The sequence below is a fragment of the Prosopis cineraria genome, unplaced genomic scaffold (genome assembly GCF_029017545.1).
Source record: "Prosopis cineraria cultivar Desert tree isolate PC_DT_omini unplaced genomic scaffold, ASM2901754v1 PC14, whole genome shotgun sequence".
NCBI lineage: Eukaryota > Viridiplantae > Streptophyta > Magnoliopsida > Fabales > Fabaceae > Prosopis > Prosopis cineraria.
In genome coordinates, this window is record NW_026555345.1 from 28,954,678 (window position 1) to 29,026,766 (window position 72,089).

At 31.0% G+C, this 72,089-nt stretch overlaps 5 protein-coding genes across 12 annotated transcripts; 3 read left to right on the forward strand and 2 right to left on the reverse strand.

Moving 5' to 3' along the window:
* Positions 1-2,076: 2,076 nt before the first annotated feature.
* Positions 2,077-5,103, reverse strand: LOC129293687 (probable receptor-like protein kinase At5g24010). Its single transcript, XM_054931765.1, has one exon. The coding sequence runs from the start codon at positions 4,807-4,809 to the stop codon at positions 2,347-2,349; it is 2,463 nt and encodes an 820-aa protein (XP_054787740.1). The 5' UTR covers positions 4,810-5,103; the 3' UTR covers positions 2,077-2,346.
* A 16,590-nt stretch (positions 5,104-21,693) lies between these two features.
* On the forward strand, positions 21,694-24,182 carry LOC129293326 (uncharacterized). Of its 5 annotated transcripts, none has more exons than XM_054931236.1 (5): positions 21,694-22,067; positions 22,732-22,794; positions 23,406-23,479; positions 23,569-23,695; positions 23,771-24,182. In XM_054931236.1, the coding sequence occupies exons 2-5, from the start codon at positions 22,792-22,794 to the stop codon at positions 24,038-24,040; spliced, it is 474 nt and encodes a 157-aa protein (XP_054787211.1). In that variant the 5' UTR covers positions 21,694-22,067; positions 22,732-22,791; the 3' UTR covers positions 24,041-24,182. The 5 variants fall into 5 exon arrangements, with proteins under 5 accessions (XP_054787211.1, XP_054787213.1, XP_054787212.1 ...); XM_054931238.1 differs by having other exon boundaries at positions 23,574-23,695; XM_054931237.1 differs by lacking the exon at positions 22,732-22,794.
* A 619-nt stretch (positions 24,183-24,801) lies between these two features.
* On the forward strand, positions 24,802-29,042 carry LOC129293325 (uncharacterized). 4 transcript variants are annotated; one of them, XM_054931233.1, is made up of 7 exons: positions 25,460-25,554; positions 25,785-25,834; positions 26,590-26,816; positions 27,122-27,232; positions 27,625-27,777; positions 27,960-28,201; positions 28,555-29,042. In XM_054931233.1, exons 3-7 carry the CDS (start codon positions 26,708-26,710, stop codon positions 28,891-28,893), a joined length of 954 nt encoding a protein of 317 aa, XP_054787208.1. In that variant the 5' UTR covers positions 25,460-25,554; positions 25,785-25,834; positions 26,590-26,707; the 3' UTR covers positions 28,894-29,042. The 4 variants fall into 4 exon arrangements, with proteins under 4 accessions (XP_054787207.1, XP_054787209.1, XP_054787208.1 ...); XM_054931232.1 differs by lacking the exon at positions 25,785-25,834 and having other exon boundaries at positions 24,802-25,554; XM_054931234.1 differs by lacking the exon at positions 25,785-25,834 and having other exon boundaries at positions 25,416-25,554; positions 26,585-26,816.
* Positions 29,043-31,737: 2,695 nt separating this feature from the next.
* Positions 31,738-36,078, forward strand: LOC129292622 (uncharacterized). The gene is made up of 6 exons (XM_054930203.1): positions 31,738-32,094; positions 32,590-32,816; positions 33,583-33,693; positions 34,270-34,425; positions 35,304-35,545; positions 35,638-36,078. The coding sequence occupies exons 1-6, from the start codon at positions 31,793-31,795 to the stop codon at positions 35,959-35,961; spliced, it is 1,362 nt and encodes a 453-aa protein (XP_054786178.1). The 5' UTR covers positions 31,738-31,792; the 3' UTR covers positions 35,962-36,078.
* An 11,739-nt stretch (positions 36,079-47,817) lies between these two features.
* LOC129292241 (phloretin 4'-O-glucosyltransferase-like) lies at positions 47,818-49,289 on the reverse strand. The gene has a single exon (XM_054929806.1). It carries the CDS (start codon positions 49,279-49,281, stop codon positions 47,842-47,844), a length of 1,440 nt encoding a protein of 479 aa, XP_054785781.1. The 5' UTR covers positions 49,282-49,289; the 3' UTR covers positions 47,818-47,841.
* Positions 49,290-72,089: the final 22,800 nt, after the last annotated feature.

Sequence of the window (72,089 nt, forward strand, 5' to 3'; positions counted from 1 at the left end):
AGTTTTTCAACCCTGTTTTTTGGGTTTACAGAGTCCCTTCGATTATCATGATCTATCCTCCAAGATTATCTTAATCTCCGTTTCCCCTAAGTACTTGAATGACGTGGATTACTACGAAGGCTTGCTGAACCAATTATTCGATGCTATTGAGTTGAATTACAAAGTGTGGTGCTTATGGTTCGCTCCACTGCATGGGTGGGGACATAAAGTCACTGGCCAGTTTAGGAATTTAGCATATCATTGTTCAATATGAGACTGGACATAGTGCTAAGCGTGGCGCGGACGATTTTCTAAAGAGTCCATTCAATTAAGCTTCGATGTGTTGGAATGTTTGGATTTATGGTTTTGTAACTATTGCTTCCAATGTATATAAATATAATGGATTTATGAATTTGGCTTTGCATAAAGGCAAATGATGCAAATAGAAAAGGTTTGGCTTAAAGGGTTAGGGATGGAAGGAGTTGGGAATTGGTGGAAGGAGGCTTGTTGCCTAAACTCATATGCATAGGAGAGAGGAAGATGGAAGAAAGACTGAAAGAATCGGATCAGATACACTTGGCTTGATATGTTGGCAAAAATTAGTCAAATAACAGTCAACGTCATGCAAGTTAACCCCAGGAACAAAATTGTTACATTTTAATTACTTGAAGGGCAATATTGTTACCAAAAGGACTTTAAACTATAAGGTGCTCCTCCTCAAATAATTTAAGGGCAAAAATAAACCTTCACCTTTTTAAATTTGGACATCCTCAATATTCAATTTCAATTCATAACTTCTGCAAAAAGTAGCAGGGTTGTTGCCTAAAGTTGGATGAATTTTCTTCTTCGTTGTTACTAGAATGTTGACAGCAAAGGTTTGTGGGTGGAGGAGAATGGTCGCTGGTGGGTGAAGTGAGAGATGAAGCACATAGTGTGGAGGAAGAAGGATGAGAGATGGGTACACGTGGATAACACCTATCATCCTTTGGTCCAATTTCTTTTCTTTTCTTTTCTTTTGTTTTTTTTTTGGGTCAAATTTCATTTTAACAGTCAAACTTGAGTTTTGATGGTCAACAAACGGCAGATTTAATGATAGGGTGAAAAAACACTCTTTTTGAAAGTTTCAAGACAAAAACGCTCCATAAAAAAATTTAGGATACCTAACATCTTTGAAGAAAAACTTCCAAAGCAAATTTGTCCTTTAACCCCTTCTTTTATACCAAGTTCACTTTAGGGAATTCTCATTTTACAATGCATGTTGCACAAAACACAGGTATTATTTGCCATACTTGTTTGATGAGTGTCAACTCTAAGATGACTCTTACTCTCTTCCAATAAGTGGCCCATTTTTGGGACAGATTATGGAATTCTTTCTGAGGTTTAGCTGCTTGAGTATTTTGCTCAGTAAAGAAGCTGGCAAGACTTGTATTTCAAGTTTCAACAACTTAATCAGGACACTGCAAAAAGAATAATATCTACAAGACTAGACGCAAAACTAGCAGAAACATACCAACAGCAACACATACATTATGAAATTTGTTTTTGATGTCAAAGCAAATATCAGATTGCTGAGAGCTTTACGCATTCTGGAAACATAACTCGTTAACTTGATGAGTATTTCAGAGTACATGCCCCGTCAATAAACAAGCATGCATTGACTTTGAAGCAAGATATAAAATGGGAAACAGGGGATGAAAAAAATCAAACATGAATACCAAAAAATGACGGGAAAAAAACGGGCTTCTCAGTCTGGAATCTATTGAGCATATGCAAAATGAGAAGAGAAAGAGGGAAAAGGAAAGCATAACAACCACTAGTAGTCCTTACTCCTTAGGCTTCTTTAATGGTACTTAAGATCACGCCAATGAGTTTAGTTTATTTATCATCCCCAGATGTATTGAGGTTCACCCAAGGCTTACCAGTAACATACTTTTTTTTTTTTCCAGGTAAAAGGAGGAACATGTGTTAGTAAAAGATCGTCTATAGCATTCTATTTTAAAATTTAACTACATAGCAGGTACATGTATCATAAATAATACACTTGTAAGCGCATCAGTCAGAACCTATACCTCATCACATCTTTTACAACTTCAGCTCTACAATAGAAAACAGCTGTGTAGTATAAACAAGCAAGTGAAAATTTGAAGCATCTCTTTAGGGCCATACAATAAATAGAGAAAAAGATATCGTGACTTTGTTAAGAAACTAATACATGATATATGACATCTTGGTAATTATAATCTTGATGAGAGGACAAGAATCAAGAGAAAAAGTCTGAGCAATGGTTCAAACTAATACCTCTTCATCTCCTTGTGAAATTTCTACAAGATCAAGCGGCAATTGCGCGGCAAGCAAATGCACGTATCTCTATCTGCCTTCGTTGTTCATTAGTTGGGAAAAAACTTCACTAGTACTTATATCTGAATTACAATTATCATGATATCTCAATGTTCTTATGTTGTCAGAAGGAGTTCCAGTGATAACAGTAGCTGTTGAGTTGGCCGTTGGTTCCCTTTGTTGGCCACTTTCTTGGATCTGAAGTATGTATTCCAAGTTCCACAATACATCACCCATAGTTGGCCTGTCAACACCATAGTCAGCCAAACATTTCTCTGCTGTTTCGCCAAATTTCTTCAAGGATTCAGGTTTGATCTGGCCGACAATATGGGGATCGACAATATGCTCCAGCATGCCCTTCTTCTGCCATTCAAGTGCCCATTCTGCTAAATTCACCTGTTCCCTTGCAAGTTGTGGGTCAACAGCAGGTCTGGCACAAAGAACTTCAAAAAGCACAACCCCAAATGAATAAACATCTGATTTATCTGTAAGCTGCTGCCTCCGGAAATACTCAGGATCCAAATAACCAAAACTACCTTTCACGCCGGTACTCACATGAGTTTCATTGAGACATGGACCGGATCTTGAAAGACCAAAATCAGCAACCTTGGCCACATAATTTTCATCAAGCAATATGTTGGTCGATTTAATGTCACGGTGGATAATTCCTTGCGCAAAACCAGTGTGAAGATAGTGAAGACCTCTAGCTGCACCAATGCATATTTCGAGACGCTGCTTCCAAGACAAAGGAGGCAGTCCTGAACCATACAGATGCTTTTTAAGAGGTCCTTTTTCAACATACTCATAGACAAGTATCATCTCTGAATTTTCCTCGCAAAAACCAACAAGTGAAACAAGATGACGATGGCGAATTTTGGATAGAACTGCTATTTCAGTCTGGAACTCTGGAAGACCCTGTCTGGACCCGGGCATTCCTCTCTTGACAGCAACCTTCACATTATCTTTGAGCATCCCTTTGTAAACCATACCAAACCCACCAGATCCTATAATCAGACTTCTATCAAAATTGTTTGTTGCCGCTTGTATTTCAGCAAAAGGGACTTTCAGGCCTAAATATCCATGAGAACCTGGAGATGCAAGAGCTTCAGACAATCGACTAAGTGAGCTTCCACCAAACATTCGTAAAGGCGTCCAGCCTACACTTTCTGCCGTCTTTCGTTTATGTTTCTTCTTCCTGCACTTAAAAGCAAGAAGAAGGCCAACCACTACCAAAAGTAATGCAGCACCTCCAACAAGGGAGCCCACCATTACCCATAACGTTTTTCTCTTTTGAACAACATGTGAATCCATAACATTGACCATCTTCATGATCTCTGCGCCATTCAACAAGGCATTCATCCTCATCAAACTGTTCAGATCAGAAGGACCAACACTTATTTCAATAAAGCCTGAATCATCAGAATCTACAACAAAATCGACATAGATTGGAGATGCAAGAACATGGACGGTAAGAGAAGACAAATCAAGATCCTTGTATGCAGAGTAACCATTAAGATACACATCAAAGTACAGCAAGTTCAGTGCAGAGCTAACAATATCACAGAAATGCAACCGAACCAAGTGCCGAACACCACCACCAGCCGGAGCCACCTGAAATTTCCAAGTTATATTGAACCTTGAAGCCAGGCTTGAGTTTTCCCGATTCATCTCCTGGGCAGTCATATAAACATGATCAGGAGCGATCTCTGGACTTGCACCTCCCTTCTGATAATTTGGTGTATGAGTGCTCGCTGCACGCTTAGCTGCCTCCTTAAACACCAAATAATCATCATCAGGAATCCAAGTCCTCCATAGGGTGTCATTGAAAGGAGTTATTTTCGAGCCTCCAACATTAATTCTGTAAACAGTCTCTAAAACCTGAGATGAAAGGTTCCTGTACTCTTCCACTCCAGAAGAGCCCACTAACCTGGCTCCATAATCCAGAATGAAGTCCACAGGAGCTGTAAATACCTCCAAAGCGTTCACAAACCCAAAACCCGAATCACCCAGAGGTTCAAACTCTATTTCGAGCAGATTTGATTCTATCTTCAATATATACTCCTTAATCAACGTGCCATTGCGCAACTGAAACGCTCTCAGAAGCGTATTCCCACCAACCAGAACATTAAATTTGGCGGATTTTAAATCAAATCCTTGAGCTGAAAAGGGCGAGAAATGAAAACGTACCAAATGGGTACCGTTACTCTTCATACGGAACCTGTAGCTCCCCGTGCTCGTGAAAACTCTGGCCGTGTGATACAGAGTGGGAGAATTCGCAGGTGGATTTTGGCTTGCTAGCGTAATATATTTTCCCACAGCAAGAAAATCCGAACCGGGTTTCGTGGAATCGCCCATGAAGATTTGGTTGAAGAGTGATGCATTGGCATGTGATCCACAATTGAGTAGATAATTATCCACAGGAGTGAAAGAAAAAGAAGAAGGAAGAAGGAAAACAAGAAGGATCAAAGATAGAACAAGCATTTGAGGCGCCATGGAAGGAAAGTTTTGGAGCTTGAAGTATGAAGAGGAGAAGGAGCTCACATGGAAGAGTAAGAAGCAGAGCGGTTCAAAACGAGTATAAAGAATCCGAGGAAGAAGACAAAAGGGTGACAGGAACTTGACTCTCGGTGAAGATTTGGCCAGGAAGAATCAAGGAAGGAAAGATGGTACTGAATGTTGGACGCAGAAGTCAAAAGGGGCTGTTCTTGTTTCAATTCTTTTATTTTATGCAACTCCGACAGGTTTTAAATTTGGCTGTCTCGCAGATATGAGAAGGCCTTGTTGATTTTCTCTGCTAGTTGTAGCTTGAAATAACAGAACATGATTGAGATGGGTTCGGTTTCAAGATTTGTAGGTCCTCTGTGTGGAATTAAAATATCGATAAGAAAATAAGGAAAAAGTTTTTGTCAACACCAAACACCATACTTTTTGCAAACGTTACACATATTATCAACATATGATGTGCTTTGTTGCTTAACAGGAGGTTACTTAAAATGAAATTTAATCATATTATTAGCTTTGTTTCTTGATTAATCTTTTGCTTCAGTTTCGTTGCAATAGAATATGCATATATCTTTATAAAATTGGCAGTTTCCTCTGTCAGACTTAAATACAAACATGCAATAATATAATCTTATACGATACTCCAACTTGTCAAAATTTTATCGAGAATGATGTTAAAAAAATACAAAGACTTGTTTGAAATTATTTTTATTTTATTATTTTAAAAATTGATATTTTATAAAATATGTTTTGAAAATAAAAATAATAAAAATATTCGTTTTTCGCATTTTTCTTTATTTTTTAAAATAATAATATCAAAACACTTAAAAAATATTTTCACTGTTTTATTTTTTAGAATAATATTTAATTTTTTATTCTTCAAAATATTTTCTAAAAATAAGTTACTAAACATATTTTTTTTATTTTGGAGAATAAACAATTATTCTAATAATTAAATAAGCCCTACATTTTTATTCAGGAAGAACGCTTTCACACGATATCAGATATAGTTTAAGTTTGTTGCATACTCCCTCCGTTTTTTACTGTTAAAAAAACTATCACTTTTTATTTTTTTATATAATTAAAATTATTAATTTCAATAAAAATTTATTATACATTTTTTAAATTACCTCTCGCAATTTATATTAATAAAAAAATAATTAATACATACTTATGTTGATTTATATAAAACATTTTAATCTAATTTTTTTATTTTTAAATATAATTATTATAATTAATTAATTTTTTTAAATTGGATAATGTAGTTTTTATATATATGTATATAAAAATGGAAAGCGTACTTAAAAAACTAAAAGAAACACTAATATTAATACATTTGTGACCTGACCGACATACGATAAATGTACGCATTAATGGCAACACTGATCTGGTCAACTAATTTTATAAAAGTGCAAATAAGTTTTTATATTTCGATACAATAGTTTCAGTTTAAAATATAATTTAGGAAGCAATAGGTATAATAAATAGGTATATTTTTATCAACATAATAAATAGGTATTACCTACAAATAACATAAAAGCGGAGTGATATACACATGCATTTTCCAACAATTCAATTTATGATGCGACTGTAGGTGTATTTTTAATCATGTAGGGTGGGTTGAAGACCAAATTTTGGCGAAAGAAACTAAAAGGCTGCTTCTCTGAGACTACCTTACATTTATCAATGTAATTCCATGGAAATATAATCTAGCTACTTATTTTTGTATACTTAATATATTTTTATTTAATTAAAATAAATAAATTTTAATATGTTTATAATATTAATAACAAGATTTTTTTTATAGAATAAATAATCTATAAAAAATTTATATGTCTTAATTTAATTAAAAACAAACACATTAAGTATATAAGAGTAAGTATATAAGTTTTTTTCCTCCATAATTACACTAAGAAGTATTTGATACTCACCTTTTTCCTATAAATTTGGCAAGTTTAATTTTTAGGGTAAAAAGGCCATGGTTTTTAATATATTTTTTTGTTTTATATAACACTGAATCATTTATTTCAAAAACGCACTCTAAGAACACTCTAATGTAATATGAAAGTAGAGTACTTGAAAAAAATGTTTGTGAGGGAAAACTGAAAAGTCATTCAATTTTAAGATAATTTTATATAATTTCATCTAAATTATCATGATTTTGATGAATTATATACAAAACAGAATGTAATACTCTTTCTATTCAATATTATAAGACACTTTAGATAAATTACACTTTTAACAATTTGGTTAGTTAATTGTTTTTTAGAGGTTAAAGTATATTTTTATTTTTTTTAATTTTATATAAGGTTTTAATTTAATTTTTTAATTTTGTAAAGTATTTTTTTAGTCTTCTAACCCTAATATCATTAGTTTTAAATATTTTTTTTATAAATCATTATTATTTTAAAAAAATTAAACTTAATATGTTAATATTTTATAATATTTTATTAATATTTAAAAGTTTAATGTAAAAAATTTATTAAAATAAAACTAACAGTATTATGGTTGAAGGACTAAAAAGACACTTTATAAAGTTAAGGATTAAAATAAAAAATTATGTAAAGTTAAATGACTAAATATATACTTTAACCTTTTTTAAATTACATGTTCTTTTCATATCTACACTCATCTAATATGATATCTCAATTTAAAACATTAATTAATCATACCCCTTGTTAAGAGTATCTTTGGAAAAATATTATCAATTGCAACTTGAAAAATGCAAAATGCGTTACATTTTGGAAGGATACTTTTGGCCTTAATTAAAAAAAAATCAAGGCTATGGCATTCAATTTAATCAAGATTGGTTAAAAAATTTTATCTATTGTCTCACACGCATAATTTGTATACTATGATAAGAATGATATAAATATGCAAGAAGGGCATGCAAGTGTATCGTTTTAAAAACTCACGTTACATAATTTAACTGTGGATTTTTAGAGGAAGAAGTGGGAATGGCAGAGACATTGTGGTTAGTCTAAAAGGCAATGATAAATGGGCGAGAGAGTCTGATTTGGTTGGCAGCTACTTTGATATAATAATAAGTGGACATGATCAAACTATTTACTGCCTTTCATTTCATTACTTGTATCTGCCTACCTTCACACTTATCTCAATATCTCCACATTCATTCACACATCGCTCTCCGTTTTTCCTCCCTTGATGAGCGTCCTTTTCACTTCAATGTCATTATATTCAGATTGAAAATTAACCCCCCTAATCAAGCCGACTACTCTTGCCCATTCTTAAACTGTTCAATCCCAATTACGTGTCTTCTTCTTCTTTTAAAAAAAAAAATAAAATGTTTTAGTCTTCTCCAAACATGTGCTTATAGATAGACCGTTTTAAATGATTTTTTTTATCAACAAAAATTTAAATGAGTTGAATCTCAAACTCATTAAAATCAGAGTATGCCTCTAAACTTAAAAAAATCCTCATAGGAATAAGCTGTTTATCAACAAAGTTTTTACATCAATCAATAGTAAAATTTGAACTCACCACATTGAATTTGAATTCAGTTAATGGCTTAAATCCATTTATTTAATGAGTATCTCAGTTACAATCATTAAATTTCATCAATATTTTAAAATTATCAAGATGCATTTACTTTAAAAAATTTAAAACAATTACAACAGTTACAATATTCTTTACATACATTATCGTCTCCAAAAATTCAAAATTTAATATTTTATAAATATTATATGATAAAATCTCTTATAATCATTTGATATTTTATCAAACACTCATTAAATAAGTGAATTTAAATCACTTAGGGACTCAAATTATTGAGGTATGGGTCATATCTTTATTACTAACAGGACCAACATTAATTTGTTCACATGCAGTTTTAAATGATTTTATTGTGTGATTGTTGCCATCTATAGTATTGACATAAAACAAAACGAGCGGAAAAGGATGAGAAACTTCAGTGATTATATCTAGTGAAGATTTTTTTTTTTTTTTTACACCAGAGATTATATTTAGTGAAGATTCGAGATCACTAATTGCTGAGTTCTTAGAGGTTGAATACAATGAATTTAATTTCTCTGAGGTAAAGGAGTTCAGAATTGTGTACCAGCACGTGATAGTTATTGTTACTAGTATTGATATTGATTTATTTAATTTGATTAAAAATGTATTTTAAAATTATATGAGAATATTATTTTTTTGGGCAAAATATGAGAATATATATTATTTTAAGCTGAGTCTGTCCTCCATTAATATACCTCAGAAAATTAATGATAAACACTAGCTCAATTAATATAGTGTATAGTACGTACGTTACAGGGCATGGATGTAAAATATTTTGGATTGCATTTCTTAAATCATTAGTTATTAGTGCGAAGATGACATAAACTTGCATGGTAGCACACCGACAGAAACGTTGCAATAAACTCATCGAGATCGACAGATGGTAAATTTTAAACCCTGATATTTTCTATTTTAACATTATAGTGATATATGGGAAGGAGAGTGACGTAGATGGCTATGAATATCATATCCAATTGGTCTATTCATTTGTATCTGCAATAATTTTTTCCTTTATCTCTCACTTACAATATGATATACCCTAATTCCTATGTATATTGCCAGAACAAGTAACATTAATGATTTTTTTGGCTAAAAAAACAAGCAACAATTATTTGAACTCTGATATTCTTTTTCCATATTAGTATATTAGGACATTTAAAATTTAAATTTTTATCTAATATGTTACAACTCAAACTTACTTAATCTAAGCTAGCTAGTTTCAACGAGTAGGGTTTTTTTAATATAAAGCCATAAAAAACCATACAAAGAGTCATAAATCAAATCATGTTTAAAATTATAAGATTTTTATGATCAAGTGGTAGACAATCTAAAATAATAACATCGAAGTTACCTTGGAATATGTGGGCAAGTAGATCAACATATTTGTTGGCTTTTTTGTGAATATATTTTAAAGTGATCACTCAATCCTTCATGGTGATATCTTTTATTTTCCTAATAATTTATGAGAGTGGATTTTTTTTAAGTGATTGTGTTCGAAGACTAATAAAACTTTCATGAAATTATGAGAGTAGACACTAATTTTAGAAATATTTTAATAAAGATTAAGATCATCCAAAATTTCAATGAGCTCAGCTATTATGTGTTAGAATGATAACTAAGACATTTGAAAAATATCTTAATCTAATTACATCTCTGCTGTGATGATACTTTCACAAGCTGTTTCACCATTGATGTTAACTAAGTTGGCAATGTCTCCATTAGCTTCATACCTGGCATCTCTTCTACTCAAATAGTTGATTTTGGATCAAGTGGGATTCTGATGTACAGCTAGCTAGAACAGACTGTTCCAAGTCATGCAGAACGCGTACGATTTGAATTTTGTTGTTGTTGATTTTCTGTTCACTTTGTTTTATTCCATGGGATCACCAACCGGATAAGAAAGAGTGTACTTTTCTTCAGATAATGTTCCAGGAGCTACTTTTTCTTCTTTTCATCAAGTAGACCAGATATATATAATAAGTGGTAATAATCAGATAATAATTAATAAACTAGACAAGGTTTTCGTGTTCCGGTTACAATGTTGCATGACTACTACTAGCTACTACTGCAAAGATTTCAATGAACCATCCGTCCGTTCCAGGATTTTATAGACAATATTAAACATATGCTGGCACTGGATTGGAATATACTCCATCCCGATATTCTTGTTATAAAGCACTTTTCAGAAAAAATTGATGATCATCGGCGTAAGGTATTTAGTAAGATATTAATTATTATTTTTTAATTGTATCCCTATTTAAATTTATTAATTATAAGAGAGATCATATAGTACAAAATTAAAAATCCACATTTAATTATAGATAAAAGTAAAAAATTATTCTTTTTCTTTTTTACAAAGTAAATGATTTAATCACATTTCCTTAGTTTTGATAAAGTGGTTAGAAATACTTGTAATAGGGACCTTTTTGGATCACATGCATAAACAAGTGGAAGAATATAATGAGAGTTAAGTCACAAAAAAGAAAAGTGTGATGAGCACAAGCTTAAAAGGAGAGCTCATCTCTAAAGACTAGTCTGTTGGGTGAGAGAGTCTCTCACACTCATAAACCCCACAATATTTGTGAGGCTATTTGATGTAAGACTCGTGACAGTGCCACTCCGTCAAGAGCCGACATCCCCGACGGCTTCATTCCACAACACTTCACTTGACCTTCTGTCAGTCAGAACCCTCCGTGGATAGCTCTTTTCATAATATCACGGTCTTAATGAAAGTACTAATGTGACGAGTACAAGCCCAAAGGAAAAAGTCATCTCAAAAAACTAGCCTGTTAGGTGAGAAAGTCCCTCACATTGATAAATCTCACAATACTTGTGAGACTTTTCGATATGAGACTCGTGATAGAAAGTAGTTAGTTTGCCAATAATTTTTTAAAAAAATAATTTGTAAATATTGACTTATATAATTACAAATTCATTAGCTGTAATTAATTTTCTCAATGAGAATTTATTGTTGTTCTCCCAAGAAAATTACCACTAGATATACTAGTTGGGAAGCGACATGTTACATATGCATGTTGATGTTAATATTTTGTATTTCATTGACTCTCATATAGACTGTATTAGTGTACATTGATGGACAGAGCATCCAATTCTCCCTGTTTTAATATTACGTTTATCTCCATAGTCCTCATGGAAGATAAAAATATAATTCTTTTTAGGGTTATTATATGCCGACCTATATCAATAGGTACACGTTAATTCCTGACCATTCTTTTCAATTTTTTGATTGGATCACATTTTTATACATATAATCGCGTATCATTACGTCATGCTTGAATCAATTTAATAAACTAAATTTTATGTATGAGAATCCAAACTTTGTAAAAGGGACAGAAATTGTTGAAATTGAAATGGAGATCAAATGGAACATGGCCAGTTTTCCTCAACTAAAGAAGTCACTAAAATCTCCATTGAAGAACTTACACGTAGCCATTTTATATAGTATTTATATTTTATATATCTGTAGCCACACAAAGTGTGTCACACTAACCTCACGCGGTCCTTATCTTTTAGAATTGATGCTCCTGTGCTGTTCTTCCATTTCATAAAGCCATGTTCATAGTGGATGCCAGCTTCTTCTAATCATGCCCCTCCATTTCATGTGTGTACTACTTGGCATATTAGCTGTATAAAATTTTGCAGACAAATTAAATGCCATTTATTCAAATTCAAACTAAATCAATATTGAATAATAAATTTGGCTTTGTTAAAAGAAAGAACTTAACTCTATATCACTTAAACAAGATTTAGAATTCTAGTATTGTGAATATAAACTATATGTGTGTGTGTTATATAAGAGAATTGTCACTAAAATATTAATTATTAAATTATATATGTGCGTGAATATGTGAAAGATGATGTTTAAAACTAAGTAGTTATATGTACTTCATCTTATTTACCAACATTGTCACTTTAAAATTTTATTATAAATCGCTTTGCATTAAATAAAAATATAAAAGCATCCCTAAGATATCTGTAATGTTGTTATTGGTAATAATGATCTCACATATTAAAGGTCTGGGTTAGTCTGAGCGGACGTGGTAATACTCCTTGATTTTGGGGTGAAATAGAATTAAAAAAATTATGATTTTTTTAAAATATTGATCACTTTAAAATTTCAATAGAATTTTTTTTATTATTTTGTTATATATCAATAAAGATATCGGTGGGTCCACTATTCACTGCATAAATTGTGCATATGACAGAGTAATTCCTTCAACAATATTTTGGTAAAAATATTATTAACTTTTGCGATTATCTAGGTTATTTATTTGTTAATATGAGAAAAAAACGAAAATGACGTTTTAAAAAATCTGAGGGAGTATTTAATTTACTTGCGGGGTATTTATTTATATTTAATAACTTAATTTCTTCAACTGAGTAATTTAACCCTAATTTTCTTTGGCCGGTGGTGGTTGCTTATTAATTAGTGCTAGTGTGTGTGGAATTCATAATACCGTAACAGATATCAGATGGAAATGTGGAGGGATCTCTTGTCGTCACCAATAAACACACCACCAATTAATTAACAAATTAATCTATCTATTTTTTGGAGCTTAGCATATATGATTAATGAGTTATGAATTGAATGTTTCGTCATAATAAATTCATTCAATTATATATGCATATATGCTGGTAAAAAAAATTATATATGTACATTATATTTTCATATAATTAATTTTAAATTTACAGCCTCTTTTGCAAGATATTCCTTCTTAATCACAATATAAATCATTTTAATTAATTTATGTTACTAAAAAAATTGGTTGAAATTTTGATTTTTTTAAAAAAAAAAATTTACATCATTTCAGTCGTATCCCATTAATTACTAAGTAAAATAAAGATGTAATTGAAAGAAAAAAATATGCAACACTCATCCAATGTCTTAGAGTATATTTTTTTATCAAACAAGAGCTCTAAAAAATAATTTATATTATAGTTTGGAGGGGGTATGATTTGATAGCAGGGAACATTTATATAAGCTTTTTTTAAATTTTTTTGTCGCCCAAGTTGTGCTTTTGTTAATTATAGTTCTTGTCAAGACTCAAGACGCAAACGAAACTCGTTTTTTTTTTTTGTTGAAACGCACAAATATTTAGATTTACTCGACAAAAAAAGAAATGTATGTAAATTTGCTTGTGTGCAATAAATAAAATAAATTTATGGATTTAGACTCTGGTTTCTTTTAACCGGCGTTCGAGATATTTGTTTCTGAATGAACTGTTAAGCACAATGAGCAGTAACAAGAGTGGAATTCATAATAGCGTACCACGTGTCACATGGCACAGTGGTCACCACCACCATCTGCATGACATATACCCGCTGTATTGATATATTGTTATTTATTGCTTCTTTAGATATCATCCTCTGTTTTCAATTTATAATAATTTGGTTATTTCTATATATGCCCCTTGTGGTTTAGCCTCTGCGAAATGATTTTTATAAGCATGTGCATTTATGAATGCGGATTCAATAATCAATAATCAATAAGTGTTCATAATTCTTGTAAATAGAGATTATCGATTTAATTGAATGGTTGTCGAGAATGTTAACATAAAGATATCACCAAATTACAACTCTATATTTTTTATACCTTATATTTTAATCCAGTAATTTAGGATTAAGGTGCAAAAATATCTACTAAGTGATCAGTCAGGAGCATCTAGTAACCTAAAATAAAAAAAAAGATAAAAATATTCATAATATCAAAATTGGTGTAAAAATGATTAAATTGTTAATTTTACTCTAATGCCGTTAGTTTTCGGTATTTAATACTAATTATGCTTGTCATATGTTATTCTTTATTGATATAGATTAAAAGAAAGGTAAAAATATCCATGAAGTTGTCAGTTAGGAGTATCTAGTAGTCTAGAGTAAGAAAAAGAGCAAAAATACTCATAATATTACCAAAGTTGGTATAAAAGTGATTAATCCATTACATCCCTTAAATGTTAACCGTTTAGCTGACACATAGCAGAAGTTGACTTTTTTTGTTGATGTGGGCAAAAAATATTCCCAAGTGAAATTCTATAGAGGTTGGTCGGATATTGTATGAATATCATGTAAGAAAATGTTATTTTGTCAAGCATCAAGTTAAATTACTCATTTTTTATAGCACTAGCGAAAACTATTTAAGAATTTTGAATATATTATGAATGAAATTACTTAATATTATGACAATATTTTTAAGGTAGGCAATGTAGGAGGTGTGTTTAGTTTCAATCTTTGATTGTGTATATACTATCTCACTATATTAAATCTCAAGTTTTGCAAATAAGAAAAATGAGTGAAGAGGGAGAGAGAAAGGAAGTAGGATACGTGAGCAAAAAAAATAAGATTTAATGGAATACGTCATTGATCAATTTCTATAGAAATCAACCTTGGAATATTTTTTCTCTATGTCAATGAAAAAATGATCAACTTTTGCTTAAATGTCAACTAAATGGTCAACATTTAAAGAATTCAATGGATTAATCACTTTTGCACCAATTTCAGCAATGTTATAAGTATTTTTGTTCTTTTTCTTATTTTGGGCTACTGGATATTTTTGGTCAATGAATTTGTGGGCATTTTTGCCTCTTTTTTAATCCACATCAGCAAAAATTAACATATGACAAACACAATAAGCATTTAACACAAAAAACTAATGGCATTAAAGTTAATAATTTGGTCATTGTTGTATCAACTCTAGTAATGTTATAAGTATTTTTGTAATTTTTCTCACTTTAGACTACTAAATGCTCCCGGTCGATCACTTAATGAATATTTTTGCACCTTAACCTATTATTTTTGTAAAGACATGAGTGAAATGCATCCTCATAGGACCATCTTATAAATCAACATTCCATTTATTCCTAGTTAAGCATAAATTTTTAAATGTTGATGAAAATCTATAGTTACAATGTGAATACTCTTTGTGTGAGACGATTTGAAACACTTATAGAATACAATTCAATATCTATTTATTTATGGTTTTTTAGGGTTAAAAATTAATTTGTTCCATAAATTATAGATATAGGAGCATATAGGACTTTGAACTAGGTTTTTGTATAATGTTTTTCCTTAATTTTTAAAAATAATACAATGTAGCCCTTAACATTATCAAAAGTTAATTATAATTATTAGTTAATAAAAAAACTAAAAAAATATAAAAAAATGACTAAAAAATTATAAAAATGGCTTTTCTTTAATTTTTATAGTTATTTTTTGTTCAATAAATAATTAAAGTTAACTTTTTTAATGATAGAACCTGCATTGCATCATTTTTAAAAATTAAAAAAATATTATATAAAAAATAAATTTAGGATTCAAATATTTTTGAACTTATAGTTAAATTGTCAAATTGCTTTTTCTTCTTCTATATATAAAGTTTAAAGTGAGTTGCGATGTTTTACAATCTACAAATAATATGACTTCATGTGTGCGTAATACATTGTGTTTATTTAGGAGAGTAGGTGACTCATCGTTCACGTGCTTTTCCATGAAGTCAGCTGGGCCAAGCCAATTGAAACGGTTTCTTCAAATCTTTAACTTTCTTCAATCTTCTAGGACAACATTTTATTATATGCATACGAAAAAATCGACACGCCAATACATATGAAATAGAAATTATATAGATTGACATTGTTCATGACTCATATAAGTCATTAAATAGTGAAATTTATTCAGGTTTCGTGTGAGACATGAAGCTCGTCATGGACTGATAAGTGCACACAAATATATATGTTGCTAAACGTGCTCCCTCCGTATCTATTATAGCACGCATTTTACAATTATTCTTTAATTCTTAATATAAGATACTTAATATGATATTAATTACCTTTTTTAAATACTATTCATATTTAAATTCAATAACTACAGGAGAAAATATAATGTAAATTTAAAAAAATTATTAAATAGGAGTAAATTTAAAAATTTGTTATATTTTTAGATAAAATTAATAATTTAATCACCTTTCTTTATTTTTAATGAGATAATTAAAAGTGTTTTATAATAAGAATCAAATAGAGTAATACTGAAAATATAATGATTATCACAGTCACACACACATAAAGGAATTTTCTCTTGTAATTAATTACAATATTTGTATGGGTTGGTTAATTACAACACTTGTTGCATCACTTGTTTTAAAAAAAGGCCACAATTGATGCCTCCTTTAGTACGGTAGGAAAGTTTTTAAAGAAGTGAAAGTGGAGTTAAAAATGAAAGTGAAAGTAAAAAAAAGGGGGGATCTAAAAGCGTGTTCGGTGTGGTAACGGAAGCGCAATATAATTTTTAATTAATAATTAATATATGTATTTATAATGTGGAAAGACTTGGATGACCTTGCTTAAAAAATCCCTAGCCCCACCAAAAATAGTCTCAACCACCACAATAACCATCTTCAACCAAACAAAAAATAGCCATCGGCACCATAAAAATCACTATCATTTGCCATTGTCATTGTCGTTCATCATAATCCTCACGAGAGTGATCATCGTTGCTGCCATAGTCCTCAATGTCAATAACAAGGAGAAACAATGATAAGGCAAAATGGTTAGACTTGAAAATTTGATGGAAGTGGAACTAAGTTTCATAAAGTTCAGTATGAAACTGGGTTCAATCATTTTTTATAAAAGTAACTTCCACGAGGAAGTTAATTAAGGCATTCCAAACACACAAAATTTAGGTTTCTAGTTTTACTTCCGTTTAGAAAGTACTCAATTCACTCTTACAAATAGGTTTATTAGGCATTTCAAGCTAGCCTATTTTTGGATTGAAGAAAAGGTTGGTTCATTATCTTTGACTATTTAAACTCATATCCTTATTTAAACTTATTAATATTGGCCCAAATGAATTTGGCTTATACAAATTGGTGTCTCTAACTATGATAAAATAATAATAAATACCAAATTTCTGATAATATCTTTTTGGGTGGGCATAAAACATCTCATATCTCTAATGATAAGACTTGGCAAGGAAAAAAGAAAAAGAAAAAGAAAACTAACCATAAGGTTTGAAAATGAAAAGTCCTCCGTCATTTTGATGCCATGAATATTTCCTAGAGATGAAAAAAGTTGAGAATGGTAGTGACGTGGGGGGGCGCGCTGATTGAGGAGGAAATGAATCTCAAATAAAAAAAAGTTGGATAACCAACCTTACAAATTTGAAAAGATGAACAAAATGGTTTTATTTAGAAATGACTATAATTATGTTTTTTCTTTGTTTCTATGGATATCCCATAGCCGACAACTATGAAATCAATTTTTCAAAAAATCCTAACATCATTTAAAGAGTTGCCATTTATCAAGCGATGTTTTTCATATATACCTTCAGACTAAAAGATTGCAAATTTTGTTAGAGGCTTAGTGATGTCAATCTCAAGCAAGGCCAAAGGTTTCTTGGTTGGTCAATTTATTACAAAGTTAAATATAACTTTTGGTCCATAGAAATATAATCAACTTGGTTTAATGTCTTTGTAGTTTTGTGTCTTTATGGTGAGTATCATTAGAGATAACATATCACTAAATAGCATTCGGATGATGGGGTGGTGACATATTACTAATGTGGTAACTGGTAAATATGTTTAGTAACAATGACAATTTTGACCAATGTTGACTACAATTTTAAGAATTAAGAACTCCGTTTTGCCCATCTAAAATTATCATTTAGAGTCACAACCTAGATTTGACCTACCTAACTAAATGGAATGTGAAAATATCAGTCATGCTATATTAGTGTATTTGAAGCTTCACAGAACACAACTAAGTGATGGTCCGACGGCGGAGCAATATTGTTAGATGGACCGCCATACTACCTTAGAAGGCCTGCTAGAGCTTGGGTAGTATTGTTGGGCTGCTTTCAATGCAAAAATTATCTTCCTCTGTGTTTCTCTCACGCACACTCCCTCATGTTCTTAATATAGGATGGAGTTTGAATGATTTTTGGTCCTAAAAATATAAGACGATATTAAAATAATTAATGTTTTTTTTCTAATTTTATCCATTTTTATTTCTTTCCATTTAAATTTCTAAACAATAATTTATTATAATTATTAATTATAAAAAAATGATAAAATTGGAAAGTAAAATATTTATTTTTTACAATTTTAAAGTCATAACTAACATTTCTTAAAAAGTGTGAAGTTTGGTAATTTTGTCTCATATTAAGGACTGGTGTAATGTATTATAAATAATACTTCATCCATTCAAAAATATAAAACGTTTTAACTAAATTTTACTCCCAATTAATTACTTATTTTTAAATTAACATTATTTTTTCACATTTATTCCTATTTAATAAAATATTTTGCTCTAAAATAAATATAAAGCAATTTATTCAAGGGTGATTTTGAAAAAAAATGCATAATTATACTTTGAAACATTAAAAATGATTTATATTTTTTAACATATAACTCTTTAAAAAACATCTCACATTTTTTAATGGAGAAGTATTATGATTGATGATTTGTGCCGAAAAAAGTCTTTTACTCATTGCTGCAAACCAAATGATTTTAAAAATTAAAAATGACCTACTAAAGTTGATGTGAAGATCTCGTTATTTAAATAAGTGATTGAGAATTCATACTTCAATTCTTATATATATATATATATATAGAAATTTAGTTATAAAAGATCTATCCTTTTCCTTCCTTACTTTAGGAGGGATAATCTATGATGTTGGCAGGATTTACTCATTGTGATATAAAAAAATTAAAAATGAGATAAAACAAGAGATTAATCACGCAAGCACAAATAGAGATTACATTGATCATTACGGGAAAAATTAATCATTTTTTCCTATTTTTTTAATTTGATTACAATGCAGTTCTTTAACTTTAATTTAGCATAACTTAATCTCAATAATTTCAGTCAATTATAATTTAGTCTTTGAATTTTAACTCAATATAATTCATTCCTTATAATTTTTTTATATAAAATATTAGTTCCTAAATTTAAAAAAAAACTCCATTCTTTATAATTTTATTTTTTTAAATATAAACATCAACATTTTATATAAATAAAATTATAAGAATTGAGGGCCATTTCGTTATTGGAATAAAATGAAGATGAAAAGAATGTGTTGATAATGAATAAAATAGACTAAAATAAAGTTGTATATTAATAGATAAATGAAAACTACACAGAGGTGAAAGCCTTGGCGCAATAGAAATATGGGAATGGGGATTGATGACCTTGATCATGGCAATCCCCATTCACGCACTTCTATCATCCTATATCTTTAATTGTTCTATTGTTTTCATCTTTCTATTATTCCATAATTTTATTTTAATTCATGTTGTTATCTATAAATTATTCCATTTTATTTCTCTTTAATAACCAAATGGGTCTTGAGTTACAAAAATTAAAATTTAAAAATTGAGTTTTAATCAAATTAAAATATAATGATTGAATGCAGTGAGTTAAAATTTAAAAACTAGATCATAAATCAAAATTTTATGCACTAAATGACTGATGATGATTTGTTCCCATTATAAAATACTTTCAATTATTTTACTGAAATTCAAAATAAAAATTAATTTAAATATGTCTTAAAAGGAAAAAAATTAACTTTATCTTTAACTAAAATAGAAAGAGACACGGTAAACAATGAGCCATAAAATTAAATTTATAACAAAATAAAAATGGAAAATATAATATGGAGGGGAGGGTGTGTGTGCGTATACATATTTAAAAGAAAGAAAAATTAGGGGTGATCACGGGACGGGACGAGACCGGGACACCCCTGTCCTGTGTCCTGTCCCAAAAAAGAGATTGGGACTGAATTTGGATTTCTTATTCCGTCCCATCCTGAAAGTTGTCCCGTCTTGTTAAGAGTCAGGATGGGATCGGGATAAAATCGGGACGTCCCGCCGTCTTAATAAATGGAATAATATCGAAAAAAGATTTGAATAATGACGTTCATTAAAATTTTAAATTATATAATTTATTAAGTTTAAAATCAAAATAACACAAGCACATAAATAACAATAATTTAAAATCAATTATTGAATTATATCAATCACAACTACATATTATAATAATAAATACAAGTGATCTTTATGTTATAAGATTAACAACAATAGGCAAGTCAAACACAATATCAAATCATTGTTCTTCTACTTAGTAAAAATGTACTAAGCTAATTATTCTTCTAAAAATAAGCAAAAAAATATGTTATAAATAAAATTTATTAAATAGAAAGATATAAGAATAAATTATATTAATATAATTAATATATTATAAAGAAAGATATCGTCATGTTTACTCCATGCCATTAAAATTATCAATTAAAAAAATTTTAGTTTTAAATAAGAATTGTAAGTATTAAAATTATAATTGATATAATTAATATAAGTATAAATTATATTAATATAATTAATATATTTAAAATAAAAAATAATATATATAATATTCGGGATGGGACGGGACGTCCCGATGGTAATCCCGTGTCCCGTCCCGTCCTGAACCCCTTTTCTATCCCGTCTCATAAAGTCCCGTCTCGATTATGTTCGGGTCAGGATAAGACCCATCTTGATATGATTGGGATAATACCGTGTCAATCGAGACGGGTTCAAACTGAATACCACTAAGAAAAACATCACTGAAGAGCATTGAGGATATTTAATATTAATTAAAAGTTAAAAGATTTTGAAATATCACTACAAAATTGTGGGACTAATTTAAAAATAATTTTAAATAAAAAGATTATAATATCCTTACCTTTCTTTTTAATTAATAATTAGCCATTTATAAATTAATAAGTATTTATTTACATTTAACAAAAATTTTTTATTAATTAATAAGTTCAAGATTTTGAAAGAACTTGGTTATGGGAAGGGATAATTATATATCATATTTTAATAAGTAATTATTCGCTAATTAATAAGTACCCATTTACATTTAATAAGAAGTCATTCGTTAATTAATAAATTTAAAAATTTAAAAAAAAATTAACTGTAAAAAAATATAAATGTATATAATGTTTTAACAATAGTCTTTTATTAATTAATAAATATCTATTTATATTTAATAAAAAATTATTTACTAATTGATAAATTTAAGAATTTAAAAAAAATTAATTATGAAAATAGACAAATATAAATAATTTTTTAATAAATAATTATTAAATTAATAAATATTTATTTATATTTAATAAAAAATTATTTATTAATTGGCAAGTTTTAAAAATGAAACAGAAAAGCAACGTTATTAAAATATTTTTTATATAAAATTATTTTTAAATTGATGCCAGGATATTGCAGTAATATTTCATAATTTTTTGATCTATGTTAAATTACTTTTTTGATCCTTGATTGATATTTTCCCGTAAAAGAATTGATGATTTCTCATTTTACGAGAGGAATTAGGTTGGACGTCATCGAAAAACCGAGGGCTTGGCGGCTTGCTGGGGGCCTTTGGATGCAGGCGTGTATCCGGTGACCGAGAGTGTTACCGGAGAAGAAGCAATCGTAGCCAGCGGTGTTAGCGTTGCTGGAGACAAGGGAGAAAAAAAAAAAAATCTGTCTATAGGGCTTTATTTGTGCGAGAACGACAAGGGAAAGTCGGGGGTGAGGTAGTTCGGTGCATCAACGTCACTGTCGGCTGACACTTGACGAGGAACAGGGAATCGACGCCGGGGGTGACAGTGGCGAGAGAGGCTATTGAAAACTGGCGGGTTCGAGTGCGTTGGAGGCCGAAATTTTCTCATACAAGGTTTGCATTCTATACACCTAAAGGCTAAATCTCTCTTTTCATGCATCATTTCAATGATATTATTGTAGTTGTTCTCTTTGGCTATTACATCTGTGTGGAGCAAAGGTTTTCGTTTAAGCTAGAGTGGAAAATTTGCCGATGTTCGGCTGGGCAGATCTTTTATGCTTTTTTGCAACTAATTTCTCAATCTATGAAAATGTTGAGCATATTTCAGTTCTCTTTATCAATCTATCCAAATGTGTTAATGTTCAATGCATGCTCTGCTCAACTTATTCTGGGTGAATCCGGTGCACATACCTCTTGATCAACCTGTTCCGCTGTTTTATCGGTAGTTCGGTAAATTTGTCTTCCTGGACCCCGCGTGCCCTGCCTCAGGCAATCATCTATCCTCCGTTTGAAGGAAGCTTCCTTCCCTAGTTGCTGCACTGTTCTCTCCCTCTGTGCAACCAAACGTGCGAGCAGGTGGAATGGAGACTGCTTTTTGTTTCCCATTCTGAAATCTAGCCAACCGAACGGGTCCTAAAGTGACGACAACACGCATATTACATACAATTGACTGTTTATGTTAACTCCATCTATGCGTGTCCATGATTTCATTGAGCTAATTGTTTTTAATTTTCAAGTATGGTCTCGCTAAACGTTACAATGAATTTTTTGTACGTAGGGCTATCCAAAGTTGACGCTTTAGAGTTTTGGAAGAAATTTTACTTGCAAACTTCTTGTCATGGTATGTTCTACATCTAATATCTTACTCTATTAATCTGTTTCTTTTTGTTTGATCTAACCTTAGCTCTAGGAATCTGGACATGATACACTTAATGTTGGTCAAGGGCTACCGAATTGTCCATTTCTATTACTAGTCGTCCAACATTTCCAATTCACCAAGTTATGCATGGTTCTTGATTTATAATTAATGCGTCTTTTGTACAAAATCTTAGAAAACCTTCCTTCTTTTTCTCTTTACTTTGAGTGTAATGATGATGATTTGCTGCTTCGAAATTTAACACACTTTATATCTACAGCTTTCATTACTATACTGAAATGATGGATCCTTTTTATTTGGAAATTATAAGTTTTTCATGTGTTTCATTTTCATATTTTCAACTTGTGGTTATTCTCAATTGCATGCCCCATCTACTTGTTGCACAGTCCATGTTAGGTCTTGCATCTGGCACCTGCTATTTTTAGAAATTACTTTGGAAACAAATCTTTAACTTCTGGAATTCTTGAGTTTCCCAACTGGTTGATAGAAACTTGAGGGACTGGTGTGATGCATTCTATTGTTTTCTGCGTCATCATCTTGTTGGGCACATAATTTGGTGGAATGACTGAGTGCAGGATCCTATTGGTTATGTGGATGATAAAAGTGAAAGCAGACTGTATATTGGTAACCTCGATCTTAGAATAACAGAGTAAGTACCTACTATTAATATCCTAGTGAGATATGATTTTGTCCTTGTTTTCATGCGCATTCTTATTTCTCTCCAATTCTCCTCCCCAGAGCAGCTCTTATAAAAATGTTTTCTCCTTATGGGAAGATTATATCTGAGGATTTCTTGTGGCACACTCGTGGCCCTAAGCGTGGAGAGCCACGCGGCTTTGCTTTTATTCAGTATAGCTCAAAAGAGGTAATTTGACTGTGTATTTTAGTTATTATGCTTTTCAAGCAATCCCTGATTTCCATTATTAAAGTGAGTATGCAGGAAGCAGAAATGGCCAAGGAGAAAATGCACGGCAAATTAGCTTGTGGCCGGCCACTGGTTGTTCGGCTTGCTAGTGAGAAGAGCCAGTTAGAAACGGCCAATAACTCTTCAAAAGCCATGGGAGAAGGGCACAAGATACACTTTACAGGTAATGGCGTAGGACAGACAAGTCGTAGTGCAAAAATAGCTGCAATAAAGAACAAGTTGAAATCAATAGAGGAGGAGAGCTCTAGGCCCAAGAAACAGAAGCAAACTGATGATGTGTCTTGAAGCAGTTGTAAACCTTGTAATTTATTAAGCCAGTGATAAGATTAAGGGACTTGAAAAATATCAATGGGCTGAATGCCTGAATCTGTTTATGATTGACTCTTGTTAAGCCACCGATATATGTGATGTGACCCGGCTTTTTCTTTGTTTTCTGTCCAACCGTGACTTATTTCTTTGCATGGTTAGAAATTCTTACATGTAGTCGTTAATGAAAAGTGGCAGGATGGGTAGAGGCGGAAGAAGCACGGCTACCATAAATTGTTTTCTTACGATGGGATGGGACGAGCAGCTGCAAAAGCCGGCAAAATTATGTGCTTTTGTGGAAAGTTTGGAGTCTGAGGGTTGGTGTGGTGTGGTGAATGTGAGCCCCATTGGTGGGGCACGCCATTGAAAATAACGAGATAAGATATGTCGCAACGCACAAGATGATCCCCAGACCTGAAAGATCAGTGGTGGGGCAGGCTTGCTTCGGCCCATCCTCTTCCAATCACTGATTGATCACTGTCAATTTCTTCCCCTTCTGTATAATCTAATTAAAAATTTAAAATTAATGTCTAACATTCACGTAAACATCATAACCAGGAACAGGAGAATCAAGATCTGACTAATTAAGTATAAAGCATCAGATAGAGTGATAGTGATACTGTGAAGGACGCACGCTTTTCATGCAAACAATGGCTAAATTTATTGGGATAGTTCAGAGGACTAATGAAGTGGAACTAATTTATCACTAGAGAACCAACCACTGGCAAGTGCTCCATTCAATGACTAATTTAGACACAGTCCGTGACGTGTTCTCTTTTAGAGAATTCTCCGCACACAATCTGTACATAAAGAAACATGGTCACGGAGGTGGAGTTTGTCGCCACTGCATGCACGATCATCATTGAAGGATGGGACTTCTGCTTTCCCTCAGAGCAACTCTCCTTTTTTCTAAAAAAAGAAAAAGGGCATTTCCCTTGTTCTGCTTTCTCCTCACATGAAGTTTCTCTCACTGGACGCTCCTCTCTTCTCTTCCTCGACCCCATTTCCATTTTTTCTTCCGCCCTGCTCTATAGTCAATACGTTATCAAAACCAAATCTTCCCTCCACTTCATCTGATTTCTTCCGCTACACTTTCTCGATACACAACAATAGCCAAGTTTTCTGTTTTCGTCTTTCCTTCCTGAGTTGCAGTCTATGGCTTCCAAGCTCCTTCTTCGCACCCCATTGTATTCTCCGTCATCGCCTCATGTTATTCCCTGTTCATCTACCCCTCAAAATCTGGTGAGGTTCTCTCCCAAAAGTTCCATTTCTCATGACCCACTATCGTCTGCTTCGTTGAGGAGTAACAAAATCCGAACCCCATTTCTCTCCCCTGTTCCTACCACCACCATTACTGATCCTTATAGAAAGTCAAGTTCAGCTCCATTTTTGACGACAAGGGTCACATCCAAATTAAGCTTCCCTCTTGTTTCCCCCAATGACTATTGGGGCATGTGGACTTTTCTGTTTGCCTCCGGTGCTTTTGGCATATGGTACGTAATGAAAGCGAAACCCTGCGAAACGTTGATTCTTCTCCCCTTGTTCATGTTTTTGTTTTTAATTGGTTGCTTATTTTAATTCTATCGTATAAAACTAAAAATTATTACAGCAACAACAATAATAAATCTTATCCCTCTAGGCAGGGTTAGTCAACAGAATTTAATTTCTTGAGTTGCAATAATTTTTTATTTAGTATTGGAGCTTATATCCTGTTGATTAACAGCTGATATAACCACGCTCATATTTTGGCTTTCATCAGAGGCGTTGATAAAGGTTAGTCTTAAATATGATGATAAATATAGTTTAATTAGTAAAAACTTGGCTTGTATCTCATCCAGACATTACTTAAAATTCTAATATTGATACTGAGAACTTTGTTAGTTGGAATTTTTTTGGCTATGGGTAATGTTCATATACCTTTATATATATATATATTTTGGTTGTGAGGCCTTTTAGGGTCCTGGCCAGCCTTCAAACTCGACTTACCAACTTTTCTTGTCTAGAAAAAAATATTTTTAGTTCTAATTTGTATAATAGGCATAATTTGGTTATGTTGATCTTAATTGGGTCGATATGGTATTACATCATTTTGAAATTATAAAAACTAAATCCCCTGCTATAGTTCTTTTCTTTTAATGGCAAAAATTAGGAAGTTGCGGCAACCTGCATAAGTATGTGATTTGAGTTACATGGACTACTTACGTAACAAGTAATCAAACAAGATCATTCCACATTGATTCAAAACTGGGATGAAAATGGAATGAAGAGGGAGGCTTACCCCTTACGTGCCTAAAGATGTCATAATTTGATAAAAGATTTCATGCGGCTCAACTTGTGTCTATCTCAGCAAATTATCTGAATCATCATAAAGAATGCCAAGACAAAATAATTGTTCTGCATCCTCAATTTAAACTTGAGCAGCGGCTGGATTTAAGAACCTAGTTTTTAAAGCTTGATCGTTATTTGGAGCTGAGGTATTCTTGACACTAATCATGGTAAGCACTGTGGTATATTATTTGAAAGTGAAGGTCAGAAAACACCAAGATTGGGAGTGCCATTAGTGGGTGTGTGACCAGCATTCTGGTGGGCCTTACAGCTAGCAGTTTGGGAATCGTTGGCAGCAATGCTCCGGCATACTCAACTGTAATGGAGTTCCTGCTTCCCTTGATTGTTCCTCTCATGTTGTTCAGAGCTGATCTGTGCCGGGTCATCAAATCAACTGGAACCCTTCTCTTGGCATTCTTGATTGGTTCGGGTATGCTATAGTTGCCTTCCTAAGTCTTTAATTTCTTTACCATGGATATTAAGGCGCTTTGTTCTGTTCAGTGAGCTATCTGCATGTCACTGGACATTTTGAACTGTGATATACATAGAGGAACAACAGTGTTGTAAATCTTCAAAAAACTTTTAATTTTGTAAAAACGAAGTTGATGTCTATTCTTGTAATCTCTTCCTTAGAAGTTAGGACTGACGATGTTTGGTTCTCTGATAGTCTGAGTGTGAGTCACACTTTCACTTCCATCTCATACTGACATTTGTAACTTGTCCTTCATATGACAGTTGCAACAATAGTGGGAACAGGAGTGGCATATTTTCTGGTGCCAATGCGGTCGCTGGGTGAAGACAGTTGGAAAATAGCAGCAGCTTTGATGGGCAGACACATTGGTGGAGGTTATTTATGTTTATAGTAAAACTATAACCGTTGATGTTTTCAAGTTGAATTGATGTCAAAAGCCTTCAAGATCATTGATCAAGTGGTCAGGAGACACACAGGAGTTTGATTTGAATAAGTTGAACGAGTCTCTAACAATTTGCATTGCACCTTGTTGAGCTTGCAAATCTATATGGGGAGCCATATCATATTCTTCTGGATTCTTATCAAGATGTCATTGTTTCTTGTGCACACTAAACGGCCTGCTTCTTTTGGCGTTTTTTTCACTATGTTTATAAAGAAATTGTACACATGGACAAATTTTCACATTACAGAAGTGTATCATAGCTGCTTATCTGCTTCAATTTTCTGTATCACGATTGACATGTTTTCTGATTTTGATTTCACGTAGCTGTTAATTATGTTGCTGTTGCCAAAGCCCTTGGCCTCTCTCCCTCAGTTCTAGCATCTGGCCTAGCTGCAGATAATGTTCTAAATGCCATGTTTTTTGCCACACTATTTGCATTAGCCTCTAGAGTGCCTCCAGAAATTGAAACATCAGAAGGTATGCCAAGTTCTAGTCCTGCTTTAGACCCACCTTTTAATATGACTCACTTCTAACATACTTCTATATCTCTGTCTGTACGTATGTAACATGATAATCTATCCAAGGAAAATCGTTTGTTTGATATCCCTTGGTTGAATCAATTAATTGAGCTGTACTTTATATTGAGAAACTTCTGGCAGGTGCCAAGTTGGACGAAGGATCAGAAAACGACAAAAAATTTCCAGTGCTACAGATGGCAACATCAATTGCTGTGTCTTTTACTATCTGCAAGATTTCCGCTGTACTCACAACCTTTTTGGGAGTTCAAGGGGGCCAACTCCCAATTATTACAGCAATATCTGTCATTCTGGCCACTGCATTTCCAAAGCCATTTGCTTATCTTGCACCATCTGGTCAAGGAATGGCTTTAATTCTCATGCAGGTCAGCAATATACTCTTTGTGAAATGTTGTAGTGATGCATTTTATTCTCTCTCTTGGTTTTTTTGGTGCGTGTCTTTTCTCTTTTGCTTTGCTTGGGTAAGAAATTCACAAGAGAAACGTAATTAGGTTCTTTTGATAAGGTAACTGATAAAATAATTTTAAGAACCTCATGCATTTCAAGTAAAAATCTAAGTGGACCCCTTATACATCGCGTTGAACTTGAAGAATGGAGAATACTGTGCAATCTATTGCAGATTTCATATTTACAGGTTGTACCCAAAAGTTGAATTTTTTCCCCCTTTGCTAGAGCTAACCCTTTTGTTTAATTTTGGAACCTTGCTTTGTGGGGACAGGTGTTCTTGACAGTGGTGGGTGCAAGTGGGAGTTTATGGAACGTAATAAACACAGCACCAAGCATTGTTGTGTTTGATTTGATTCACTTGGGTGTTCATCTGGGTGTGATACTTGGCGTGGGAAAGCTTCTGAGGTTTGATTACAAGCTATTGCTTCTTGCATCAAATGCTAATGTTGGAGGCCCTAACACTGCTTGTGGCATGGCCACTGCAAAAGGCTGGGCTTCTCTCATTGTCCCGGGAATCCTTGCTGGCGTTTTTGGAATCTCCATTGCAACTTTCTTAGGAATTGGATTCGGTGTCACTGTGCTCCAGCACATTTACAAGTTTGGGATTTAGTTTTCTTTATCTTTTAGGATATTAATGAGGGAACATAACACTTTAAAACTTTGTATAAAGAATAATATCTTCAACTGTAATTATTCTTCTTACAAGATTCCGAAGTGTCATTTCCCTGGTTAATAATATTGATTTGGAAAAGAGATAAATTGAGTTTTAAATTAAATTATATGCATCTGACAATGTCATTGTTTTTACTGTTTTACCGATGGATGAGCTTATAAGATGGATATTGTATTTATTCACTTTTTTTTACAACGAAATTAAATCAAATTAGAAGATAATGACCTACCCTATAACCGTGAATCCTTGAAAATTCTAACACATGGAGTATTTTGGTATACTCATAAGTAAACTAGTATCTATATTAGTTAGCTTCTTTGAAATGTGATCCAACTATCCAATCCTGCACAATATAATTTTTAATATTCTAGATATAATTGATGATGGAATGGCTCAAATCACACTCATTGAGAATAATGGTGATGATTTTAGAGGAATTGCAATACATATTGACTTGAATTAATTTTTTCTCCCAACAAACTTTCACATTATCATCTACTTTGTTATAGAAAAAACAGAGGGAAAACCACTCACGAATCTAGCAGCAACAAAGGAAAGATATTTTTTTTTTAATATTAAGGGATAAAAATGCTCCGCAAATTTTCTCAAATGAGCTGAGTATTTTTATCTCTTATGAGTAACAATGTTGATTAAGAAGTTTTAAAAAAGATACAATTTTATCCAATCACTAACATAAGTTAATGTTGACTGTTAAAAATTTTAATTTTATCAAAAATTTGACACGTTTTTTTTCCCTATTCTTTTTGAATTGTTCTTCTTCTCTCTCTGTGACTTCTTGTGTTCTTTTTTTGTTTTTCCCCCCAAGCCACGAATTTTCGTTTTTTGTTTAATAATTTGTCTGGCTTTGCATCTCGCATTATGCTCCACCAACCTCCCTTACCATCTCTTGCGGCCAAAAAAGTCAAATTCATCCATGTGTCTTAATTCTCCTCCTTTGTCCATCTATCCATCAGCCCTTCTTTGTTTCTTCTCATTTTGCAACTTCTCCTCTGCCGTTGAAGAGTTTAAAAACAAAAAATCCAAAGTAAAATATTAAATTTCCATTCAAATGGGAAAACTATTGTGCGATTCAACGACCGTTGCCGAGTCGTTTCAAGGTTCATAGCTGATTGTCCCTTTGAGGGATCTAAAATCCGCCCCCTCTTGAAGCCATCAAAGCCTTAGATGTAGTTAACTAGATGAGTGTCACTGCCGTCACTGACTGTTGGGAAGACGTTCTTGGCTTGGAAGAGCAGCAAAGGCGACACCTACAGAGGCTGTAGTCCAAGGTCGTGCTTGAAGCCCCCCAGGATCAGCATTTCTTTATGCTTAGATCTGTCGTTTTCCGCATCTATCAGGGTGGCGAGGTCTCGACCGACGGTAATTGCCTCTTTACGGCTTCTTAAAAGGCAGAGCGTTCTTCCTTTTGTGGGTCGACAGGGCCAATGACAAAGAGGAAGAATGGCTCAAAGGAGGAGAGAATGTCCAACCCACTTACACATACACTAACATGAATATTCCTCGGCAACGGTTATGTCCCTTGGGTTGTAATGCTTCTGTCTTCTTTGCACACATTTTGCGCAATTGTAAGGTTTGAAAAACATCACTGAATCTCACAAAACTTAAGACCTTTTTCTTTCATGACATGCATGATTAGATGATTTACAATGTTAAAAATAAAGTTTGTAAAAAAATAACTAGAAGAATCTTTTAATAGAGACTCTTGATTAAGTTTATTGGAATATACGAAAAGCTAAATGTAAAAAAATTATTTAAAAGATAATTTTTTTTTTTGAAAAGCGACATTGTCTTTTTCTACACACAACAGATAATGAATGGCCTAAAGTTTCAATTCAAGATCAACCAAATAAGCAATAATAGCATAGATATGAAGTTAAATGGAATCTTTTTGAACCTAGGTGAATTAGACTTGATATAAATAGCTCTATAAATACTAATGGTGTTGCTTCAAGTGGAAGTATTATCAAATATGATAAGAATTTTTGGATCAAGAGATTTTTCAAGAACTTTGATTATTATCTTAGCACACTGTTGCCGAACTCTTTGCAATTTTAAAAGGTCTCATACTTTACTGAAATAGAAACTTACTAAAATTAATGTCCACTCCAATTCTTTGAAGGCATTATCGCTTATTGACATTGAATGTTGTGACTCTACCTTCCCTCTGTGATTGTTAGGAACATCAAAAATCTTTCTATGAGATATTGAATTGTTACTTTTAATCATGTTTATATGAAAGCAAACAACTGTTCAAATCTTCTAACTTACAAGACTCTTTATAAAAATTTTGATATTTTTATTTTTGTCATCCTAACTCCCAACTATATATAAGCATCATGACTTTTGATATGACTAAACTTTAGTCTTTTTAAAACTTTCAGACAACATTACTCCTCTAAAAAGATAAGAATGCTTATAGCTTCCATGAGAAAATTTCCAAAACATTTTTTACCTTAAAACCTTTTTTTAAATAAAGGAATTTTGATAAATGCGCTTCAATTTTTGTTTTTTTAACAATTTGAAGCCTTCAGGACTTGAGTTATTCTTACATTTCGAAACTTTTTGACAATTAAAATTCTCATGCAAAATCTGTGCGATTTTCTCAAATAGATAGCCAGATAGGCTACGGTTATTTTAAAAAAGAAAGAGAAAGCTATTGAAAAAAAAAAAAAAAAAGTTGTCATGTGCAATGCACGTGGTAACTGCCATTGCCCTATTTTCCACATGGATCAGGATCTTATGGACGTTTGCCAACCGAGAGAATCACGGCAGTACATGATAACGCTGTGATTTTCGTCGGAAATTTCCGTTACGAATGGCCGCCTTGGGAACCCCGTCTCCCGTCAGTATCACCGTCCTCTCTTGTTCGCCGTCAATCCCGTGGTGTCACCGTCCGTCCCATTGTTTCCGCGATCGCAGCGTCAAACTAATCCTGCCACCTGAGGTTGGAGCCTTATCTGAAAGAACCATAAGACCATTTCCGAAGAGGCTGACATTGACGCGTAATTCAGTTCGACCTTTCCATGTTAGGTCGCAGCTGAAATGCCCCATCGTATCTCCTGATGATCACTGGGGCACATGGTCCGCTCTCTTCACCATTGGCGCTTTTAGTCTCTGGTAATAACATGTACCTCTCTTTGCATCATTTACATTCTACAGCTAGGTACTTTTTTCTGCTTTCTTATTCTTTTTTTTTTTTTGGTCTGGAAATGTGGGGAAATTCAAATGTGAATTTTATTTTTGAAATAGAAGGTCGACTTAGTTGTGCTGAAGATGTTGGCAAAAAAAAAAAAAAAAAGTTGTGCTGAAGATAGTCCATTTGTTGTTTTATTTTTGCAAAAACGTGATATATCTAAGTATTATATAAACTCGAAGCCTCCGTTAATCTGGGACAAATTTTATTTGTTATTGCTAGAAACTACAAATGTTATTCGACGCGAAGCTGTCATTGCTGACAAATTCTCCGAATTTATCTACTTTCAAATTAGATTTTTTTCCTGTTAATTACTTAAACATTATCTTGGAATGTAATTATACATGGAATTATTAGTTTCGTAGGCATACCTGGGTAATTTTTAGTTGTAAATGAATATATTTTACGTGAAATGCAAGGTCGGAGAAGACCAAGATTGGAAGCATGGTAAGTGCTGCCCTGGTGAGCACCTTTGTTGGCCTTGCAGCAAGTAATTTAGGAATACTTCCTTATGATGCACCGGCTTATTCATTTGTTTTGGAGTTTCTGCTGCCCTTAGTTATTCCATTGCTATTATTTAGAGCAAATTTGCGCCACGTGGTGAACTCGACGGGGACACTACTGTTAACTTTCTTGCTTGGTTCAGGTGATTTAAGTTACTTGGGATAGTCCTGTATGCTCAAACACGTAAAGATTGCACTTAAACTTATACAGACGATGAAATGATTAAAAGCTCTTCTATGATTGAAAAGCTCTGGTAATTTTATTCAAGCTAACACCAAATAGAGGCAAATACAACGCTCACTCAGAAAACCAACTTAAATGAGAAAGTAACAGCACCACAGTTACATAGTATGAGGAATAGCCGAAAGAAGAGAATTATCACAAAAAGGAAGAGCAGGGGAAAGGGAAGAAAATGCCAGAGGAAGGGTCAGAATGAGACATATAGCTACTCTTTCTTTCACCTTCGAAGGTCTGTGACCACCTTATCAGTCCATTATTTTCATCCCCAGTCCATGCTTCCCCATGGCCCATCACACTCAAGCCCTATATCATTACAAAACATTCACCAAAATCAGAAATTCTCCTGCGCCTGTTTTGTAGTCTGTGGAGAAGTTGCATAAATATACCTTTACTTTGTTGATGATATATTTGGATTGTTGAGGCCTTGAACAAACTAAAAGGGAAGAAAAGCAAAAAGAAGTTTGTATGAATTATTTTATAATGGAAATGACAAAATAAGATCAAATAGTTGATGATTGATGAGCCTCTTAATGTTCCTCTGCTTTAGGGTCGTGCTTAGGGAAAAATGGAGCCGTTGTAATGTCATAGATATTGAAACTTTGTTTAATTATAACAGTATTTTTAAAATCTTGTTTTGTTAATTCTATTTTTAATCTCATGAATGGCAGTTGCTACTATTGTTGGAACTCTAATAGCATTCTTGATAGTGCCAATGCGATCTCTTGGTCCTGACAACTGGAAAGTGGCAGCAGCTCTCATGGGTAGCTATATTGGTGGATGTAAGTTCCTCAACAAGTTGCAACAAATAGCCTGCATCGTGCCCAAAGCATGGATACAAATCATTAATCTATTAAATAAATTGCAAATTTTATGTTAACTTCATCTTTAAATAGTGGTAATGTATTATAATTGGTGTGGTCCTTTACCTTATGTATTCTGTATGATTTTATCATGTTTATATTCATCATGTATATGTAATATTTAATAAGAGACATTCATGGATATAACTGTAGAACATGTTTAACGTAACTAATATAGTACCTAATATGTTTTTACTTTGGGTCTTCTGTATGGGACTTTCTCATTAAAGGGGTGCCCAATGAATGATTGATGTATATCAAAGAATTGGCATGCAGCAATGAGGATAAATAATTTGGCGTGACTTCGTGGATGTTTATGTTGCATTATGTTTTGAGATCATGAATTTATTAGTACATAAAATTATGTAGGTGCTCTAATTTTGGAACTTCAGTCTTGGTGGTATCTCTTCCCCAACTGAAAAATTTTGTGCATTCATTTTTACAATAATGATAAAATAACTGAATGAGTTTCCTTGCTCGGGTTGATTGCTGTAGCTGTTAATTATGTTGCTATTTCAGAGGCACTTGGTGTGTCTGCTTCAGTTTTAGCTGCTGGAGTGGCTGCAGACAATGTTATTTGTGCCACACATATTATGGTATTGTTTGCATTGGCTTCTAAAATACCTCCTGAAGCTCCAGCCTCAACCACTGGTATGAATTTCTGGTTCTTTTCACATCCTGTTGGGCTGGAAGATGAACATCTTTTTATCTTTTCATATCATTTGCTTGATATTTTTAAAAATTCGCTGATTTTTGCTTTGCTTTTTGCCTTTGAGCCAAACTTTTTTTACTCTGCATTTTATTTCTTGGTAAGTTTGTTAAGATTGCTAGATACTAGTAACTTTTTATTTGGTCATATTACCTTCAGCAGGTTATTTGCCGTTTTGGTTCACTGTCATTATAATATTCCATGCATTAAGAATTGATTGCCCATATACCTTCTGAGTTGTAGTGCCTACACAAGCACCCCATATCTAGATTCTTTCCCCTGTCAGTGCCAGTGTGCCACACAAAAAATGATGATACAGAAAAAATCAGATGTTGTTAAAAAAATGCATTTAAACATCTTGGTTAGACTATGTCACCACATTGGCTGAATCACTGACCCTCTTCCTTCACTGTCATTGCAAATTAAACTGGTCTGCCTGCAGAGCAGGAACTGTGCGAGTTTTAATCTTTTACTCTGGTTCCATTCACCGGTCCACGTACATGATTTTAAGAATGTTGCTCAATTCTTTTTGTCCATAAATTTGATTTAATGAAACTTGCAATGATCTAAGCTCATGCAATGAAGAGAAAAGGCAAAATACTTACTTAGATAAATACTTTAAGGAATGACCTTCCTGATGCAGCTAAGTCCTAATGTAAACAAAAGGGGGTTCTTTACCTTTGGAGAGTTTAATGGGGAGCTGTTGGAGATTTATTTTGTGGAAATAACTGGTACATAATATCTTGAATCTAGATGCAGCAATTCTTTCTATTATTTTGTCAAATGAAAAATTTGGCTTGACGACAGCTAATATTGGCAGATGATGCGATGTATAGGGAGAACAATGATGAGAACAAGATAACCGTCTTGCAGTTTGCTGCTGCACTTGCTACATCGTTTCTAGTATGTAAAGCTGCTGAAAGCCTAACAAAATTCTCTGGAATTCACGGAGCAACTCTTCCCGGAGTTACAGCAATCATAGTCATTTTAGCCACTCTACTCCCAAGGCAGATCGGTTCCCTTGGACCTGCTGGTCACACTGCTGCACTGGTTTTGATGCAGGTAGCAAAATCTGTGAACCCTTATGAAGACCTCGTTTCCTTTGATTTGGTGATGTGACCTTGCAAATAATCATCATGAGATATGTTGCCTAGGTATTTTTTGCAGTGACTGGAGCTAGTGGGAGTGTGAGGACTGTCATCAAGACTTCCCCAAGTATTTTCATGTTTGCTCTAATCCAAGTAACCATCCATCTTGTTGTAGTTCTTGGGTTGGGAAAGTTGTTTGGGTTTGATTTGAAACTGTTACTGTTAGCATCCAATGCCAACATAGGAGGTCCTGCGACTGCCTGTGGGATGGCCAAAGCAAAAGGGTGGGAATCTCTAGTGGTTCCTGGCATTCTTGCAGGCATTCTTGGCATTTCCATTGCTACTTTCGTCGGCATTGGATTTGGAGTTATGGTTCTCAAGCACCTTTAAGGTTCAATAACAAGCATTACAGCAACCTATCTGAACTCATGATATTTTTCTTCCGGATGAAGATTTTAATGTTGTCTAAGATATCATTTTGCTTATAGCTGATGGTGACTGCTTTCATGTTATTGTTCCATCATGAAAATACTCAAAATAATAACAGTTACAACCAAATGTCATTATATTAATATGATGTCACTGACTGAACAAAATTGAATAATAAAAAAATTCAATCAAATACCACGGTGATGTAAAGATATAGATTGAAGGGAAAAATATGTTATAAGGAGTTTAATAAATTAGAGAAAGACTAAAGGAATAAAAAATTTGTCTGGAATTTGTTAGGAGCATGCTATTCATGGCTTATGAATCGTAGAATTTTATATAGATTTTATCTTTCATGCTCAAATTGATGTTGATAGATGATGTTCACAAATTATTTTGTTTAGTAATCTCATTAACTGTTGTTTAGTGATCTTATAAAATTATTACAAGTATTCCACTCAAATATTACTCTATACTAAATATATATTTAAAATTTACAATCTACTTCCAATTTCATTACCAGCCCCAATCTTTATACCAAACAGGGCTTTTATGTTGTTGTTTGGTAAACAATGGTCCATGACAATTCACCCCAAAAAAAGAAACGAAAACGGAGAATTTCAGGACATTCATTTGAAGCAATCCCGTTAGATAAATACAGTTGAGGTTAAGGAGATTACTAATTTAGACGCACGCTCTTATAAGGATGTCCCTCTGCGCGTCCGTGCGCGTAAGTTCAGGACATTCATTCTGCTAGTTAACAAGGATGTCCTTGTATCTCTCTCTGCTTGCCTGGATGCCCATTTGTTCTATTTCTTGTTTCCAAGCAATTTCTCTCATTCTTAATAATATATATACTCCATCCGTTAAAAAATATAAAGCATTTTTAATATTTTAAAATATAATTATTGTTTTTTTTTTAAAAGTGTCCTTATTAATAATAATCTTATATTTATTATAGGGTGTTTAATAGGAGTAAATATGAAAAGATAGAGCTAGTTGAAACAAGTGGTATCAAAGTGAAGTTTCGTTTATAATCAAAATCACATTTGCGAAAAGATTGTCAAGATGTCTAATTGTGAGTGAACTGCAATCAAGTAGTTAGTATCATATCAAATAGAATTTGACTTAATAACTAATATATAATAAAGTTGAAAGAGTTATAAACCTTAACTTTAAAATTTTGAGTTAAGATATGATGTATTTCACCTTTGCTGCCTATTTGTTTTCTTCCTCTCTTTTTGGTTTTATTGTTCACACAATAATAGAGAGCCCGTAGATAAAGTTGGAAATTAGAGTTGAGTTTTGCTAAGCTCGATTATACATTAGAGTTCTATTTTGCAAAACATGACCCTAACCTTTAGGACTGATGAGCTAGCCTTGCAGGTCTTGGCCCCAATATATATATTTTTTCTCTTTTAATTTAAAAATTTTAAAAAAAGGATTTATCTCAAAAAAAGTTATCACACAAAAATTAAGTCGAAAAAATAAATTTAAGTAAATCCACTCAACAAATATGGAAGCGAAGCTCAGAGTCTAGGACTAGGACTGTGTTATTTTCGTGTCATTGGCGTTGGTGGGGGAAGCCAAGCTAATGGCGGATGATGGTTCCATTTACGTTAGAGATCGAGGAGTGTAAGTGTCTATAGAGGGGAGGGGAGGCCACACCTCTAAATGCTCCTTTTTCTTCGTTTTGTGACTCGTGAAGTGGGTAAGTGTTTACTGGCTGTTGGTAACAGTCTAGGGTTTTCAATTTAATCATCAATCTCTTATTTTTTAAAATGATTTTTTTTTTAAAAAAATAAAACTTAAAAGGGCCAGCTTGATTTTTTAGGCCCATTAGGGACGGCTCATTTAAAGCTCAAAATGCAGCTTGAAGTTGCAGCCTAACTCATGTTATTTCCAAGCTTGAAAGAGCCAACCTGACAAACTTAGTCCTAATTCCTGACTTTAACTATAAATATATGAGATTTTTTTTTTTATATCAAGTCAAATCAACTCACACTTATAAGTACACCATTAACCACACAAGCATGCTCCACCTGACGCCAATATGCTACAATAGCTTAGCCCAATCTGCTGCAAAAGTTCCTAATGAATTTCATGGGCTTTTTGTGAAGTGATATGAGAAAGGCTTAGTGCACAACTCATGGTGATCATTCACGTACATGGGAACCAGCCGCCATAACTGGAAAAAAGAGTTTTTAAATTCTTAATGTTTGTGTGCTTCACAACTAAGAATAAATATATGAGATTTTTTTTTTATATCAAATCAAGTGAACTCACACTTATAAGTTCACCATTAACCACACAAGCATGCTCCACCTGACGCCAATATGCTACAATAGCTTAGCCCAATCTGCTGCAAAAGTTCCTAATGAATTTCATGGGCTTTTTGTGAAGTGATATGAGAAAGGTTTAGTGCACAACTCATGGTGATCATTCACGTACAAGGGAACCAGCCGCCATAACTAGAAAAAACAGTTTTTAAATTCTTGATGTTTGTGTGCTTCGCAACTAAGAATAAATTATACACCTCTCCCTCTTCTTAGCCGTTAGATAAAATATACAGTCAAGATTAACCCAACTATTGCACAAATTCCACTGCACTGGATCCAAATCCTAAGGGATATGACGGTTTGCGGAGCGTCCGGGGAAAATGTCACTTTACTGTTAATAATTAATAATAATAATAATAATTAAACAGTTATTACTCTATTTTTTTTTTTGCTATTGGAAATAGTAGTAATTCAATAAAATCAACCAAAAGGTTATCAGATTCTGGAGAAGTACAATTTTTGACAATATTTATTATCAGATTATCTTCATTGTTACCGACACTGATATAATAAGGATTTGATAGATTATCTGTAATATTTTTTAGTTTTAAAAATTACATTTTTAATCTTACTTTTTTAATGAAATTAATGATTTATACGATCTACTATCTTATAGAAATACAGATATTTAATTCTGTTTACTAGTACAGTTGCAATAATTAAATGGGAAAATACCGTTGGCAAAAAATAATAATAATAAATGGGAAAATCTGGAAGTTCCTATAGTTTACACCTATTTTCGAGATAGTCCTTATATTTCAAAACCTTAAGAAACGTTCCTCAGCTTGCAATTTACTCCGTTACTGGGGTTAATATATCCTTAGAATTTCGAAGGACCAAAAACTCATTTGCACTGTGTACAATTTGGCTTTAACAGCGTTTACGTGCTGAGGTAGAGAGGCTCGCTTACATGGATGCTTTATCATCACACACATCATAGTTTTACAAATTAAAAATAAAAAGCAAATAAGCAATTAAATTAACATTAACATTTTTATGAACGAAAAAACAAAACCTTCCGTGCAGACAAAAAAACCAGGGTGAGCCAACCTCGACCTTATCTCTTCCGTGTTCGGTACAGATGAATGAAGGCTAGCCACAGGGTCCAAACGTTAATTATAAGAGCTATCCAAGACCAGAAATTGATGCAAACGTTGAATCTCCAGAATTCTCCCTCAAGGGGTAAGGAATAGACAGTTTTGTCATCACCTTCAGTTTTGCAATGCGGGATGAGAAGGGTGATTGGAAACATGCTTGCTTAAGAAAGTGAGCCTAGTACCTCCGACCATTGCGGAGCTAATAGCTTTATCTATGAGATTGAACTTTTGTTGGAACAAGCGATGCCCAAGTTTAGAATGTGTTTGCTAGGGATATATATCTGATGATCCTACCCACCACGTTAGATCGATTTAGCTAGAAATTTTTGTGACTAATCACAGCGATAGGATGCTGAGTGATGTTATTAGATGAGTCAAAGCATAGTTGTTTTGCTTCCTTTTGCTTGTTTTAGATATGCAATATCACTACTCTGTTCTAGCTTCAGCTTTGTTGGCTTTTGTTTAGTTTAATTTCGTGATCAGCCTCCATGTGAAACACATTTTTTCACTTGCATTTGCTCAGATTTGATTTAGTCAAGGAATTATCTAAGGTTTGGTCTCAAATTGTGTGGTTTGGTTCTGTTTAATTTCAACCTTCACTTCCTCTCCAGAGCTTGGAGTTAGCAAGACGTTCGTTAAAACACAGGGACTGGATTGAAAACAAGTGCATGTAGATAGATAACGGGTTGTGATCAGCAAAGGAGATCTTAGGGAGAACTTTCACAACACACTCAAGAAATGTAGAGACAAAGGGAATGTTAGCTAATGCTCGGTCTAACCTTTCAAAGAGGTGCAAGCATCCGTGAAGTTGTGGCCTTTTCCAGGTAAATTTGGGACCTAAAAAACCCAAATCCAGAAGTTTCCAATCGTCGATTCTATCCTAAAACTAGTTGATGCGATTCAGATTACGGGATCATCCACTAACCTTTTCAGAAGGAGATGCGATGTCATTAAAGTCACCAAACATGATCCAAGGTTCAGTAATTGAAGCTACGAAGTTGGCTAAATTTTGCCAGAGTGTTCTACGAAGATCAGAGTGAGGAATAGCATAGACTGCAGTGGCAATGAAGGTGGGGCTTCCAATCAAATTGCAACGAAAGTGAATGAACTGTCTGTTCTCATTAAGAATACTGATTTGAACATCTCTACCATCCCAAGCTAGAGTTAAACCTCTCGAGCGTCCCATACTGGGTATTATTTTGAGAGTTACAGCCGAGTGAGAGAAGTTTTTGAAGGCGAGAGTCCTCTTCACAGCGAGTGTCCAAGAGAATTAAAATGTTAGGCTTAGGCCCAGTCAAGACTGCTCTAAGGTGTTTTAAGAGGCCTTTGCCGCAGGACCCCCTAGAGTTCCAATAAAATATTTTGACAATCGTTAAACAGGTTGTAAAGCATAGTGGTCCAAAGATAAGACCCATTAAAATTGGGTTTCGGGAACTATGGACTCTAGTAATTGATCATTGTTGCTCGTGTCTGCGTGGAAAGGTTATCTAGCACCATCCTGCTCCACTTGCATATTAGATTGCTCATTTGGATCAATTGAAAGGAGACAAGCATTTCTATTGTCTAAATTTGATTGGGCTTCGACTTAATAGGCCCTCAAATCAGTGTTCTATCACTCTCCTCCCAGGTTAGCATAAGAACTTCATTACTTTTAGCAAAATCTTTTCCCATATCCCTTATTCTTTTCTCAGCTTTCCTCGTTGATTTCCCCTAGCGTGCCACCTCATCGAGCTCTTTTTTCTGTGATAATACTTCTTGCGCCAATTCTTGTACCAATAGTGCACTCGCATTATGACCATTTTGCTCCACTACCTGTTGTATGGCATCAACATTCTCAGTGATATCGTCCCATTTGACCTCCTTCTCAATACTCTTTGCGGTGTTACTTTTCTTTCCTTTTTTTTTTTTTTGCTTTGTCCTGTGTCGTGGGCCCTCTTTTTTTGTACATACTAAACTCTACATGAGGGCAACTGTTTCATTAATCACGTCACGTTGCTCTTCCTCATCAACTTCAAGCACTTTAAAATGAGATCCGATGGTATTCCGGCGAGATGTTCAGCTGCAGCATCCTTGCCTTTTCTCTGTCTATATTGCTTCTGAACAACGGACCATTGATCATGGTTTAGAGTATCATTCATCTTCTCCATCTCAGATTCACGGTTAATAGGGCTCTGTTTTAATTGCTAGGCTTCTTCTTAAGATTTCATCGTCATCTTGGAACAAACCTCCGATCTGTGACCAAAAACACCACAACTAATACAGAGCATATGTAGAACTTCGTATTCTAAGAAGTAATCGTCTCCTTCCAGGTGAAAACCAAATATGAGTTGCTTTGTGAGATTAACTAACACACAAATTCATGCGAAATAACCCCTTAGTTGACAAGAAGTGTGTACATCAACTTTGATAGTTCAGTTGATTCGATTTCCAATGTAGGTGAGAACTTCGTTGTCGTAGTATTCTAGAAAGGCTTTTAACACTCTAACCCAGTAGGCAACTTTATCAATAGTGGCAGTTTAAGGCTTAAATTTTGGTTCCCAGGTCCTAACTGTAAGATAGTGATTGTAGATCATCCATGGTCCCCCAATTAAAGCATCAAAATAGTCATCCTTGCTTGAGAATTTGACAACAAAGAAACCATGGCCAATATTGATGAGCCTAGTTACACCTTTTTTTGCCCACAAAGGACGAACAAAGCAATCTTGATTCAAGCGCTTTAAAACCAACTGGTTTATCCAGGAGTTTAACAATAATCGCCCTTTTCTAAGATTTGTAGAGTCTCTTTTTAACCTTAGAGGAAAGGACGAAAGTTCGAAAGTTTTTTGAGTCATTCTTGATGGTTTGATAATTAGGTTTTGTCAAGTTCTCAATAGCAGCATCCAACATATCATCATTTGAGATGTCTTCTTCATCATTGTTTGGTTCATCATCGAAAGGTTCGTTATCCCTGTTTTTGCCTTTAAGTGCATCTGCAAATGAAGGCTTAGTGGTAGATGAGCCAGGTTCTTTTGAACCTAGTTTTAGCCAGTAACTATGGAGCGGATTATCTTTTATAAGCATTCTAGTGTTCTTGATCTTTTTTGAGCTTTGAGTAAGAAGGTCATCTTCTTCCTCAGTGGGGATACTGTTCGGCTGCAGAGAGAGTTTTCAGGGAGCAAGAGAAAGAGCCATTTTTTCACTAAAAAGATCCTAAACCCTTTCATTTTGAAGCTATATGGCTCTCTCATAATAGCTTTAAAAGCTTTCTTCAAGATCAATGAAATAATTTTGATGAGCTAGAATCAAATTTACATAGCTTCGATCAATCTCTTCAACATTGGAACAAAGTGATTTTTAGGATGGTGGAAAGAAAAAAAAAAGAAACATCTTAACCATATTAAATGGCATCCAGAAATCCTCTGCCTACCCACACTCTAAATTCTTGTGCAAACTGGAATGCTCCTTACAGATTGAATTAGAGGAAATTTTGAAATTTAAAGAAACAAAATTGTTCCAGAAAGCCAGGACCCAATGGATAAATAGTGGAGATAGAAATATCAGGTATTATCACTTGAAGACAACTCTGAGATGAAGAAGAAATAGAGTTTTATCTTTAAAAGATGAATCTGAAAGTTCTGTCAATAATGAAGAAGATTTGAAGAAGCTAGTTACCATGCATTTCAGACATTTGTTTTCCCTGGATAACTCAAAAGAATTTCATTTGAACACTAAGACCTCCTTCCCCCTTATCAATCAAGATTCGCTCACCAATTTAGCTTCAATCCCTTTCAATGATGAAATAAAAAATGCAGTGTTTTTTATGGGGCCTTACAAAGCACCAGGATATGATGGATTCTTGCCTATTTTCTTCAGAGCCAATTGGGAGACGATGGGGAGCTCATTCTGTAAATTTGTGCATGATTTTTTTAAAGGCTCCTGTTTAATAACGAAAGCCAACAAAACTCTTATCTCCCTTATACCTAAAACAAATGAACCAAAATTGGTTAGCCATTTTAGACTAATCTCCTTGTTCTTAGTTCATTATAAAAGTATTACCAAAATCATTGTAGCCAGGTTAAAGGGTTTGATGGATACCCTTATATCCCTTTTCCAAGCTAGTTTTGTACCTGGATGTCAAATTCAAGACAACATCATCATAAGCCAAGAAATAATGCACATCATGAAAAAGGCTAGAAAGAAAAAAGGTTTCTTCGCAATGAAGATTGACTTAGAAAAAGCCTTCGGACCGTGTTAGGTGGGACTTCTTACAACAAGTTTTGATTGATGTTGGTATGAGTTTTGATTTCATTAATCTTATTATGAATTGTATCACACCTGTGTCCTACAATGTCTTATGGAATGGCACTCAAACTGAATTTTTCTCACCACAAAGAGGTCTCTGACAATGAGATCTAATTTCACCATTCTTGTTTGTGTTGTGTATGGATAAACTTTTTCACGTTATCAGTGATGCAGTCGACTCTAGCTTCTAGTTACCTATCCATATCACTAAGCAATGACCATTTATATCTCATCTCATGTTTGCTAATGATCTCCTTCTTTTTGGAGAGGCCTTTGAACAACAAGCTTCAGTCATGATGAACTATCTGAATTCATTTTGCCAAACATCTAGAGAGAAGATTAATAAAATCTAAATCCTCCCTTTTCTTCTCTCAAAATGTGAGCCCAAAACTGAGAGGGAAAATTAAAAGGATCTCTGGAATGAATATATCTGTGGAAATTGGTTGTTATCTCGGCTTTCCCTTGACAAATGAACAAAGAACATCCAATAAGTTCCAGTACATCATAGAAAAAATCAAATCTAAGCTTACTGGCTAGAAATTAAATCTAGCTTCCTCTCTACTACTGTTCGAGTTGTTTTGGCTAAGTCTGTCCTCACTGCAGTGCCCCTATACCCCATGCAAGTTTTAAAAATCCCAGTATCTATTTGTAATGAGATTGAAAAGCTCTAAAGAAATTTCATTTAGGGTAACCCTACCTCTAAAGGCTTTCATCCTCTAAATTGGAACCGCATCACATTACCAAAAACTATGGGGATTGGGATTTAAAAAACTCTCCTCTGTTAATAAAGCCTTTAGAACCAAACTCACTTGGAAACTTGTTAGGGGTTCTAAAGGCTTATAGGCTAATTTGCTACAGTAAAAGTGCATGCCTAGATCTAAAAATAATCTTTTAGAAGTTAAACCAAGCGATTCTATAGTTTGAAAATTCATTTGCCAGCACAAAGATCTAGTGGATAAAGGTTCTAGATGGAAACTTCGCAATGGGGAGTCTATTGATTTTTTTAATGATTTCTGGCTATTCATAGACAAGAAGATTAAAGATTTGGTACTTTGCCCTCTCTCAGATGGAGAATGACAATCTAAAGTTGCTAACTATATATACTTTGGGGCCTAGGATTTCATTAGATTATCCTTTGTAGTGCCTCAAGAGGTACTCTCTAAACTTATATCTTTATTGCCTCCTTCTCCATCTACAGGAAATGACATTATGCTTTGGAATAGAACTACTGATGGTTCTTTCACCACCAAAAGTGCCTATTTTATGATTGAAAAACCTCCCCTAAATTTATTGGTTCCCCTATTTAAAACTATCTGGAAATGGAAAGGAGCCAAGAGAATTCGTATCTTCTTATGACTTACCTATCATAACAAGCTACCCACTAACAAGTGGAGAAGCTCTTGGACTGATTGCTCCCCCTTATGCAACTGGTGCAATCTTGAGGAGGAAGATTTTCTCTATATCACTAGGGACTATCCTTATGCCAAACAAATCTAGTGTGCTCTAGTCCCAAATAGTGCCCATCATAATTTTTTCTCCCTCAATCTTAAAGATTGGATGTCATAGAATATAAAACCACCATCCAATGCTAATCTTTTTGCTAACTGGGATCTTCTCTGGGGTGTTACTATTTGGAAATTGTGGAAATGGAGAAATTACATTATCTTCCAACCTGATTCCATTAAACCTGTCAACCCACTGGATGATAGATTAAATTCCTGAAAACTCTTTGTTATGCAAGAAAATAATCCTCTTTTTGAGAATGAAGCTGTTTTTGGAAATATGTATTGGAAACCACCTCCAAAGAACTAGGTCAAATTTAATACAAATGGAGTTGTATCTTCTACCTCGGGCAAGGCAGATTGTGGAGGTGTTCTACGTGATAGTACTAGAGCTTGGATTATTGGCTTCTCATTTTCCCTTAGAAGCTGTTCTTCTTTTCAAGCTAAAGAATGGGCAATTCTTTGAAGTCTTCGATTGGCATGGGATATAGGATTCAAAAAAGTAATCATTAAGTTAGACTGTAGAAACTTGGTTGATTCAATTGGCAGCTCTGAGACTTATGATGGCAGCCTTGTCTTCTTAGAAAATAAGAAGCTTCTTCAGTACAGCTAGAATGTGCAGATTAACTATACTCCGAGAAGAATCAACATAGTTGCAGACTATTTAGCCAAAGAAGGAATCTCAACTTCCTCTTTATATGATTCGGCCCCTCTCCCCTTAAGGGACCTTGTGTTTAATGACTCTTTGGGACCCCACTCCCTTTATACTGCTTATGTTTAAATTTATCTAATCGGCCTCAGCCATCATTTCTACCAAAAAGAAAAAAGAAAACAGTGCATATAAACCGTAAGGAGACCTCCAGATGTGATGATAAATGAAATTAAAAATAATTTTATTTCTATATTTGATTTGATGAAAATAAGAAAAGTAATTGTGTACTTCTCTGGTCCTATTTATAAGGTAGAGACAGAATATTTATTTTGATCCTATTTATAAGTCATCTCAATGATTATTATGCTCATCTTTACAATTTTGACCCTATTAAATGTAAGGAAGTTTATTAAATGTTAGATTATTTTATTTTAAAATAGGTATATTTAATAAGAATAAAGATGAAAACTTGTTAAATTTTTAGACAGAGTTAATGAGATTCAAGGTTTTTCTTGATTGCAGTAAAAATGGTGAAAGTGACTTATAAATAGGATCAAAAAGTATTGTGCAAGATTGTTGTGAGTTTGATATTGATAATAATTTATTAAAAGGGAAAAGAATTTTTCATATTGAAAAAAGAGTTTTTAATTTGCATATCGTTAGAAATTTACTTGCGCCAAGGATTTGAGGTGATAACTAATACAACGGTTGGTTGGATACAAAATGTCAATGGAAGAACATGAAAAACAAAACGCTAAAAAATCACTTTGGATCGTGTGAAAAAAAAATGAAAATGATGAATGTAAAAAATGCAATAGTAGATCCATGTAATTTGATTATGTTTTGTTTTTAGTTTTTATAATTCTATTTTGATATTACTAATACTTTAAATTTGATTATGCAACACTAGTACTTGCAACTATTAAAAATATACATATTCCCTCCGTTCAAATATATAAAGTATTTTTTGAAGAATTGAATATTAAAAAATGTAAGGTATTTTTAGTTTTTTGAGTTGTAATTATTATCTTTTTTGAAAAATACTTCTATTAATGAATGACTTTATATTTGTTATAGAGTATTTAATAAAAATAAATGTAAAAAGATAAGGTTAGTTTAAAAGTAGGTAACTAATTTATTAAAGGTGAGATTCAGTTAAAAATACTTTATATTTTTGAATTGAGGAAGTAATATTTAAAGACCAAGATGACATGGACAAAATTAATTTTATTGCCGTGTACTTAAATTTTTTTAAATTTTTTTTATTAATATATACTCTCTCTATTAAAAAATATAAGGTATTTTTAATTGAATCTCACCCCCAATAAAATAGTTACATACTTTCAAACTACCTCTATCTTTTCATGTTTACCTCTATAAAACACTCTACAATAAATATAAAGTCATTATTAATAGGGGCACTTTTTAAAAAAATAATTATTACACCTCAAAAAACTAAAAACGCCTTATATTTTTTAACATTCAACTCTTCAGAAAATCTCTTATATTTTTTAACAACGAAAGTAATTAATTTTATATTTATCTCTCATATTACGTTTAAACGTCTAAACATCAAAGAAAACATTTTTTTTCTCCTTGTCTTTTATTTTTAATCATACTTGGTGAATTTGTTTTCTCGTCAATGTACATTTTTCTAACATGTGAACAAAGAGATAAACAAAGTTACATCAAAATTAATTCCACCGGTACGCTCATACGCTCATAGTCATTATATTTATTTTTAAATCCTAAAGATCAACGTTAATTAGACAAATAAATTTAAACATACTGACAACAATGAAATAATACAGTAGAGACTACAATCAAAGCACAAGGTTCTCCCGTTTTATTTATTTATTTTTTTTAAAAAAGATCACTTTGGAACATTTGTCAAACGTTTAGTATCTTATGTGATTGTTCATTCTTTATTACTTAGCATCCTTGAACATGAAATTGATTCATCAGCGACATCATGCAAATTCCTTCATGAAAGTCCTCAGATTCTGATCGGAAGACCCTCCTTCTCTCACGGCCTCTCTGGCCAACTCCTTCCATTTCCTGGCATTCTTTCTCATTTCCACTGCTTTCTCTCCATTCCCCAACACCGCATCCAAACACCTCCTTATTTCTTCGCTCTCTGCTACTCCTTCTTCGTTCACCGACACCCTCGTACCTGTCTTCCACAAGTCTTCTATCAGCTTCGCATTGGTCCCTTGGTCTATCCACTGAGGAAACGCCACCATTGGTACCCCTGAAACTAAGCTTTCTATGGTCGAATTCCAACCACAGTGGGTAACAAAACATCCCACTGCACTGTGTGACAGAACCTCCACTTGACTGCACCAATTTACTATCTTACCCCTCTCTTCCAATTCCCTCCTCCAGCCCCTCCTCGTCGTCTTTTCTTCTTCTCTACAGTTCCCATTTTCCTGTTCCTTCTTTTCTGACTCTTCCCTTGTTTCATTATCCTTGATGACCCACAAGAATGGCCTTCCAGAATCCAAAAGAGAACATGCGATTTCCTTCATCTGCTTCCCAGATAACACCGAAAGGCTTCCGAATGCAACATATACCACCGAACACTCTGCCTGCGAGTCAAGCCATCCCATATAACTGCTTGAGCAACTGAAGATGTCAGCCCCAAACGATTTATCACTCGGATCCTTTCCATCTAAAAACGCAGACGGAATCAACGGCCCGATCGGGATCATGTTTAGCTTATCAATGGCTCTGATGGCTTCCGATTCTAACGCTTCGAAACTATTCACCAGCACTCGTGGCATCACCTCCTTCTCCAGCTCACGAAAGTGCTCGTCCATGGACTGAATGGCAAAAGAGTAAATATTCGAAGGTTGTAGGAACGAGGGAAGGTCCTTCGTCTTCAGCAATGGCATTCCTGGTAATTTTATATCTGATTCGGGATCTTCACTTTTGGTCTCAATGTATTCTCGATAGCCCCTCAGGTAGTAATAGTATATGTTCAGCACGGCGGCCGGTTGAATCCAGAGCAGCGCCGACGGCACGTTAAATGAACTCGCTGCCTCTGCAGCCCAAGGAACGAATAGAGTGTATATTAAGCCGGTGAAAGTTTGACCTCCGTTGGATTTGGTGGCCATGATGAGATTGGCAAGAGATTGTTTTCCACGACGTTTCATCTCAGACATGAAGAGCGAGACTTTAGCGTCGTCAAGTGTGTTGGCAAAACCGTCATTGTAACCGTCGGAGAAGGTGGTGAATGTGAGGCCGTCGATTATGGGATTCCGGATGATACGGCGGTGCATGGAGACAGTGATCAGCAGAGTCACCCGCGCTCCCATGCCGATAAGTCGCTTGGCGAACTGGAGAGTAGGGTTCAGGTGGCTTTGCGCCGGAAATCCAACAATCAGGAAGTGTTGCTGCGTTTGTGCCATGGTATCGGCGGTCGCTGAGCGTGAGGAAGCTTGAAACTGGTAGGAATTTGAGTGCACCAGGTGATCAATAGAATTGGAGCACGCGAGGACGTATACGTAGATGACAAGAATAATTTGGTCCCCACAAAAGCAAAAACAATCTGTAATCTATGATCTATAATCTAAATCTATATCTACCTTGTAAAAGCTGTCGGATGGGGTACTGTATATCTACAATACCTGATCTCTCTCTCTCTCTCTCTCTCTCTCTCTCTCTCTCTCTCTCTTTTTAGATGGGTAGTCGTTTCTGGTAAAAAACAAAAAATTGGTAGCTGCCAGATCGGTAAACATCTACACTGCCAATCCGACTGTCTTTTTTTTTAAAGAAAATTTGTCAGTTTTTGTTTAAATATGATATGGTAAAAATAAAAAAAGATAAAAAATTATCTTGACCTTGTAATAAAAGAGGTATTTGTAGGACCTGCAAAATATAAAACTTATAATTAAAAATGAGTAAAGTGTTTTGACATTTTCTTTATTTTATCTTAATTAATGATATATGTCTTCTATTTTTTAAAACATATATGAACATTTCTCCAAATAAAATAGTTATAAAATACAAGCCTTTTTTTTATTTTTATTTTCATCTACCTAACCATTATTTGACCATTAAATTATATGTATTGAACTAAAGTGCTCCTATTTAAATATAAATATTGTCTAAAAATTATCTAAATTACCAAAAAACTAAATTTTTTACTTTTTTAGAAAGTTAAATATATAAATTGACCAAAAAAATTTTAAAAAATGTAGTTTATTGACTTAATAAAGAGAAAAATAAAATAAAATAATTTTTAAAAATTTAGAATAATTAAATCAACCTAAATAAATTTGAAAGTGAGAGGTGCAAGAGCTGGGCTTGACTATAAATTTTTTTAATATATTTATATATTTTAAAATCGATATGATTTGAAGATTTAATGGGAATGGAGAGAATGTGAGATTTTAATAAAATTTATTTTCTTAAAAATTAAATAGTGTGGTTCAAAAAAATAGTGTGTAGACTTACCATTAAAAAATGTGAATGAGGGCATATATTTAAAAATTTTTAAAATTTAGATAAGGTGTGAGGTAAAATAAAATTTTTATATTTTAAAATATCATGGTAAAATAATAGGTTTTAGATATATAAAGAAATTTCTAATGATAAAAAAGTAGGTGTGGGACCTATAATTTCATTAATAAAATTAAATTAGTAATTATTTTTAAAATATTAAAATTAGTTAATGGATAATTTTGTTAAAAACATAGATAGTATAGTTGTAGGACTCGGTAAAAAAGTAAATATGTGATCTACTACTAAAAAATTTGGGCATGGGACTAACATCTATACAAGTTAAAAATTTAGACAATGTGTAAAAAAAATATGAATATTTTTATATTTTGAAAGATTATGTGAAATTTATGGTAAAAATTGACGATAAATATGAGATTTTTAATAAAAATAACAGGTGTTTGATATGCAAAGAAGTCACTAATGGTAAAAAAATGATTGTGGAACCTATCATTTATGTAGGATTCATAGTAAAAGTTATATACGAATATAAGATTCTTAGTAAAAATAATAGGTATTAGATATGCAATAAAATTTAAATTAACATAAAAACAAATTATATTGACTAATTTATCTCTTATTTTATTAAGTTTTTTTTTTACACAGACATGTTTGAAATATTATTTTAATAAACTTATTCCATTTGTTAAAAAATATAAAGTATTTTTTATGGGTTATTTCTCAAGGTTTGGATGTTAAAAAATATAAGATATTTTTAATATTTAAAGCTATAATTATTTTAGAGTTAAACATCCAATTAAATAGTAAATATAGAAAGATGATGTTAATTTAAAAATAGATAACTATTTTATTAAAAGATGAGATTTAATTAAAAATAACTTACTCTCTCTATTTAAAAATATAGGATATTTTTTAAGGAATTATATATTAAAAAATGTAAGATATTTTTAATCTTTTAATGTATAATCATTGCCTTTTTAAAAAAAAAGTGCCCCTATTAATGACTTTAGATTTATTATAGAGTGTTTAATAGAGATAAATATGAAAAAATAAAAATAGTTTAAAAGTAAGTAACTATTTTATTGAGAGGTAAGATTCAATTAAAAATATCTTATATTTTTTAACAAAGACATTGCATGGGTTATAAATTTTAAAATAAAATATTCTACTAAATTTTTTATCTGGACAACGAATTATGAAAAATATAAATGACAAAAAAAAGTCTTAGGTAAACTCACCTTTTGTATAATATTTTCTTTAACTTTTAAAAATGGTATGATCTAACTCTTGATGTTAATAAAAAATAACTTTGATTATTATTTAATCAAAAATAAATTTAAAAATTATGGTGCAATATATTATTATTTCTTTGTATTTGCCAATGTTATTAAAATCTTTTTCTTACTTTCTCAACATTATCTTCAAATTGAATCAATTGTTAAATTCTTGTGCATGACACAGGTTTAAAATCTAGTATATATTGTAAATGCCGTCAATGGGTACTATAGATCTACAGCACCCATCCGGATTTTTATATTTTTTTTACTTTTTAATTGTTTGATATGTAGCACTGCTTTTTTGTTTTTGCTTTTTCATTTTTAATTTTTGTAATATGATATAATAAAAATGTTAAAGAATAGTGTGGGCCCTATGGTAAAAGACGTACATGTGGAACTTACAAAAAAAAATTGTTAATATGAAACTTATAGTTAAAAATGAGTAAAATATTTTGTCTATTTTTATCTCAATTAATGATATCTCTTTTCTATTTTTTAAAATCTATATGAATATTTTTTAGTATAGATAGTTATAAAATATAAGCCTTCCTTTTATTTTTAAGATTTTATTTTCATCCAGCCAATCATAAGTTGAATGTTAAGTCATGTATGTTGGACTAAAATACCTCCATTTAAATATAAATATTATCTAAAAATTATTTAAATGACTAAAAAATAATTTTTTTATTACTTAAATTTAAATGTATTTATCTTGTAACTTTTTAAAAAAATTAAATATATAAATTGGCCAAAAAAATTCAAAGACACAATTTATGGACTTAATAAAGAGAAAAATAAAGCAAAATAATTTAATAATTTAGGACAGTTAAACCAACCTACAAAACTCAAAAACTAGATGTCTCAAGAGTTTAGCTTAACTATAAATTTTTTATGTATTTAGATATTTTAAACTTAATATGAACTGAGGCTTTAAAGGTAATAGAGTAAATGTAAGATTTTAATAAACTTAATTTTTAAAAAATTAGAGTAGTACAACTTAAAAAAAGTGGCATGTGGGATCTACCATTAAAAAATGTGGTGGGGTTTACATTGAGTAATTTTAAAAATTTAAATAAAGTGTAAAAAATAATAACATTTTTATATTTTGAGAGATTACATAGGATTCATAGTAAAAATTAATGGTAAATATAAAATTTTTATTAAAATGATAGGTGTTAAATATACACAAAAATTCTATATATTTATTATTTGTGGGATTTTTTCAAATATCACTCATATTATAGGATCAAACTAAACAAACAGCCTAATATTTATTATATTTTGTATTATGGTCAATTTATTATATTTGTCAATGACATACCATTATATATAAATGATAAATCTCTTATACATTTTAAATTTTAAATGATAAATTTATTATATGTTAATGATAAATTTTTTGTATATCAATGTTAACAAGTCATACTTTCAAATTTTTAAAAATTTGATTCATATTTTTTGGATGCAAAAGTTTTGGCCATACTCCCAAAACTTGTGGCAACCCCTTGTGTAAGATATGAAAATATATTATTTTATTATTTATATGTAAAAGTTGATTATGATTTAAACACTTATGAAAAAATATTGATGTAGTTATGTGTCTCAATTATAAGCAAACAAAATTATGAGCTACGAGTTAATTATACGATATTAATGAATTTATCTTCCATTGCACACATAATTTTTTTTCAATAATTATTTTGTTATTTTTAATGATTGTACATATGATTGATGAATGACGTTATAACATGGATTATATTGTTTGTTTGAGTTGCTACTATTATAATTATGATTTATAAATAATATTATGACATAAATATAGTATGATTCATTATAATATATGTTTTGTTTTCCTTAAGGTGATACAGGGGCAACATATTTTGAAAAAGAATAAGTTCTATTATATTTCAAATTGTAGGTAGTGAGAAATTTTAAAAAAACAATGCTATATATATATATATATATATAAGTAGTACATTGCAAAATAAAAATCATTCCTTATAAGTATCATCCCATTAAAATTTTAGTTTCATGCTTGCCAATTGTGGAGATGCCTTAAGAAACAAGAAGAAGCTAAGTCATATATATTGGACTAAAGTATTTCTACTTAAATGTAAATGTTTTCTAAAAATTATTTAAATTAAAAAAATGAATTTTTTATTTAATTTTTTATTTAAATGTATTGGTTTTATAAATTTTTAAAAATTAAATATAAAAAAAATATATATTCAAAGATGAAAATTATGGACTCAATAAAGAGAAAAATAAAATAAAATAATTTTTAATAACTGGGATAATTAAACCAACTTAAAAAAATCTGAAAGTTAAAAGTGTCAAGAGTTAAGTTTAATTATAATTTTTTTATATGTTTAGATATTTGAGACTCTACAGGTAATAGAAGGAATATAAAATTTTAGTAAATTTTATTTTTAAAAAATTAGAGTAGTGTGGTTTAAAAAAATGATGCGTGGGACCTACCATTAAAATTTGTGAGTGAGGTCTATACTTATAAACTTTGAAAATTTAAACAAGTTATTCAAGCTAATAATATTTTTATATTTTGAGAGACTATATAGGATTCATAGTAAAAATTAACGGTGAATATAATATTTTTAATAAAATAATAGGTTTTAAATATACAAAAGTGAGAATATATTTCAAATTGCAAGAGGTGAGAAATTAAAAAAAAAACAATGCTATTATTATTATTATTATTATTATTATATATATATATATATATAAGAGTAGTACATTGCAAAATAAATGCCGTTCCTTATAGGTATCATTCTATTAAAATTTTAGTCTCATATTTGTCGAATGTAGAGATATAGAAGAGGATTTAATTTATTAATTTTGACAAATTAATAAATTATAGAGTAAAATACATTGATATCCCTTTTGTTTTGTTAAAGTTGTAAAGACTTCTCCTTTATTTTTAAAATTTAAACTTTAGTCTCATTTTATATCTATTTTAGAGTAAAACACTCAACTAAATAGTAAATATGAAAAAATAGTGCTATTTTAAAGACAAATATATATTTTATTAGGGTGAGATTCGGTTAAAAATATTTTACATTTTTAAAAACATAGAATATGTATTTAGTTTTTTTATGTATTTAATTTTTTTAAAAAATACTAAATAAATTAGTTTGTATGACTACTAAATTTAAATTATAAATAAAAATTTAAAAGAATATATCAAGAATGGTATTTTAGTCCAATTTAACTATTAATTAATGATTAAATGGGTGAAAATAAAAATTTAAAAGTAGAAGACATATTTGTATTTTGTAACTCTTAATTATTAATTTTAAGAGAAATTCATATATATTTTAAACATAAAAAATATTTATAACTAAGTTAAAATAAAGGGAAAAGTAATATAGTTTATTTTAAGGATATTAAAATAATGTTTTAATAAGGTTAACGTGTAATATGAACTTTAAACTATTGGTTTAAGGGTGATTTGAATTCTAAAATTTTAAAAAATATATTTTGCACCTTAAATAATTAAAATTGAGATAATTTTTTTATTATTAAATTTGAACAAACATCTATTAATTTTTTAAAATTAAAACTTAATGTACGATATTTATCTTCTACTGTCTTTCTCTTACCTATGCATTACATGGGGTAAAAATCTAGTTATAAATGACTAAATTAATAAGAGACAATAATGCAGAATTCAAAAAATAAAAAAGAAAAAAGAAACAGAGACAACTCAATAATGCAAGTATATTTCATTTCGGAAAAAATAATTAATCCCTCTAATTTTTTATATAATAAGACTAATATAAGCTTGTTTAATTTATCTAAAGCTTTTATCGTTTCTCTGATAAATGTTCTTTGTTTTGATATTTCCTAACAAATTAAACACCTTTATCTAAATAATTTATTTTATTAAAAATAATTTTAAACATTTAAAATTATTAACTAATTTAAATTGAATTTGTTAAAAAAGGTTGTGGATGGATTATTTGTAATATCACCAGAACAGAGGGACAACATCAATTAGGGTTTCAAATTTTGAAAAAATATTTAGGTAAATTAAGTACATCACGTTATTTATAGTTTGTCTAATTAAAATTTTTAAAGCAATTTAAATAGAATTTTGTGTGACATTTTTTGAGGAAAAATTATGTAGAAGTCCTATGGAATAAACTTCTTCACAAATAAGTCCCGCAAAATTCAGAAACTATAATCAGGTTTCTTTGAACTTGAGTATAATTTAAAATTAGGCTATAAAAATAATAATACCCCTATAAGGGATACCTTACATTAATCAAATAATTAGTTTATGACTACTTCATTAATAATTTACAATTATAATTTTAACTTTTTATACCTATAATTTCATATATTAAATAATTAAATAATCATGCATTATTAACAAAATTTAATATTAATTATTTATAATTATTTTATTAATAATTTATAATTATAACTTTAAGTTTTTATAAGTGTAACTTTACATATTCAATAGTTAAACATTTAACTACTGAATATGTGAAGTTACAGCTGTAAAAAGTTAAAATTATAGTTGTAAATTATTGATAAAATAATTATAAATAATTAATATTAAAGTTTGTTAAGAATGCATGATTATTTAATTATTTACTATGTGAAGTGAAATTACAGCTGTAAAAAGTTAAAATTATAGTTGTAAATTATTGATAAATAGTTATAAATTATTTAAATGATGTAATGCATATATGTTTAATAAGGATATTAGTGTCTTTTATTTCAAATTAAACTTTGGTCCTAGGGAATCTAGTTGTAATTTTTAAATTTCACAGGACTTATTTGTAAATAAGTCAACTCCATCCGATTTATATGTAATTTTTTTATATAATTAATTTTATTTTTATAACATAATACAAAATTAATTTTTTTTATCTTTTCTCTTTCTACTATCGTTAATGTCAGAATTAATTTATATATAAGACCATCCAAATGTCATGTTTTTATTGGACATACCATAAATGACATGGTGCACCCAACCTACCTAAGAATTTCATCAGGTGCGCCATGTCATTTGTGGTCTGTCCAATAAAAACATGACATTTGAATGGTCTTATATATAAATTGATTCTGATATTAATAATAGTATATAGAAAAAAATGCAAGAAATTAAACATACATTCTATTATAAGAATAAAATTAATTAGAATAATATCACATAATATTTTATTTAGATGATTTTGAACATTCTAATTGAATAGACTATAAATGATGTGACACACTTAATTTACCTAAAAAAATTTCATAGGCAATTCACATTTAAAGTTTTTAACTGACACTTTTTAAATAGCAACTTATCTTTTAACACAACAACAGTTAAAAATTATTTTTATTTTCTTTCATTCATTATTTCGTTCTTCTGTTAGATTTCTTCATCATTCTAGTTTTTCCTCTTTTATTTCCTTCTTCGGCGGCCATCTTCTTTTGTCATTGTTTCCGTCATTTTTCTGGATTTTTTTCTTTCTTTTTCTTGAACCGTCCCGACTCCAGACCGATCAACAAATCGCTTTGTTCCAGTTTTTCAGTCCTCTGACCGGTTTACCAGTTGTTCACTAGTTTGAATACGCCACAATTCAGAGGGATCAACTGAATCAGACCAATAATCAGTTCACGATTAACTGAAGCGGTCAAATTAGCCGGTTTTTTACGGTTTTTAAAACCTTAATTTATAGGATGGGTATAAATAGAAGTGGCAAGCTATGCCTCCATCCAGGGGCATGCGTTAGGAATAGAGTGAATACTGGAAACATCGTATATATTTGAAAAGACGTGAATATCAAATGTAAGAATATCTGAGATGATATAGAACAACAAAAACAAAAAACAAAAAAAAAACATGTAATGGAGAGTGAATACTGGAAACAAGAGAGAGTTTATATGGATAAAGAGTAGCAGAACGATAACACATTAATCCAAAACTTTAAGTTTATATTTTCTTTCTTTTTATTTCATATTAGTTTTAAACCCAATTTTAATGGATGTGAAACTTCTCATCTCCACCCAATTCTGCTTACACTCAATCAACCTAAAAGATGCGCAAGCATCAGGTCTCGTGTAGTTCTAGTCAGGGCCAATATAAGAAAAACCTGATTTTAATATCCCTTGTTAAGAATAAAAAGGGCAAACAAATGAGTAAAGAGTAGTAAAAGTTAACATCTTAACTTAAAATTTTAAAACTCAACTATATAATTTTTTTTGAAAAAATAGATTATTAAATTTAACTATATCTTATCTAAAATTTTTCACATTAGTTTTAAATTCGCCCTCACCTTAACAACCTAACCGCAAGTTGCAAAACAGCCACGCAGGGGGGGGGGGGGGAAGAAAAAAGGTTCATAAATTGTGGTATTTGTGGCTGTGGGTTTGTGGCCAAGATTCATGACGTTGAGGGACGCACTCGTTGGAGCGGGATAAGAAAAGGCGGCACACTTTTTTTGTTTTTTTGTTTTTTGTTTTTGGGTACATATGATCTAAAATTTAACTTTATCTGATAATAAACTTATTTATAGAACTAATAACAAGTTTTATTTGAAAAAACAAGTTTACATTTTTATTTTAACAAGTTCATATTTTGAATAACTTTTGCTAAATTTTTTAATGCAATTCTCTCATTTAATTTTCAAATTAAGTATCTTCTGGACGTTATGATTATCAAACATCAGATTCGTGTGAGATTCGAGAGAGAGAGAGAGAGAGAGAGAGAGAGAGAGAGAGAGAGAGATCTTTCAATCAGTGGTCCAAAGCTTAAATGCTAATTGGGAATTGTCTCCTTCATTTCATTTGATTCCGTTTCTGAAGTGCACGAGCATATAGAAGCGGGCCGGGGAGTCCCCACAAAGAAAGGATACAAACGACCGACCATGGGGGCCCTCTTTCAATGCGCATAAAAACGTGTAAAACATTTCTACAATGTTCTAGTAGGTGCAACAGTATTAAGGGGAGAATCTCACTTAAGCTCCCAAAATATAAAAATATGCACTTAAAACTAAATAAAATTTGAAAATGCACCGCAAGTTCGAAGGCTTTTCTTTCTTACAAATTTTGTTGTAAAAGAATAAATATATTTATTCTTGTCTCAATATGATGTTTACGTATATATAACATGATCTATATAAATTCTTAACACAATGTTATGAATGCACAACACATTTGACGTACATGATTTAATTTCAAATGAAATGTAAAATAAGCAAACGATGAATAATATGATGTTCATCAATTTACATAACATAAAGTCCATAATGAATATTATATTTTTATTGAAACAACATGCTTTATGCTAATGACTACTATATATATTGTGTATTTATGAATATTATGTTAAGAATTTGTTGACATCATATTGTGTATATATAAATATTCTATTAAAATAAGGGCAAATGTGTTTTTTCATCTATAACAAAATTGTTAAAAAAGACACTCAAACTTATAATGTGTTTTAAGATTCTATCAGGCCCTACATGCAAATTTTTATATTTTGAGGCTCTAAATGAGATTTTTCCAATATTAAATATGGTACGACATTACTTTTTTAAAAGTAAAATAGTAAGCACACTTTTCTCATTTTCCTTTAAATACGTATTGTTTATTTCATTTCTAAAAAATATTTTCCACACCAAACATGCTCGCACGCCTTGTCTTAATTAATTGAGGGAATTCTACTTAAATCCCAAAGGAATCATTTTATTTCAATAAATACCAATAAATTTCAAAATACGAAAAAAGTTCCTTAATCCTTAATTTATCTTTTTTAAATGAAATCCTAAATTTATCTCTTGACAGAATTTTGAACTTACAAATTTACAACTCTTTCTACTTAGATTTGCAACTTGGTTTCCTAATTTAATTTAAGAACACAATTTCTTTTATAAAAAGCACAAAATTTTAACATTGAATTTTATATGCTTTGATAAAAAAAAGACATTGAATTTTATAAGGTTATTTATTCAGATCCAAAAGAATTTGTAACTTACTTTCTCATATTTACAATTTCATCTACTATTATTTATAACTCTACATCCCAATTTTATTTATGAATACAAAATCAATATTTATTTTTCTCATGAGAAATTACTTATTCAATTTCAAGAGTTTGCAACTTACTCTCTATAATTTGTAATTCAATTTACCTTAGTTTGAAACTCAAGTTTCAAATTTTATTTAAAAAATATTTTAACCTTGAATTTATAATGTCATTTATAGGCATTTGCAACTTCATTTATCTTAATTTGCAACTTTATATCTCAGTTTAATTAATGAACACAAAATCTCAATATTAATTATTTAAGAAATTTTATTTATGAATTTTTAAACAAAATTAGGAACTCAAGTTATAAATCAACATAAATAGAATTGCACATTAGATAAAGTAAATTACAAATTATTGAAATAGAATAAGTAATTTCTCATAAGAAAAATAAATATTAAAATTATGTTCATAAAAAGCATTGGGGGTATAAAGTTGAAATTGTAAATGAGTAAGTAAGTTACAGATTTCTGGAGCTAAATAAATAATTTTAAATATTCTACACAACTGTTTTGGCAATGGTAATTAAAATTTAAATGTAATCATTATTTTAAAAAAGAATAATAAGCAAAATAGAGGAATAGATGAAAAAATGGTTATAAAAATTATTTAATATTCTATATTTTAAATTAAATAAAACTTGTAAAAGATATCCTAGTAAGGAGGAAGTCTATTGCACGTCACTCTCAAGTTAAAGTGGGATGAGAAAAAGCTATATAGCTTTTCAATGCGCCCGCAAACAACCCTGGTCTTGGCGTATTTCTCTTTTCTTTGATTCCTTCAATTCCCGAGGAAACAGTAATACATTGGAGTATTCCCTATCGTCTAATTTATAAATTATTTTTAATAACTTCATTAATATAAATATAATAAAAATATAAGAAATAAAAATAAGTAAAATTTTAAATATAATCTTTAATTAAAAAATAAAAAATAAATAAAAATTTAAAATTCATTAACTTTATCTTAAAATTTAATAAATTTTTAATTTTATTTTTATTAAATATACATATTTTAATAACATATTTTTTCTCTCCAATATTTAATAGAGAGTGAAAGAGAAAATTTATGATAAAAATTTAATAATGTAATTTATAATAGAACCAAAAAAATCTCTCTCAATGATGAAAGAGGTTTCCCAAAAAAAAAATTAAAGAGAGAATTTTTTAAGAAACATTACATTTAAGTTTCACATAAAAAAATTTATTATTAAAGGATCCTATAAAATTTATAAAATACTCTTAAATTTTAAATTTTATACATTTATAATATGCTATTACAAGTTGTTATTTTTTTTTACAAGTTGTAAATTGTCATTGTTCAGTTACTTATACTCTTAGTCAAATTGTAAATGCATATGATTTAAAACTTGAGAATATTTTATAAATTTTATGAATTTTTTTAATAATAAATTTACTTATATGAGACCTAAAAGTAATTGTATTAATTTCTTATCAATTGGTGAATATTATTGTAAGTTACAGAAGAATTGTTCATTCACATGAAAAACAAGCCCCCTTTACTTGGGTTCGAGTTAATAAGAGTTGCTTTCGTTAATGGTAAAACAAACAAAAAATGTTTGGTTAATTTTGACTATTTCCCCCTTTTCAATCTATATTATTTTAATTTTTATTTTATTAAAACGTAAGTATTTTATATAAATATTTAAATATTATTTATCGTAAAAATAATAGCCTTTCTATTTTAGAATATTATCATCAATTAATGATCGATATTCCACTGCGCTCTATTTATTTATGCCCTTTGACTACTTTTTTTTTTCTCCTTCTTGATTGATTGGTACCAAACTTTTTTTTTGGTCAAAAATTGGTCAATATCAAATTTTAATTTTACAACATGTATAAAAAAAGAAAAATTCTTACATGAATTCAATATATCATATTATCCATACTCTATTCAATAAAATCACAACAATTTAATCAATTAAAATTTTATGTGTCATTATCTTTAATGATTTTATTTTTATAATTAAATACTTATTTAATTTCTTACATTTTATTTTATTATTATTATTAATGACAAAATTAATTTATATTTAATGTTATTTAAATGTTATGTTTTTATTAAATGAAGTATAGATGACATGGTTTATTGAATACGTACAAGAGTTTCTTTAAAAAAAATATATATATCAGTAAGAACGACGACTTCTTGCTGGTACTAAATGTGTTTTTTTGCCCCAATCACCTTGTCTTTGAAATCATCTCTCCCTCTCCCTTAATTCCTACGTTCTGTTTTCCTGAAAGATGATTCCATTATAATATTACACCAAACACAGCCTTATTACCTCCTCCAAAAAGCTTGTGTGTAAAAAAAGTCGTATTACATGTTTGAATACTTTTTTTTATCTATAAGTTAGTTGGACAAATGTAAACTTTAATTGAATGATTTAATTTAAAAATTAGTTGAAATATATAATAATAAAAATGGACCTGATTTTTCTTACATATATTTTTGTGACTAATTCATATTTTTAGAAAAAAATATTAAACTTAAAATTATAATTTTTTTAAAAATAGTATATTACAAATATAAAATATATTGATAAATTATGAATATTAAATTACAATTTAAGTTAAACATGTATAAAGACTGAGAGAACTAGGTTATTTGTTTATAATTTATAGGGGCACATATATATTGATATTAATAAAGTTAAATATTGTTATTATTTGTAACTTTTTTTTCCCAATACTTTAACTGTTTTGTTTTGTTTTTTATAAATTTAGGGAAAGTGAGACCCCTTTGGCTCAATTTAATTTTACTCAAACCTCTAAAATTTTAAAATATCATTACGCATGTGGAGGATTAAAATAAAATTAAAGAGTTAATTGAAATAATTTTATTATTTCTAATCAAATTAGGCGCAAAAACAACTCATGTAGAGAAAATAAATAACTGACATATGGAAAGTGAATAATTAATATAAGTAAAATTTACAATTTTTATTAACAATATAATACTATTATAAATTTACAATTCTCATTTTACCCGTGTCAATTATTTATTTCTTCATAGTAATATTATCCTATTAATGAGAGTTGCAAATTTTATTTACATTAATTTTTTATTTTTCATACGTCAGTTATTTATTTTTCATACATACATTAATTGTTCACTTTACTAAAGATAGTAAGGTCATTTCAATCAATTTTTTAATTTTATTTCATCCTCTCACATGTACAGTAAAATTTTAAAAACTTCGACTAAAATTAAGTTGGGTAAAGTGCCTTACTGAAACTCTTCCTAAATTTAACAGCTTCGATCTTTTGGCAAAAGACAAAAAAAAAAAAAAAAGAAAGAAAGAAAAGAAAGAAAAAAGTTAATGAGAAGAAAAATTAAACAATAAGAGAGACGGTAGAGACAAGTCCCGGCACGAGTAGCCAGGGGATTCGGTTTCTGCTCAGCACCTAAAATGGTGCAGTTTCACAAATTTTTTTTTTTTTGAAATCACAAAAATATTATTATAATAATAAATAATTATTTTAAAATTATTATTATTATATTAAATAAATAAATAAATTTAATTTATTAAAATTGGACCTGACAGTTTAGATATAAATTTTAATCACAACCGCTCAAAACTACGTTAAAAAACTTAGAACTGTTGAGGTTTCATTCAAAGCTCATTATGCAGCACGTTACGATCAAAGCTCATCTTCCTGATTTCAATTGGGACACACATCTCCTCAACGCTCTTCTCAATAATTTTTTTTATCTAGACAAAATTTTAACATCCTAATAACCTTTTGACATAGGTTTGGGCACCCAAACCTCAGTTGGGATGCTTATCCTTGGAGAATGGTTAACGTTGCAGGGAAATTCAAAACTTCGCTTTTTATGTCTGCTTAGCATTTCTGTTTTTTTACCGGTGTCAAGAGGGTCTTCAATTTTGCAGATCATGCCCAACCTCTGAGACTGTGTTTAGGGCGGAGACACATTAAATCTCTGAGGCAAGTTGTAACCAGTGAACTCTGTTAACTTGTTCAAAGCTGTGAAGATTTTCTTCCCCGTTCATTCAAGCTTTTAATCTTAAGCACTCTGTTTTCATCCAGTTTCAATCTATACAAATTCCCCCTTGTAGACGTTTTTGAAAAGAGACTGACACTAGACAATCTTCTAACTTCAAAATATCCATTTTCATGCAAATTATGACATAAATTTCATTGAAGATGCTAACATGGAACAAAGTTGGCGGTTCAAATGTTGCAGGTGGACCAACAGCTTTGCTATCAAGAATCAAGATTAACCATGTGGTCCACTACCTTCCCTCAGATCAGAAGAGTCTCTGAGCTTTCCTTCTAAACTCACACATTCTCTTTGTTGTCTTCTTTGTTTTGCATGTGAGATTCTCTCATTCTTGCATGATGATTCCAGCATTCTACTTATTCTTAATTGATTAATGCCTGGGATTAGCAGTACAACTGATTTCTTCTCGAGCTGTGCTGTGCTCCTACAAGTATCATCTTCATAAATGTTCGCAGTATTTCCAAGTTTCAGTGGCACCTTTCACCATCACTTCCAGCAGCGAAACTGATCCTATAATACACCAAGCATTCGAGTCAGAAGTGCAGGCAGCTTGTCTCATGCTTTGTATCAGAAATCGTAATCTTCATCATCATCATCTCCATTGAACCACCTTAAGGTCTCAATTGAAGGACCACATGGACCTTCTTATATCATCGGGAAGATAAGAGAGAAACCTGACTTTTCTGACGCAGGCTTGAAGTTCTAGTGATGGTGAGTGGAGGAAGTGGGATTACTTTCTTCACCTCCATAATCTGTACACTTGTCTTACAAGCCAACATAGAAGGAAGAAATCAATGAAATCTCCTTGAGCGCTTCCCGTCTGTGCTTTCAATATCTCACTAGTTTGCAAATTCACAGAGGTCTATGAGGCAAAAAGCTTATTCAAACAATAAGGTTTAAGACTTCAGGCTAAATGCCTCAACGATTTTGATTTGGCGAAAGGTTTAAATTCACTCATTCATTAGTGTCTCAATTATAATCATTCAATTAAATCAAATAGGTACTGTTGTGCCACATAAGATATTAATTGAGTGAATGGACTAAACCACTCACAGAATCCAAATTCAGTCATCAGATGATCCAGTTTCTGCCGTGTAAGGAGGACATAGTTGACTCTATCTTGGCATGATCATATCATCCTCTTTTATATCATTCATTCTGCTTGTTGCTATCCTGTCTAGATATTGCATATACCCTATTGACCATATTTCAGATATGATTTACCCTTATTTCTCAAGAACATGTCTAAACATGTTGCTCATATGCTAGAGCAACCCCTGGTTTTCTTTGGAACAGGAAACAGAACAACGATTTGATGCAGATCAGGAATATGAGCAAATCAAGTCCATTGACTTCTCTGAACTCAGGGAACTACTTGCTAAAAGTATCTCAATTATAAACAAACCTGAGAATTTAGTGTTATCAATGAGTTAATTGCACTTACCTGTAGAGTCCATAGACCCTAAAATGATCCGGAAATCCTGAATGAAGAGCATGTAGGCAGAATTACAATGTGACTTACAGGTCTGATGGTTAACATCTTATAATGCGCGATGTGCAGCATGTGAACTAAACCAATTAATAACCTCCTCAACCGCATGTTAAAAATGCATATTAATAAATTTAATGTTTACTAATTTAGTCTCTCATAATATTTAACTTAATCAGCACTGTGATACGGAACCAACTGACTACTAAAGGTTTGCCGCATGTTGAGCTTTTATCCAATAAACTATCATAATTCTCACAAGATCACATAAGACCAATCTGGTCTGCTATGAGCTTAATAATTAATTAAAAGCTAATTGCTTAAACTTATAACTTACCGAATAATTGATCAATCATATTTACAATTATAAAAAGAAAAACATAAATTTGGGTCCTTGCAATTTGCTTGAATTTTACTGTAGATTTTGTACTTTTTTATGTGCTTTCCTATACTTTTATTTTTAATGTTATAAGTCCATTTATGAGCAGTGTTATAAAGACCTAGTACACAACAAAACACAATTGTAGGGTTCTAGGATACCTAAAAAAAATACAAAAACCTATGATAAAATTCGAACAAATTACAGAACTTGAAAATTATGTTTTTTCATTATAAAAATATGGCAACACTGCTACGATTATAGAATCTACGTTCCAATCCTCTCTGCAGGCAACTAGATTGCGATATGGTGAAAGGCCAGACATGAAAAGTAAGGTTATCTTATCACTCTGTTTTTCTCTGCACTAACCATTGCTTAAACCAAAGTGCATTTACTTAATACATGCTGAGGTAAATATTGAATGGGAAAACGGCACTTAAAGACACAAAAACTACTATTAACAATTAAGAACTTATTTTTTTTTTTTTGAGAACCATGAAAACCAAGCTATCATTAATTATTCTTCTTAATTTTTTTATTAGAAACGTGAAATATCATTAAAAATGTAGGGTTTACAAAGACAAATAATGTACAACAAATAAAATACAAATAAGAGAAACAACACTACAAAAAATACTTGAAACTCAATACAAAACGACACAAAGAAAGAAAAAAAAAATGGCATCATCAAGACCATCCCAAGCCTTAAAACAGAATTAGAAAGCAAAAAATGCGCTGCTATGAAAACTCCAAGGACTAAAAGTCAGATTGAAAAATAGGGATGCAGGTTCATAGAACAATCATAACAATTCCATCCTTATGGAAATAATAAATGCTATCCAAATAGCAAATTTGCCATCTCCACACATCAAATTTCATGCAAAAAGAATCAAAACCATCAACAATAACAACAAAATAGCTACTAGCATCATAAAAAAGCACCTTCATCTCTATCGCAAACCATCACCTATTGAACTTAGAGCTGGTAATTTGGATCAAGCCAGAACCCAGCTGAAAAATTTAGACCCGAGCCCAAAAAAATAATATTTTTTATTGTTTGGGCTTATTCGGGCCGCCTGAATATGCCCAAGAAAATTCGGACCAAGCCCGATCTCAAGCCCAAATACCCGAATAGAAAAAAAATTTAAAAAAAATATGTAATATAATAAATATTAATTATTTTTAAAATTTTATATCATTTTATTTTAAAATACCATATATTTAAGTGTATTATTATAGTTATTTTAAAAACATTAAAATATTTATAGCTTCTTATTTTTATTATTTTTAATCAAATAAAATATCTCAAAATAATAATTAAAATATATTTTAATATTAAGTTTTATATTTTAAGACTCAATTTTTTTCAAAAAAAATTTGAGTGATATACACCATTTCCTTGTCCAAAAAATTATATTTTATATTTTTTATAAAATAAGATAATTAATTTTAAATTAAAAATAATTTTAAAAATAAATTTTGGGTACGTATGAATTTCTGGCTCTACTACTAAACAAACATAATGAATAAAATAATATTTTTAAATAATGATTTAATTATCATGTATGCCAAACTTGGTTAAAAATTAAGAATGAATTAAAATAAATACCTTTTATATATAGGGCTTAAATAATATAAAAGGTTAAAGAAAAAAATTTTAAAAAAATAGTGTTTTACCCATAATTAAATAATTTTTTAATATAATATAATGATGGCTATTTTTGTCATACTCTTAAAAATAAAAAGTACAATTTATCCAATAGTTATTAAAAACTTTGAGCTAATCGGAGAAATAATTTTAAATTAGTGGTTTAATCATAGTTGAATTGAGATTAACTTGATCATAATTAAAATAATATAATTAAATTAAAATTTATAAATATTTTTATATAACCATGATAAGGGCAATATTTAAACAAATAAGACATTAATTTATAAGTAAAGAAAACATTCATAAATAAATTGTATATAACACAACAAAATAATAACAAAACTACTTAATTACTTAACTACAAAATTAATAAGTTATTATTTTTTTATTCCTTTCAAGTTAAAATAGTATTTTATGCTTAATAAAATTATTTAAAAATTAAAATTGATTAAAAAATAAATAAAAAATAAATTTTTTAAAAAAATTTTGGGTATTCAGGCCGGCGTGAATAAGCTCGAAGACATTAAGGTCGGGCTTAGCTATATAAACTTTTTAAAATGAGTAGGATTCTTTAAACTCGATTTGAATAAGTCCGACTCACCCGAATTATTGGCTTTAATTGAATTGAGAAACCCAAGCTGAGACTCCCAATGGCAAACCAAAATTATCAAGATCTACACTAAAAAAAACCTCATACCTCTTTGCTTGCTAGAAGAGATCGCAAAACCCACAATTAACCATCATGCAAATCCTCAGTCCTTTGAATGCCTCACTAACGCCAATCAAACTCTCATTCCCTTCTCATCAACTCAAATTGAAAGAGGAAACAACACACCCCACAACATAAAAAAAAAAAGGAGAACTGACCACATGTTCACCCCCCGTTGGACACCCCTCTCACGGTAGAAGCTAACAAGAGAGGCATCGAAGAACAAAGGTCATTTAATTAAAAAAACTCCTGCTAATGAAGAGAGAAAAACTCTCACAAAAAAAAAAACCCTAAAGAGAGGATAAGCATTATATTCTTCTTTGATTTTCAATGAGTCTGTTCATAAAATTTTAATTTACACGAAGTTTTCTATGCTTACCTTTCTTTATACATGCAAGACACAATTTTTGCATAACAAAAATTACAAGTGCTTTCCTTAAAACTTCACAACTTCAGTTACTTCAACTTTAGGATTATGCTCCATAAAAGTGTCACCTTCGCTCCTTAAAATTTACGACATGATCCTCAAGATATTATCCAGAGTTAATAACAAATCTGAGGAGGAACTTTTGGCTTCTGGCTTTTTATTACTCTCTCTTCTCATCAATGAGCTTTCTTTATCATTATCATTATCATTATCATTATTATTATTATTAGTGAAGGTATGAATATGATGGTCTGATACATTTCGTTTGAAAAGAATATATTGAGCAATATAAAAGCCTAGCAAAGTGATCATACCTCTTGGAGGGATCCCAACCCTTTTATTGTCTATAGGAGGAGATGGTTCATTCCACATCTAACGAGAATATCCCTTCTCATCCGAGTTGATTAATTGAATCAAGCCCATATTAGATTTATTTTTTGGAAAATTACACATAGGTTTAGTCAAGTTGACCTATTTACAAATAAATTTCGTGAAATTAAAAAACTATGACCAAGTTTGTTGAGACCTGAGTGTAAATTATGATAAAAAAATAATAATACTTTTATTACATTATATTAATTAAATAATTTATAACTATTTCATTAAAAATTTATAATTATAACTTTAACTTTTTAGAATTGTAACTTCATATATTCAATAATTAAACTGGCTAGTTTAACTATTAAATATGTGAAATTATAATTATAAATTATTAGTAAAATAGTTGTTAGTAATGCATAAATGTTTAACTATTAGACATGTAAGGTTATAGTTGTAAATTGTTAATAAAGTAGTTATAAATTAATTATTTAATTAACATAATATATGTTTTATAGGGGTCTTATTATTTTTACAATTTAATTTCAAATTATACTCAATCTCAAGAGACTTAGTTATGGTTTTTAAATTTTGTAAGCTTTATTTGTAAATAAATCTACTTCACCGGACTTGTACATAATTTTTCCTTTATTTTATACATTTTTTTACCAATTTGCACAAGTTTTGTTTTTGTTTCTTTTTTAAGGTTGGTTAATTTAAAACAGCAGCTGACATCAAAAGCGATTATTTCGAGTTTGGTTATCATTGTCTTGTAAATCCATTCAACGAGGAAAGAGTTTCAAAATGTAAAAATTTTCACATCGGATCAAAACAAACAACCTGAAGTGGAGTAGTCATGAAGCAAGATTCCTCGTTTGTGCAGTTACATCCTCAAAATTAGAAAGAATGATAGTTAAATCTTAAAAAAAAAATTAATGCCAGTTAAATTTGTGATGATTTTTTTAAAAAAAATTAATTATAATTATTGATTCAAACAATTATAAATTTAAAAGTTTCAATTACAAATATTATATTTAATTTTAAATATAATAATTAATTTATAATTTAAATTTTATTTATATCTGTTTGAATTTATATTTATAATTTATTTTTATAAATTTTTTTTGTCAGAATTCAGCTATTATTAATTCATTGTGTTGAGACAACCCGTTCTCTCTGAAAGACTAAAATTAATTCAACGACCCTGTCGCAGCGCCGTGTTGTTCACTTCCCCTTCTGCTCACAAATATCTCTTTTTCTTATCTCGCACTCTCACAAAAGCTATACTAGCCATGTGAAGCTAATTCAAACACTAAGAACAAGGTGGGGACCATGAATAGCAAAAATAAAACAAATAAATTATAGTGCTATACAGTATACAACTTTTAAATAATATTGCTCGTATGAATTATAACATTGATAGTGTGATTTAATTTCATCTACAAGTAATCCCCAATTTTGCAACAATATCTGCAGTGATGATCTATGTGTTTGATTAGCGATTTAGTTTAATCATATTTTTTAATAAAGGAAATAGCAGATGGTGACTAGCATTTTGGAACCTAATCGGCCTGTGCACCCGGATCCAAAAGAGTACTAAAGTGCTGAACCATGGACTTCAACCTTTGCAAGTTGTTACTTGCTACACGTGATGGGATGATAATATATATTAATCAAATTTCTGAAAAGTACAGTGACTTCATAATTTATCGTTACCAGTCAAGGACTCAGTGGCTTTCGAACAGACAAGATCTCATTATTTCTTAATTATATTGGTTATTATTAATTAATTGTAGATTGATCGAATAATTTATGTATACAAATTTACCTTTAAACTATTTTTTAAGGATCATTATATATTTTATACTACGAGATAGTGTTAAAAAAGTTATCAACAATTACAAATGTAACATCAGGCACCATCTGTCAATTTTCAACTAATCATCATTTATTAAAATTGTGGGGTTGACATTCACTTAATTCTCTCTCTTATTTTTATAATCTCTTTTGCAACTCCTCATCTCTCTCTCTCTCTCTCTCTCTCACATTCATGAATGACCCTCTTTTTGGAGTTTCTAATCGGAGGAAAGAATCTTGACAGCCGTCACCCCAAGGAAGAGAGGAATTTAGAGAAGTGGAGTTGGACTTTCCTTGCAGATGATTGTCGATTGTCGTTGATCATGGTCCCTCAACTTAAAGGCCGGTTTCCTTCTAAAGCAATGAGGACAACATCTGACATTGCTCTGAGCTGCCTTCAAAATGAACCATCAAAAAGACCCACCGTGAGACCTATGGTTGAGCATCTCAGCAAAATACAAAATATGAAGCACTGCTGTCTGGTTTCAGCAAATCTTAATGGAATCATTAGTCCTGTGCCTACATTGAGCTTCTCAATTAATTATATTATTATTCAAAGTTGCCAGTGTTGGCCATCAAAATCATGCAACTTGGCCACTAATTTGAGAATAATTATGCATCTTTTGTTCAGTCTTCTATTTCATGCATGTACCTTAATATTAATAAAGTCCTCTCTTGGATCCAATCCCACGAGATATAAAATTTTCATGTACATTTGAAACTTCGTGGAAAGTTTCCTGGAACCACATGGAGATCATTAAATTCTTAATGAGATTAGAACCATGGGCTCCCAGTGGCAAGAGTCCAATGGCTACAATAATTTATAACAATAAAAAGAAAGACTAGGACTGAAAGAGACTCTTAATTTATTTTTTTAATCTAGTATATTATTATGACAGCTGTGAATTATGCTTTTTTTTTTTAAAAAAAAAAGAACCTTGCATTAATTGATTCAAAATTTTTAACAAATGCCCCCTCCATCTCAAATTATAGAATACTTTTAAAAAAAGTTCTCCATCCTAAAATATAAGAAACTTTAGGTAGATTAAAATTTTATTAAATGTACTAATTTTAATATTATCCTTTCTCTTTATTTAATTAATTTTCATCCTTTTTCTTTTTAATATATTAAATGATAAATATTTTTAAAAATTTATATGTTTATTTTAAAAAGAATAAAATTATTAAATATATTTAATAAAATTTATTACTACATAAGATTTTATTTTAAAGTGTATTATAATTTGAAATAAGGGGCCTCCCCTCGTATCTCGTGTAATCCTTAATTGTCGCTATTTATTCAAGTCTTGAAATTGATGGTGCTTTTGGTTAAAAAGCGTCAAATTCCTAATCAGTAGATCTAAGTGCTTACTGATCACAAACTTCTGTCTTATGATGACATAATTTTTAATATTTCTCTCAAAATGATATTTATTTAAGAGAATTAATCATTTAATTTTTATAATTTTAACTCAATTGTAATTCAATCATTCAACTTTGATGTGTTATAATTTAGTCGTTAAAATTTTAATTCAATTATAAATCAGTCC

Bases quoted from the DNA above. Each gene is read 5' to 3' on its own strand.
- LOC129292622 (XM_054930203.1), top strand. From the start codon at position 31,793: ATGGCCGCCTTGGGAACCCCGTCTCCCGTCAGTATCACCGTCCTCTCT. The intron at 32,095-32,589 runs GTAATAACATGT...GTGAAATGCAAG, and splicing joins ATTGGCGCTTTTAGTCTCTG to GTCGGAGAAGACCAAGATTG. The intron at 35,546-35,637 runs GTAGCAAAATCT...TATGTTGCCTAG, and splicing joins CTGCACTGGTTTTGATGCAG to GTATTTTTTGCAGTGACTGG.
- LOC129292241 (XM_054929806.1), bottom strand. From the start codon at position 49,281: ATGGCACAAACGCAGCAACACTTCCTGATTGTTGGATTTCCGGCGCAA.
- LOC129293325 (XM_054931232.1), top strand. From the start codon at position 25,217: ATGGCTTCCAAGCTCCTTCTTCGCACCCCATTGTATTCTCCGTCATCG. The intron at 27,778-27,959 runs GTATGCCAAGTT...AACTTCTGGCAG, and splicing joins AGAAATTGAAACATCAGAAG to GTGCCAAGTTGGACGAAGGA. The intron at 28,202-28,554 runs GTCAGCAATATA...TTGTGGGGACAG, and splicing joins TGGCTTTAATTCTCATGCAG to GTGTTCTTGACAGTGGTGGG.
- LOC129293326 (XM_054931236.1), top strand. The intron at 23,480-23,568 runs GTAAGTACCTAC...TCTCCTCCCCAG, and splicing joins CTCGATCTTAGAATAACAGA to AGCAGCTCTTATAAAAATGT. The intron at 23,696-23,770 runs GTAATTTGACTG...GTGAGTATGCAG, and splicing joins TTCAGTATAGCTCAAAAGAG to GAAGCAGAAATGGCCAAGGA.
- LOC129293687 (XM_054931765.1), bottom strand. From the start codon at position 4,809: ATGGCGCCTCAAATGCTTGTTCTATCTTTGATCCTTCTTGTTTTCCTT.